Consider the following 66,762-nt stretch of genomic DNA (forward strand, 5'->3'; position numbering starts at 1 on the left):
ACATCATGTTGGACTACAACTTTATCGTGAGGGAAAAATAATAAAACCTAAATCGCTAAACAATTAGGAGCTTTGCATTCATACATATGCATTGTTGCATTTCATTTAGGTACGATACATGAACCACGTAAAGGATGTGACGTTTGAGCTGAGCCAGAAGACGGTGAATGGTGGACACGTCTAGAAGATGGATGGATGGATCCCGATGTGCATGGCCGAAGGAAGATGCTCGCCGAGCAATCACCTTCTAACTAACACTGTCCTAGTGTTAATTCCAGGCAAGCCCCGGAGCATGTCCTACTATTTTAAATTTATGCAACTTATTACTGTTTCTATCTACTTGCGCATTTAAGTTTACATGAGTTGCTTGGAACCGTAGCTGCATGATCCTAGGTACCTATGCTTGAACACTAGTATGTGTAGTTCTCTAGTTGGCTAGGCTAATGGTTCGGTAGAAGTCGAGTGATTTCCTGTCACTCGCGAGAATTATAGGAGTTGAATGTTTACTATATACTGCAACTATAAGGCTCACGGGCGGGGTTGTGGTACTTGTGATACCCCGTCTGTTTAGTGAAAATGGATAAGGCCGCAGTGTGTGGTAGTGGTGGTTAAGCGTTTGAACGTACTAAACACATGCCGAGAATATGGTAATCGGTAAGCTTAAGTACCTGATTGGCCCGGCGAGTGGACTTCTCCCTCACCTTCTTTGAACGTCGTTTCTCATGCGCGCACATGCGGGTGCAGAGTCGTCGTACTCTGTAGTCGAGGACGGTGACCCTGATCCACAACCCGGAAAGAAAGGGGAAATGTTGCACGTGTGACTCTGCGAGTAACCACGTGACGTGTGTTTAGGTCTGCCTGGCCAGGTTAACAAATTCGATTCGAATCGTCCATTTCTCACCGGTTATTGAGACTGCTTAACCCTTTTGCCACATAGAGTAATAAGTGAAAGATGATGGTGATGATGAATATGGTTGGTTGGATGATAAAAGATAATTATTTCCACCATGTATGCTATTGGATAGATCCTCATCTAGAATGGTTAATTGAACTAGACCATGCAAGCTAAAACCTGCAATTAAGGATCTACTCTTACTGCTTTTCGGCAAACCAAACCCCTCAAGCCAAAAACCTTGCATGTCTAGATAAAGGGCTAAGTATACCCTTAGTCGGGTAAGCCTTGCTAAGTATTAGTATACTCAGCCTTGCTTGTGGCTTTGTTTTTCAGGTGGTACATCGGAGGTTGCGATTGACGTCATGTACGGGCTTCATCATGACGTCTTGTTTCGTCGCTAGACTATCGTTCGTTTTACGTCAAACTTGAGCTCTGTTGTTCTTTTATAAATTCAAACTTGGTTTGTAATATTAATTCAATTTCATACTATGTACTGTAAAATTTGTGGAATGTTGCTTTCTCTGGACTGCTTTGTCGATCCTGTTTCAAGTGGTTTAATCGGGATTTTACCCGACAGCACTGCCGGATTGCTCTGTTTTAAGTGTGTGTTAACCCTAGTTACTGTTTCGGTGTTGGTTAGCGCACTTAAGCCGGATTAATTTAGGCGGGACTGCCACATTCCCGCCAGTGAGGCCGGCAATGTAGGGCGTCGGCAGGTCGCTCCTCGTCTGGAAGTAGTACGCCCCCACCTCATCCTTCCCCTTCCCGGACTTCACCAGGACGAAGAAGTGGCGGAAGAGGATGACGCAGGGCCGTACCCCATGAACATCTCACATAGATGGACGAATATGGACGTCAGGAGGAGAGAGTGGGGCGTGAGGTGCTGGAGTTGGAGGCCGAAGTCTTCCAGCAGCAACAGCAGGAACGAAGAGACTGGCTGCCCCACGCCGGTGGAAATGTGCGAGATGAACAGCACAAATTCCCCGGCGTGCAGATTGCCGAGGGGAACCGAGCCTGCTCGAATCCCCCAGGCAGTCTCCTGTGGACTCCACCCTAGCAGGCGGCGCACCGTGTTCAGCTCCTCCTCGGTCTGGAAGTGACGGGGGCGAACAAGGGACGCCATCTCACTGTGGAGGTGAGGAGCAATCTACGCAGGAGAGCAGGGGGCGAGGAGGCTCGAAGGCAAAGGGGCGCAAAGGTTGGAAGGAAGAAGGCGAATGCGAAAAAGTAACCGCGGTATGCGGTTCGTCCCTTTATGAAGCCAGACCCAACCGGCGCGCCCTGAACCGTCGCTGGAACCCAAGCGACGCTCACGCCTGGTGTTATCGCCTAGTCCATGACAAGGGGGCCCAGGCCCGCCTGTCAGGGAGGACGGGTAACAAACAAAGGTGTGAAAAGGCGGGATCTGAACTGTCGCCCGCGCGGGAAGCGAGACGGAAGCTGAGCTGGCGTGCGCGCATTAAGCACTGGCATGACCAGGCTTTTCGGGAACTGCGCCGGTGGTAAATATCCCATTTACTCCGGCCGCAACAATGCCGAGCCTCGCTCGCGTGACTAGGTGTACCACTGTATGTGGGGACCACGAGTCAGTAAGCCGTTGCGATGTGATGAGGCAGCGAAAAGCCCGATGGATGGTCAAAGCCGGTCAAAACTCCTCTAGTATGCATAGTCTAACACTAGAAGCTTCAAGTTATGAAGAGCCAAATCACAGTAGTGGCCCCAGCTGCGGGTTCGTCACCTCTCCCGAGGTGGGCCCGGGGGCCAATGTCGTTTTGTCGTTTTATCGTTTTAATAACCTTGGCGTTTTCTACTGACTGAATGGCTGGGAGCCAAATGGGTGGTCACTGTCAGTTAACTTTTGCCACCAAATCCAACCATTTTGATTGTTCTTTGATTTTGTTCTTGCCAAATTGTGGTTGCTGTGGTTGCCCCTGGTTGATGTATAGCCATCTAGCTGTATGCAATCATGTGAGATCTGATGTAGTTTGTTTGATTCATATTCCTTCAGTAATTGTATCAAAGGGGTTCTTCAGCCTTTTCCCCTCAGCCTCCTCTTTTGTGTACATTACCCCTCTAGTAACCTTATTGAACAGACCAGATCCAGGCCGGTCCATTAAAAAATATTTGATGCTCCTGTTCTTTTCCTAAGCATGGGGTATCATAGTGATAAAAATATATTTACCAGAGAGAAAATATATAACAAATAAATAAATAAATAAGCATCTAACCTTAAGATATCGTTAGACTCCAGCAATTGTACCACCAGTACCAGCTGTGCCAACGAAGGCATGCAGGGATCCTTTAGTTTGTTCCCATATCTCAGGACCAGTCCATTCATAATGTGCTCGGTAATTTGTCATATTCTCAAACTGGTCAGCAAAGAAACCTCCTTTTGAATCAGAACTCGGATCACATCCTTTTGAATCAGAACTCGGATCACATGAAGTACTGGACGATTGAGTAGGGTCTTCTTGGTACGTGTTGTCGGTCGCGATGGAGGAGGGTATTCGTAGTACGTGCTTGCTTCCTGCTCTGACCTAGCAGGGTCGCGATTGAGCAACACTTTCAGTTGCTTTTCAGTAGTATTTCTAAATGTGCATGTGTTTGAGTTCCCTTCTGAGTCATAAATATATGACTGTCCTTTCTCTTTTGTTATAATCCAATGAATTGATGCAGAGAGTGACAGTTCATGTTAGCTTAGACAATTGGAGATATCATTAATAGTGCAATAACTTGTGAATTATCCATGAGCTAATAGGTGTGTAACAAATAATTAATCTTTTTTCCATTTGGTTCAATCGTTGTGTGTAACTTTCTGCAATATGATTGAATCTGCAGCTCAAATATATTTGTGATAGAATTAATCTTTTAGTGATTCTAGGAGAGAACAGCATGACACATGAGAGATTGAATTGGCAAAGTGAGATTCAAAAGCAGCAGCTCCAAAGTGAGCAGTACCCTGAAGAAATAAACCTCGCTTTCATGTGATCTGTCACAATCCTTTTTTTTCCTTTTGATCGGGTGAGTTGGTGTGCATGCTGCATATAAATGCTCCTTCCTAAACCAAAACTGTAATTCCTGATTCTTTGGCAGAGCAAGCTGGAGGCAGGGTGTCTTTGTCAGAGCAAGCTGGAGGCAAGAGATTAATAAGACCAAAGAGCTTCTATATTGTAGAAAGGGCCAAGTCTGGTGTCAGGAAGAACATGTAACTTAAGCATTTAGCTTGTGTTTTGGCAAAGGATCTGTTGATTCTCATGGAAACTTATTGTTTATGTTGCAAAAATTTGGTACTCGATGTTAGACCATATGTGTGTGTGCTTTTGATTTCTGATCAGCTAACTTCCTTAAGATTGTGAATTCGCTTATTGTCAGTCTGTCACTGAAAAGAGAAGCACATTTAGATACTTCTCTGAGATTTTCGTGTTTCCACAGATGATGGCACTGAAATTCTGTCGCACTCTTGTGTTCTTGTGAGTTCACTTCTCTGAATTTTTTCATGTGACAGGGCCTCGCACTCCTGCAGCATATCAGGTTCCGTGTTGTTTAAGAGCTTCATGTGTTTCCTCTTTTGCAGGGTGTCAAATCTTCTGTTCTGAGAGCTATGTTGGAAGACGCTAAACTGAAACATCATGAAAGTCATGTGTTTCCATCTTCAGCTAATATAAATAGCTTCATGCTTGTACTCTCCCATGTTTTCTCAGTTTCATCTAGAGAAGCTAACAAGAACGAACGTTGATCCATGTCTCAGTGAGCAGAAGATAGAGCACGGAAGACAATAAGTTCAGAGAAGCTAACGAGAAGCCAATAAGTTCAGAAGATAGAGCACGGAAGCCATGCACAGAAACCATGGATTGAGAAATGGATTCTAATGGATTGAATCCATGGACTGTCAAACAATTTAATTTGGTTTGGTTTGAAATTATACAATGGTTTGGTGTAGTTTGGATTATCAACGTGAAGGGTTGGATCGGATTGGGGGGACTTGACTTGTACGGTGGAAATGGATTGGTGGGGTTTCGGATGGGATTGTGGCCCATTTGCAGGTTTATGCGGGTGCGGTAGGGTGAGTCTATTTATCGCGCGCGCGAGTGGAATCCAGCGCGTCGCACAAGGTCCTGTTCATCTTCTTCCTCAAGCTGTGTCGGCCGGACTTCGAGGAACGGGGTTTGCCGGGGGCGGTTGTGGCCACCGGCGACCTGAGAAGGTGGGGGGGGGGGGCAGGGTTGCGAGGGCGGCGCGGTGAGGCGACGGTGGGGGTGGGTTGCGAGGGCGGCGCAGCGAGGCGGCAGTGGAGGCGGGTTGCCAAGGCAGCGGCGGGGACGCCGCCGGCCGGCGGTGGATCTAGGGTTGGGGGTGATTAGCGACAGCAGTGGTGGAGGGCGGCGCGGAGGTGCCGGAGGGACGCCGGAGCCGGAGGACGCTGTGGATGGCGGGGGAGCAGCAGCGGGGCAGCCTTGTGCGACAGTATCGCGGCCAGGCGCGCGCGCTAGAAATAGACTTCCCCGCCAAAGGGGGAGTCTATTTGTCGCTTTATGCGACTTCACGCGATCGCGTCGCAGAAGCGTTCGCAGGAAGGCGGGCGCCGCGTGGACGGCACGCTGCGCGCGTGCGGAAGCAGACGCAGAAGGTTGGGCCCCAGCCCATCAAGCTAATTGGACGTACAATGTTAGGCCTGCTATTGGTTTCAGTTTATATTCACTTCAAAATTTCAAATTGATATGAAGAAATTGATAACTAAAAAGTTTCCAAAAAATATTTTGGATTTATGTTCACTTCAAAATGTTTGGAATCATTGAAACATTTCAGATTTGTTTGAAAATATTTTAGAGTATAATGAAAAAGAACTTTTCGAAATGTTTCGAATTTGCCAAAACATTTTAGATTTGTTCAGAAACATTTCAAATTTGTTTGAGAACATTTTAAAGTGTACTAAAAAATTGTTTAAAAAAGTTCCAAATAATTGTTAAACACTTCGAAATGTTTTACACAAAAAGGTTCCAAATAAATGTTGTTAAACATTTCGGAATGTTCCGAATTACTGAAAATATTTCAGATTTGTTTGGAAACAATTCAAAGTGTTCGGAATCATCAGAATAGATTTGTTTGAAGACATTTTAGAGTGTTCGGAATCATTGAAACGAATGGGGAAGGTGGCCCATTAAGCTTATTGGGCTGAAATGTTAATTGAAAGCCTCTCATTTGTAGCGCTAGAAGCAAAAAAGCGAAATCGTGATCTACAAGTTCACTCCTACTTCTTCGTGTTTTTATGAAAAAATTCTAAATTTGTTTGAGAACAATTAACAGAGTTCTAAAACAAAATGCCGACAATGTTCTGAAATCAAGTCATGCACTTTTAATATTCTTGAACATTCAAAATTTGTTTGGAAATATTTCACAGTGTTCTGTGGAAATGTTTACCCAAAAGGTTCCAAAAAAATGCTCATCAAACATTCTTAAAATTGTTTCTAAAACAAATTCCAAATTTGTTCGAGAACAATTGACAATGTTCTAGATAATTGCTGGAAATGTATGGAAATTGAAAAAAAGTTTTGCATATTTAAAATGCTCTTGAACATTCAAAATTTGTTTGGAAACATTTCAGAGTGTTCCGTGGAAACAATGTTTACCCAAAATGTTCCAAATAATCGAAAATGTTCTGAAACATTGCAAAGAGTTCTGCAGAAGATTTTTAATCAAAAAGTTTTCTAAAAATAAAATTCTAAATTTGTTTGAGCACAATTCACAGTGTTCCGAATAAAAAATGCCAAAAATGTTTGAAAAAAGTTTTGCACTTTTTAAAATGTTTCTGAACATTAAAAACTGTTTGGAAACATTTCAAAATGTTGCATATATAATGCTTATCCAAAAAGTTCTCAAAAAATGTTGTTCGAAAAAAAAATCCAAATTGTTTGCAGAACAAATTCCAAATTTGTTCAAGAACATTTCATGTTGTTCTAAAGATATTGCGACGACAAAGACAACGGAAAAAATGAAATCCAAAGAAATCACCTATGAAATATGTATAACCTAGTTCGATATGTAGTTTATATGTCTCCACGCTAAGGATTGGGGAAAAGGAACCAATAGAACTAAGAGGAGGAATGAGGAAGAATCGATGAATAATTACCTACCGATCAGAGCAGGATCATCATCAGAATGAGAGTGTGATGAGAAACTATATCCATTCATTAGGGCAGTCCCAACCCAGACTCTACCATGGAGTCTAAATTTCCTATTTATTGTATTTTGTGATGTGGTAGTATATTTATGGAAGAGAGATGGAGAGAAATCAAGACTACAAGTTTTATTTAGACTCCAAGTCTTCACGCAAATCACGAATGAATGTGTGAGAGACAAGTTGGCCATATAAACTAAAGTAATACACTTTGCATTGGAAAACATAGTTTTTTGTGATATAGTCTTTGAGACTTAGACGGAGTCTGCATTGGGACTGCTCTTAATCGTCTAATAATCTCATCGTCAAAGAAGCTATCACCTCGTTGCTGTCGTTGGTGTGGAGAAGCGAACCAGTGATGAAGGAAAAAAAGAGGAACAGCGCTAACAGGGGCATCTTTCCGGCCTACGAAACTGAAACCAAGAAGACAAAACAAAAGGCGTAGCCGCTTCTGCGACGGTGCAACGAGCAGCCGCGCGCGCCACAAATAGACCCCGCCCTTTTGGCGCGCCTGGCCCCTGCTGCAGCATTGAAGGAACGGGGCAGTCAGGCAGTGCTCGGGTAGTTGGGTGCAACTGCAGAGCAAGGGGCACGCCACGGACCACGGCACGCCATTGAATATGCGGGCACGAGCTATCCCCGTTTGCATTGGATCGGCAAGTCGGTTGCGCAGGCCATGGCAAGAGGGAGATTTATGCTGGCTGGGCCCCGTTTGGTTCCGATTCGATTCTAGTGCGGCCTCCGCACGGAGAACTAAATAAAATATATTTATAATTTTTTTTATGGATAGATTAATTTTTCGTGACGAATCTAATGATGATAATTAATTGATGATTGACTACAGTGATAATACATTAACTATTCTCAAATCACGCGGTCAAATGTCTCATCAGAATCTTCAGAGTTCCTAACACGGAGGTTCTGAAGTTAGTTTTGTAAACTAATTTTGTTTGACACCGTAATTAGCGGTAAAAGTGTTACTATTTCCTAACATTCTATAAACCAAACAAGGCATATATGAAGAGTAGTTGCTGTAGCTGCTTGCTGCTGCTGCGCCGTTAATGAACTGGCCCGTGCGCGCGATGGAGCCATTGAATTGACAGGAAGGAAATCGTGATGGACCATACCCGCATCTACATCCCGGTTCATGAAAGAACGACGTGGTCACCTGGCTGGCTCACGAAAGAACGACGTGGTTGCTAGTTGTTTTTAATGGTAAAGCAACACAAATGGGGTGCCTTTCCAACTCTGAATGGCTCCAAATTGCAAAAGAAACCGGATGTTACGTTACAACTAGACAGGCACTGATCGTAAAGATACTCTACAGATCACATGGAGGGCACCGAAACAACATGAGACACACTACATAAGCACGTCAGTAGGACGTCAAGGCCTTCTGATCTGTTTCAGACGGCGATACTAACCTGGGAGTAATTTTTCTCCCGGGGTGTAAAAAGGACAACCCAGGGGAACGTTGCCACACGAGATTACTCACCAAATTACGCTGCTGCTACAGGAAAGCTGAGGCGGGGAGACCGGAGACGGCGACGGCAGAGGATTAGCAGCGCTACAGGAAGATGAAGCACTCCATGGCCACCAGCGGGTTGTCCAGGGACTCCTTCCCCTCGCCGCCGCCGCCGGTGGCTGCGGCATTCTCCTCCTCCGCCAGCGGTGCGGGCTGTGGAGACGCGGAGCTCGCGGGCACGTCCGGCAGCTGCACCGGCGCCGAGAGCCGGGGAGGCGCGGCCGCCTCCTGCCCGCGCCGCGGCGACGCGCGGCCGCACGGCCTCGCCGGGACGGGCGGCTTACGTTGCGTGCCGGGGGTCGCGGCGGCGGCGGCACCCGCGCCCGCGCGGCGCTGCTCCTGCGTCCGCTTCGCCGCGGGCGACGGCGACCTCCGGCCCGGCCGCTCGCCGGTGTCGCGACGCCGCGGCGGGGGCGGCGGCGACGGCGACGCGCGCCCGCCGCCGCCACTAGCGCGACCGGCGCCTGGGACAGGGGAAGCGCCGCCACGGTCCCGCCTGGCGACGCGGGTGGCCTCGCCAGGCACGGCCGCCGCACGCTTCCTGGGCGCCGCCTTCGCAGGCGACCACTCGGGCCCCGCGGCGGTGGTCGCAGCCGAGGACTCGGACGCCACCTCCGACTTCTCGTCGCCGGAGGGACCGGAACGGGTCGGCCCCACCGCCCGACGCGCTCTGGCACCGCTACCATCCTTCACCCTGGCACCGCCGACCTTCGCCTTGGCCACGGCCTCCAACGCCTCTTGCCCCGCCGCCGCGGCCACGCGCCTCGGCCTGGGCCTCGGCTTGGCCTTCGGGGTCTCCGAGAGCACCTCCTTGACCGTCTCCTCCTCCGGCGGCGGCGGCGGCGGGTCGCGCGCCTCCGACCGCCGCCGCGCAGCCTTCCCCACCGAGCCCGGCGACTCTTCGCACTTCTTGCTGACGCAGCAACCCATTGCCTCCCTTGTCCTGCTTCGCGCTTCCTGCAGAGTGCAGTGCTAGGCAGCCATTTCCCGCGAGCTTCTTGGTGGTGTGGAGGGAAGGGGGAGGAGGGGGTAGTTTGGGAACGGAAGCCCCGGCGAGAGAGTCGAGGGGAGTGTGGCGTTGGGTTTCCCTCCGTTGTGCTTTGAGTTGTGTGGGAGCAGAGCCGCTGTGGTGGGAGACCGGGAGTCAAAAGGGCCGGGCCAGTCACTGCTCAGGCCGTGTTTAGATGGTGTAAACGCAAAACATAATTTTTTTATAAATTACTTACAAGATATATTAAATATAATCAAAAAATAAATTATATTATACAAATGGATTGTAAATCGTGAGACGAATCTAATGAGTCTAATTAGAACGTGATTAGACACTAAATTACTACAGTAATGCTATAATAAATCTACTCTAATGATGGATTAATTAGGCTCAATAGATTCGTCTCGTAGTTTACAGACGAGATCTGTAATTAGTTTTGTGATTAATCTACATTTAATACTTCAAATATTGAAGATTTCCTTCCAAAAACACAAAAACGCAAAATGCAAAGTGATCTAAACACACCCTCACTAGTAGCGACCAGAGTTTGTTATCTCTGAAGCGTGCTTAAATTAATCAGTTTGAGTTGTCCATCAGTGAAGTGGATTTGCAATCTGTATAGTACCAACAAAGTCTGTAAAAAAATGTGTAATCAGATGAGAACTGGGACATCTCTAGCTCCAAGATCTTTAGAAACATGGCATGCATATCTTCAGAAATGCTTGGAATTAGAGCAATGTGGACATGTAAGGTGTTTGTTTAAACATTTTGTAAATTATATAATCGTTGAGTTAGCCGTCCGGTAGGTCCTAGTAAGTCAAAAACAGAGTCGTGGGCTAGTTGTGTAATCGACTTAAGATAAATGTTTAGTGTTTTAAATAATGGAATATAGGATTTAGGAGAAGCCTTCTCCTCCCACTCTAATAGCTTACTATCAACTATATATATGTACCTTCTTATCCTGGAAGAAAAAGGAGGCACGAGAGGCACCCTGCCGTTTCAACGTATTAGCAGTTGCCATGTGTTGCAATCTTTTTTTTTTAACCGTCCTTTACCTTCTGTTGCGGTTATGGGCCGTTTTGCAGCCTGCTTTGCTATTGGACTGTTCTCGCGATCGAACCAAGTCCGTGTTGGATTATCATGTGTGACGTTATCCCTACCATTTTGTAACACTGCCATTGACTTGTGTAGTACGAAGTCTGCAACAAGTAAGAGAGACAGGTGATAAAAGACCTTCTACACCGCTATCAGTATTGATTTGTCTCCCAGACAAGTTTCAGTGTATAGTTTTATTGCATAGTTACGAAGATAGAGAATTTAGTAACCGAACTGGATGAATATCGCGGGGATGGAATTCCTATCTCATCTCTCATAAAACTCTCCCTTGTCTCTCTTCATGGTAACCCTACCATATCAGCAAAATTGCAGATATGGCATAAAGTTAATAGTACATATAAAACTCCTTGTGAAACGTTCACTCAGGCCACATTTAGTTCCCCAAAATTTTCCTACAGTACCCATCACATCAAATCTTCAGATACATATGCATGGAGCATTAAATACAGTTAAAAATAACTAAATACACAGTTTAACTATAAACGACGAGAGGAATCTTTTAAGCCTAATTAGTCCATGATTAGACATTAACTAGCCTATCAACCCGTGCTCTCGCACGGTCTAATTAAAAATAATATAAGAATGAGACCAATAATTCTTTTTCATCAATTAAATATTATAACACATACCCTAAAATATATATTTATCGTTATCTAGTCTAATATATTTTATTTTGCATCACGCCTCCACATTTATTCGAAATATATATATTCTGTTGAACTATTTGTTTTTGAATTGTTAGTCTTATCTCTTTCATCATACATGAATACAAGGTGACAAATATCGTGGATAGTATTTTCATACAAACAATAATATTAGTAATGATAGAAATAGTAATTTGGAATTTTATATTGATGCACTTTAATATTCTATTATAATCATATAATTTAGATTCAGATTTGGGAGTAATTTAATTTAGGAGTAATTTAACTTCTAATAATGATATAATTGGATAATTTATATGAAAATTAAGGGGGTTATTTGTATTATAATGGCATAGGTAGGTAATTTACATGAGGATTAGGGCATGGTGACAAATATCGTGGGTAGTATTTTCATACAAATAATAATATTAGTAATGATAGAAATAGTAATTTCAGATTTTATATTGATGCATTTTAATATTCTATTATAATTATATAATTTTGATTCAGATTTAAGAGTAATTTAACTTCTAATAATGATATAATTGGATAATTTATATGAAAATTAAGGGGATTATTTGTATTATAATAGCATAGGTAGGTAATTTACATGAAGATTAGGGGGGTTACTTTAGATTTTTTTATAATTGCAGAGGTGGGTAATTTAGATACATGTTTAGGGGGTTACTTTAGTCTATTTTTATAATGACAGAGGTGGGTAATTTATACGGAAAGATAACAGATCTGATGGCTATTATAATTTGATTTGTTAGATTGATTGCCAGATGTTTCTGATTTTTGTTAGAATTTATAGGATTTCTCTATTTTTAGAGTGTTCACCTAGGATCCTAGGTGGCTTCATGTGGAGGCTTCAAAGGAGCATCCAATTAGTAATAGTAAGATTGCCAAATAATAATCAAAGTACTACAGTACCAAACCCAAAAAAATTCGCGAACTAAACAAGGCCTCAAGACTGATCTGGACATCATATAATAATCAGCTGATGCCTTGCCATTATTTCTCACCCGGGAAGGTAATCCTTTCATGTGGGGGGACCAATCATTCCTACTATGAAGTTTGCACCATTTTTCGAGTTGAACAACATGAAGATTGACTCTAAAATATAATGCATTAACTTTAAAATACTATATTTCAATTATGTATGTAACTATAAATAGGGATCCTCCTGTTTATTTTTACTTTTTTATTTCTTGCTAAGAAGCATTCTATGATAGTACCCAAGGTCTAAGTACCCTCTACAAAGGGATCTTCAGACATAGAAAAAATATAAGTTATTTTTATCTAAAATAAATTATGTGTATGCTCTGTAGTCTTAGTTGAATTCATATATATACTTTGTACTGCGATGCCATACATATCTCATATTAGACCAGTCATATCCCATTTATTATTTGTCATGGCTGCTTAAACATAACTTCCTGGGCGCCGCAAAGCGCGCAGCTCTTCCTAGTTTTCATTGTCCCGGCAGCTCCGGGAGCTGCTACGAAAGGATTCGATGCTTTCCCGCTATAGCATGTCAGCGACAAAACCCTCCTGAATAGCTGGTGTCTTGATCAAATATTCAAGTTGTTTATTTAGTTGGAACAATCAAGGGCGAAACCAGCCATTGCGGCCACCGGGCTCGTTATCATCCCCCGACGGATCAATAACGTTCTTTTTACCAGTAACAAACACAGTAGCTTTAGCTTCGTTTAGTTACGTCCGTAAAGTTTTTGAAATAAATTTTTTGCATATTTGAAGTATTAAACATAAATTAATCACAAAATTAATTATAGAACTTGTATGTAAACTACGAGACGAATTTAATGAGCCTAATTAATCAATCATTAGTGCGTGTGTACTGTAGCAATTTGGTGTCTAATTATAGCCTAATTAGACTCATTAGATTTGTCTCGCAATTTACAAGCAAACTATGCAATTTATTTTTTATTTCGTCTAGATTTAATACTTCATGCATGTAAGATTTCTTTTCGATGTGATAGATTTGAAATATGCAACTAAACAAAGGCCATTATATAGAATTATTAAAATTTTGTCAGGGTTAGAAGACCCATGGCAAACCTCAAGCTACACCTTTGGGAACAATATATCTGAGAGATGGGACTAGAAAGTATAGTTGGCTAGATGGGCCGGCACCGGCCCGGCCTGGAAAAGCACGGCCCGAGAACGGCCCGGCCTAGAAAAGCATGGCTCGAGAGACGGCCCGGCTTGTGGCCATTCGGGCCAGTGCCGCGCCCGAGCCAGGACCAGTGCCGAGCCTGCTCTGCCTCCACGCGCCGCTCCTGCAGCACCATGTACGCCGCCGTCGCCCCCGGCCGCCTCACGAGTCGTCCCCGCCTCCCCGGACACCACCGTCGCCCCCGGCCGTCGCCGTCACCCACTGTCCCCGTCGTCGCCCCCGCGCAGGCCGCCGCCGCCGCCGCCCCCAGCCTGGCGTGTTGTCGTGCCCAGGGGTATGGCACGGCACGCTAGCGGCCTCGTAGGGCCGTGCCTGGGCCGGGATGCCGGCACGGTGGCACTACGCGGCATGGCACGGCAGCGCTGCCGTGCCCCGGGGTGGCGTGCTATAGCCGTGCTCGGGCGGCCCGTTTGGCCATTACACTGGAAAGTGTATCTAGTACTGTACTTATCAAGTGGAACTTATGTATCAAAAAGTTTATTAATCGTGTGGCTTAAGATGTCAGCTTGATGATATCAAAGTTGAGGCTCTTTCAAATTTTCGTCCCTTAAAATATCGATCTCGATCTCCATGCGAAGAGTTCCTTACGTAAAACAGAGTTGGTCAACTCTATTACTTCGTTCGTGCAAAAAAAAAAAAATCTCCATTGCTTCCATACAGAAATAGACCAAGTACGAAAATTATCTCATCCAACAGTTTGAATTTTGCTAGAGCTGCCCAAACGTAAAGAAAACGAGTAGCCCTTGTTTTCCCCCCTAAAAAGATAACCAAGTTCAAGGAGTATTTATTTATAATAGACCAGTCTGCAGCATTTTTTGTTTTCCTTGAAAAAAGAAGATTATCTGTGAAGATACATATATGCATATAATAGTACTGAAGGTTGCATCTATTTGGTCCCCCCCCCCCCCTACGTGGCATATAGTTACAAAGTCACTATGCTTAAACATTTTATTGGTCATCGACAAATTGAGCCAGAAATTTTTTGGAGCCTCTTGTTGCTTTCACAGAGCAAGTGCTGCATAAGAACTCCTACAGGAGATTTCAGTTTTGCAGTGTAAGTTATCGGTTCAGCTGACATTTATGAAATATGAACCAGAATAAGTTTGATGCTTACCTGTGGTAGAGTTAACTCTGTTAATATTCTAGGATGTGACATGATTCGGCTTCTGTTTTGTTGCAACAAATAGTGGAGCCACATTGCTCCTTGATCTGAATGGTAAGAAGCATGGTTTTAAATAGCGGGCTATGGCAAATAGCGGCGTATTTTTCCCCGAGATTATGAGGCTATAGTGGGCTATGCCAAATAGCGGTTTACTACTAAATCATGAAAAATACATGTAATAGATGCACAAAAACATAGTAATTAACGAATTTCATTAATATAAATATGTTTCTAGGGCTACAGGAACATTACTTAAATTGACAATACAACACAATTTATATAATTAAATATTCAACTGTCCAAAAGACCAAAACAGTAGCACTGAGCTAAGGATAAGACTATAGCGGCACTAAAGCTACGCCATTTAGAGCAGCTATAGTCCAATTTAGCGTCCATAGCTGCCATAGTGGCAAAAATACAAATAGAGTAGCGGAGACTCTAAAAAGGATATAGCGGGACTATAGCTCTATTTAAAATCATGGTAAGAAGTATACTTTGCTCTGTAGAAATTTTGTGGCAGCATTTGAATCGAAAATTTTCTTGCCAGTATTCCAAGACGTGCAAACCATTTGACCACAATATAATGCATAGGGCATTAGCAATTGCAGTATAAAGGAGTTTTGGGCCCTTAAACTAAAAGATCCTCGCAGGCTTGGTACAGACAAAGAGACAACCTACAACTATGGAATAGCTGAATAGGAGGTTTATCTTACTTACCTGGAACTATAGCGTTGGTTCTTTGCAGACCCTCTGATAGAATCATTTTAGAAGCGAATGAGACTTTTTCTCCTAGAAGCAGTAGTGGAAGGGGGAAAATTAGAAAATATATCCACGAATGGCTGTGCCAAATAGGAATGAAACCAATCTGTTGGTGCTACGCTTGAACTGCTGATCGAGCAGCATACAGCAAAATAAAGTAGAAGTAATTAATTTGGTTCGCTTGCAATACATTTTCATAAATGCTCAGTTGTCATAATGTATCCAAAATCAGATATATGAAATTCAATAGAACTAATATTTCGTTATTGTCATCAGTGATCAAAGTAAAAGGTGACTATCTCATCTGCTAACTTCTGAAGGCTCCTAAGATACTTAGCCAGCCGCATTTATCTTGCTGATAGCTCCCCTCTACCAGAGAAATCAGTTCTACTTCTATGTAGGGCTCTGGCACCATCCACAACCATCGGAGAAAACATGCAGAAATGGAGCTCCATTTTAGCGATACTAGGGGATGGGAACCATGTGTTGGCAAAAGGTAAATGGAGTTTAATGTTTGAATTTGTGAATTATTAAGATGTTAGAATGCCAAGATCTAAATGGCTTTATGACAGGATCAAGGAACCTGGCACATGCCTCGTTACTTTCTGCACTAGCACTGCCATACAAAATGCCTTGTTACTTGCTACAGTAGCATCATCATAAAAAAATGCTTTCTCATTGAGCCACACCATCAGAATCCTCTTATCTAGAGCAAATGTAGCAAATTTGATCTGCCCCACAAGATATCATTTTGAATAGTACAGAGGTTTTGTCCAATGAAGAACCCATGTAGGCTTTAGTAAGCAAACTAATGTTGATAAAAAAAACGCTTGATAGGAGGTGAAAATATATTTCAGCTTCTATTGTTGAATGCTGATATGCATCTTAAACTCCATTGTAATGCAATAAAGATATTCAGTTCATCAACTTGTGTAGCAGAAAGGGTAGAAGGATTCTGAGCCGAGGAGGTCACACCACACAAAGGCAAGGCAACAGAAGGGGTAAAACTGATGCTGCTAGGGGCCTTTAGTAATGACAAAAGAACAGAATCGAGGCATTGAAACCAATCTATCAATCCATGGTGCATGCACTCTCATGCATATATCCGTGAGGATTAAGTCGTGAATCAGGACATCGCAGCTGGGGAAGGATCGAGAAGCTTTCGGGTACTTGAACCAATGGCTGCTCCAGAGAATGGCAATGCACAGCCAAGATTACCTTACAAGCATTTCGTCAAGCAGCTCCTGGGCGTTGGTGCCTACCTGTCTGGCGCGTTCTACGCCGGCTTCACCCCAGCTCTGACGTTTCTCCGCGCGGCCGGGACACCGTTGGTTTCGGCGGCATGAAAATACAGATTCCCATCAGCCTCGGCCTTGTCTTCCTCAGTGAGCATGAGGGCGAGCTCTAGCAGCGCGGCTCCTTCCACGGCGGCCTTGGCGAACGGGAGGAACGCGCCGCTGTTCCGCTCGCTATCAACGACATCGAACATTCCGAGCATGCCAGTCAACAGCGGGTGCTCTGAGCTCTCCTTGAGCATCTGTGACCCCAGCGCCGCGGCAGAGGCGACAGGTTAGCCTCCAGCGCCACCGCCATCACTATGAATGTGGGGAGAAGGGGAGGTGGGTGCGTGCTCCGAGGCAAATCAGAGCTCGGCAACGCCCCGCGTCTATCCATCCGCGTCGAGCCTCCGTTAGCGTGGTGCCGCTGCCACGGTCACTCCGCACCTCACCTCGGCGGTGCCGTTGCATGCTTGCCGCCTGCAGGCGACGGCGGCGGCGATGTCCATATGCTCCTCCCTGTCGTGACGCGGTGGACCGGGAGGCGGCGGCGGAGGGGGGTTGGGGCGCGAGATGGTGGGGAGCAGCTTCCTGGGAGGCGGCGATGACCGGATTGGAGGTGGTGGTGGCCGTGACGCTAATCTGGGGAAGGTGAGAGGGACGGTCTTCCTTCCGGCCCTGGGCATCGCTGGCGCCGGCGCTGAATACGACCTTCGCCGTCCACCAGGAGCATGATCGAGGGTCCTGGTCCTGCCGGATGCTTCGGGACTCTCGGGAGACGTGGAGGGAGATTTTTTTACCGCAGTCGGGTGAGCAAGCGACGCGCCGTGCACCAGATGATGCAGATCAATCGGTCCGTATTATTTTTACTATCGTGTACTACCTCAGCTTGTACGGAACGGTGCGCAAATGATATATAGAAATTTCTGAAAATGGGGAAAGGGACGCCTCACCAACAGGCTCAGTTGACCCCACCTGTCGTAGGTGACAGGCCCCCTCCGCGCCTCCCCTCGTTTCTCTTTCCGCGTACTCGAAGGCTGCGCGACAGTACGCCACTAGCGCAGCAGCGGTTGGCCACCACCCGACGCCGGAGGAGGCAGCGGCGGCGCGGCGATGGCGGGGAAGCACGGCCGCAACGGCTACGACGACGACAACGTCAACCCCTTCGCGGTGAGTGCTCCTCGCTTCAGCATCTCCGCCACCCTGACTCGGCGTCTCCACTCGCGTAGATCTCGTTGCGCCCATCGGATCCGATCAGCTTCCGCTGCGCTCGCATTTTGGGATCCAGCCGCTCCATGGTCTCTCGTGTACCAGATCTGAGCGTTAGAGGGGCACGCGATGGCGAGATGCAGATTTCCGCGCTTGGAGTTTGGTAGCCACGTGCCCTGCGTAGGGTGCTCGTGGAGCGGCTGCTTGGCTCTAGATCTGTGCGTGCCCCTGTAAGGAACTAGGGTGAATGACCAGTAGCTTGTGGGACATGCGGTTCTGCGTTTAGTTGTTGTAACTTGGGATTTGCTGTCATTACCTTGGTACGGCGATGTGGGGGCCTTATGCTGTGATGCATGGGCATCTCCCAATTTGCTGACCTGGTTCCATGTTATATTGCTAGCTAGGTTTGGATTACTCATGTTTTAGACAGATGACACTTGTTTATTGACTGTTTCGTGGTGCAAAGTTTAACTTGCAAGTATAATCATGGGGCAAGTCTTCAGCCCACTTGAATTGGAAGGGTTGGTGTTTTCAATTCACTCAGTTTATTTCACATGCTTTTCATTTTATGGTACTATATGTTGATTGTTCTACTTAAAGCTTAGTAGCAGGTTAGTTATATCTGCTAGAAAAAATAATATGGTTACTGAGGTCACTTGCTCAGAGACTTCTAATTTGGAGTTGTTTTTTGTAACTCTATAACTGATTTGTCTTCCAAATCTCCCCTATTCTGCAGGGAGGAAGTGTTCCACCAGCCACCAATTCTCGGCTCTCACCTCTATCGCATGAACCAGCTGATTTCTACAATGTAGATATTCCTCTTGATTCAACAAAGGTACTTCAATCTCCTTGAATCTGGAGGCCTGTACAGTTGCATTAAATGAAAGTTTTGAGAACCCATTTTGCCATCAAGGGCTAAACGAATAGAGTTAACTGAGCTTCCTGCTCTATCTGGGTACATGCACTCTTCATTATGATTTTTTTTTAATTTCCTTGTCAAAATAGCTTATTTAAGTCATTCACTGTACTGTTTGTATGCCAAGTTAATTTTGATTGTTTATCTGATTAGTTTATTTGCTGATGATTCCTCACATCATGCATCCGTCGATATCTGCATTTAGGATCTGAAGAAAAAGGAGAAAGAGCTCCAGGCTATGGAAGCTGAGCTAAACAAAAGAGAGAGGGTATGTGCCTATTAATCTATTATTGCTGATTTTTCAGCTTTTTTGTGCCATTCACCAACTATAGCAGCTCTGATGAATAAAATAAATTTTGTGTACAACATACAAGGTTATGTTTCATAAACTATTCTATGATGTGCAATTTATCTGCTATGTGATGCACTACTTTATTAAACATTGTGTTTTGTATCCAATCAATGGATCGAATCATGAATTATACTTATATTGCCAAAGCATTCCTGTGCCAAGCAGTACTCAAATATTTCATTTGAATGATTTGTTTTGCTCTATATATGATTTATATTGATTGCTGAAGCACTCATTCTCCATACAGTACTCAAAGATTTCATTTGAGAGAGATATGTTGCTTTATATGTATTTTGTGTTGATCTTTTTTGTTAAATTTTTTTGAGATATCAGAGAATTCGAGTCAAAGAAGGAAATTGGCTGTTTTCAGCTTTCCTCCGTGTCTGATATGTTTGAAACTTTGAATCCGTGTACCATCTTTTTATTTACTTTGTACACAATTCTTTCTCTAAAATGCTGATAGGCTTCCTTTTCATTTGTCTCCATATTGACCTAGGAATTGAAAAGGAAGGAAGAGGCGGCATCCCGAGGTACATTGCATACTGTTTCGAAATAGCTGTTTATTTCATTTTTTATGTTTGTAGCTATAATTTTTTGAACTCATAAGAAAGAATTGGCAAAGTTATTGAGGAAATTTACTGAGAAGAGTGAGAACCGATGTTTGTCACTCAACTTATGTGAAGCATTTAGTGCTATTTCTGTGCTCAGTTATCTCTGATATTTTCTGAGAAGATTACTTTTTCTAGGTGGTGTTTACAAATACTACTATTTATGTCTTCTAGTTTAGTTTGTATGTAAAATTTGGCCATTTTTCTGAATAAGTTGTTTCTTTCCATAAAGCTGATTAGATTGGACACTTATTGTGTTGCCTACTGTTTGTGGCCAAGCAACATAAACAAATCTGTCTCACTATATATTTTGGCTAACATTTATCATCCTGTTTTTTTTTCCAGCTGGCATTGTGATAGAAGAGAAGAATTGGCCTCCCTTTTTCCCTCTCATCCACCACAACATTTCCAATGAGATACCTATCCATCTACAAAGGATGCAGTATCTTGCATTTTCGTCGTTTTTGGGTAAGCTCTTAATGCCCGAATTTGTTGGTCAGTACTAGTGTGCTGTGCTGCCTCACCTTTTTCTTTCTGGCTTAATTATATGGCAGTGATTTTCTTTTTTACATATTATGCACTAGTAGTGTTACTTCCAGCAGGGAGTGATGGCAATAAGCTTCCACTTCTTTGCTTATTTCATTATAAAGGATATATCATGGTCATTTAATTGGCGGATTGATAAATTCTACAGAAGCGAACGCGCGTGTAAGTATAGCGCGGTGGTTGGGCTGCCGATGGGCAACCAACTGGTCGGGGGTTCGAGCCCCTGGTCTCGCACCTTGCAGGAGTGCATATTTGCGCGGTGGAACGGATGTGTCCAGTTTTGGCCATCCTCGTCTGGGTTATTCTCGGACACTGCATAAAAAAATCCCGCCTCGCTAGCATTGCTAGGGTTCGGGGTATTTTCTCAACCGATAGAAGGCTGAACTTCTTCTTAATACAATGCCATGGGGCAGTCTTTCCCCCACCACAACAACAACAACAGTCTTTTCCCCCACTGATTGAGTTTTGTTTTATAAATTCTACAGAAAAAGAATTATGATAGTGGCATTTTCCTTCATTTGGTGTAACATTTCTCAAAAGAGGTTCTCTTATACAGTACTTGCTTCTCATGCAGGATTGATAGCATGCCTATTTTTTAATATCATTGCAACTACAACAGCATGGATCAAAGGGGAAGGTACAGTTAAAATGCACCTTATTGACATCTAAAATATCTTCTTCCATCAGCATCTATTACTTTACTGACACTTCAAACTAATGGGGATCACTCTATAAAAGGTGTAATCATCTGGTTGCTTGCCATTATCTACTTCATATCTGGTGCACCTGGGGCCTATGTGTTATGGTATCGCCCTCTTTATAATGCAATGAGGTTGAGTATGCACATCTGCCCGATAATACATTTTTTTCACCTTCACGATTGTTCCTTATGACCATATATCTTGTTTTTGGGAATGTTTATTGCAGAACTGAGAGTGCTTTGAAATTTGGGTGGTTTTTTCTGTTTTACATGGTAAGATATCGACATAAAATGAAATAACAATTTTGCACAGTAGCATCTTAGCATTAAGAATCATAAAATTATTGCGTGGCTTGCTGACTCTACCATTTCCAGATTCATATTATCTTCTGTGTGTGGGCAGCTGTGGCTCCTCCCTTTCCTTTTAAAGGAAAATCCCTGGCGTAAGTCTCCTATACTACTGAAAGTATACTTGTTTTTTTACTTCTTGTGATGCCATAACTCATAACTGTTGTAAGTTCTATAGGATGTTATCTTTGAGGAACCATATTTATCCCTAGTCATAATTGTTTTTCTTAGCAACAGTTCTACTCCATAAAAGTTAAATTTCACTTAAGAACAGGTTTAAGATGTAGATGTTTGAGGTCAAACAGCTAAGTTCATTAACCCACTCATTGCCTTCTTCAAAACTGTTGTTAGTGTTGATCTCCACAAGGAATTGTTGCTGATATATGATAGTTGCCACAAATTTTCAGCATAAGCACACACAGACACATTCTGCGACCCTGGTAGTGGATATGTCATATACTAGAATATAACTTAAAACAATGTCCTAAAGTTCGGATAGTTATATTTCTTGCTAATCATGTCACTCTTAAGCTTCACCAACATTATTTTATCCAATATGCGTCACTTAGTTCGTAAGGACCCCTAGGCTACAAGTGCTGAACTGGTCATACAATTTAAATGGAATTATCGGCAGTAGTGATAAAGTTTGGTTGTTGTTAGCGCCAAATCGTAATTGACCTTTTTACTGTAGTATGTTCTATCTGTTTACAGTGCATATAAGGCTTCTGTGGTACTAAATATTTCTTTGCTGTTTCATCAGTGGAATTTTGCCAGCAATTGATGTCATAAGCAAGAGTGCTATTGTTGGGGTAAGTCCATAAGTCTATCAGTATTTATCCTTATACTATTGGATTATTAGGTTTATAATCTGGACTCACTATACTATACAGCCCCGCTATACTCAGTTACACCTAGGAATAGTATTGTGGTGTTAAACAGCATTTACATGAAAATCCTTGCATTTTGATTGGTCTTTTTTTTTGAAGCCTCCCTTTCTGGGTACAGACGTAGTATCTGTTCTTGTACGCATACAGAAGTGCACCACACACTCACACCCCTACACACATACGCAGACCTACATCTACACACAGAAAATATGATTGCATCCTTCGTGATATCGACAGAGCTAGCTTGGTTCTGTAGACGACGGGCACGTCGTACTGACCATTGTGGCGTCACGCGAGGGAGGCGGCATGAAGCTTCACCGATGACAGTCTCCTGTACAAGAAAACTCACGGACCCAATGCCGCCGCCGGAGCACACGACAACGAAGAAGAGAGAAGCCCGGAGTACTTTATTCCACGAACGCGACGCCGACTCTCATCGGAGCACCGCCGGGAAAGCGGCCAACGGCCGGAAGACAACGCCGCCGCCACCAGCACCGCTAGCAGCGCAGCAACGGAACCCCACAGGGCTGCAAAAGAGGCCCACCCTTTCGCAAAAAAGTGGCCAAACAAGTCTTGTACCTCCGCCGCCGGAGTTGAAGAAGACTCCCGAGAAGACGAACGCCGTGTAGGCAACATCACCCGAGAGCTTCCTCCGACATCTAGAGCCGAAGCAGAGAAGCCAAAATCATCTCACAGAATCTTCGATGAAGCCCACGCCAAAGCCGTCACCGTCGTCATCGCCGAAGACCCGGAGGACCCTTATTCGCCGGGGCGGAGGCTCCTCCACCGCCGGAAACCTAAGCACCGCCACCATGGGAAGAGGCGAGCTAACCCTAGCCTACTAGAAAAGAAACAACCTAAACTAGCAGCTACAACTACGTCGGACATCGATCCGCCTTGTCCCCCACCCGATCCAGTGCCGGAGAGGCCACCGGAGGGCAGGGACCAGGCGGATCGACGCCGGAATCGGCGTCGCCTCTGTTTCGCCTCGCGCGGAACTGTAGAGAGGGGAACGGAGGGGAAAACACGGTTTTGTCACATTTTGATTGGTCTTGTGTCCCTGCTCAAACATATTGACTCCCATAAGCACTTGTATGTAGCCTTTCTAGCAGCTTTTGTTTGTGCATGCTTCATCAATGCTGCTGCATTGAATAGTTATATGATGGTTGACTTATTTAGTCTCATGCTGATTTGCAATTATTTATTCCATTTGGCAGATATTTTACTTTGTTGGATTTGGCTTGTTCTGCCTTGAATCACTTCTGAGCATTGCTGTAATTCAGGTTGGCTGAATCTATTCTTTACTCAAACGAAGCCTTCATTCTGTTATAGCCCAGGGATATTTGTTCTATTGTAGCCTTTTCTGTAAGGAAGTTCGTTATGCTCTTCATATCTCTTGATCATTGAATTATTTCGCTCAATGCAGCAAGTATACATGTACTTCCGTGGGAGTGGAAAAGCCGCAGAGATGAAACGTGAGGCGGCACGTGGTGCTCTAAGTTCTGCCTTCTGATGAACATATGTCAATCTGATTACAGCCAGTTGATGGATGGAAGGAAACCGGATGTGTCATTTGAGGCCTGGGGTCTTGTACATCACTGCAGTCCATTATGGATCATGGAAAGCGTACAGCTGATCCTCTTTTCGCTCTTCTGTAAGATTCGGACAGTCCTCGTACGGATGCTTCAGGGAGGTGTTGGTTTCCATTTCTTGCCACGGTTTAGATGTGGTTGATAGGCAAAATGGCAGATTTTGTTGGTGGAATAGTAGGATATAATGTATTTGTATACGCTTGCATTGCATGCGACTGTGTGAATGAAATCGTTTGGTTTATTTCCTGGCGGCTGCTGTGCTTGTTGGCCAAGACGACCCTTCATCATTTTTTTTTCTTTTTCTTTTTCTGAGACCGACGACCCTTCATCCTTGTGTGGTACAGAATGGTCTACCCTTTCCATTATACTGCAAGTCTGCAACCTTCTTCAATGCAACGGTTATGCCGTGTTTTGTTGGCGCTGCGCTGTAATCTCCTATCACGTTCAGGAATGCTGAAAGTCAGGACCTGAATCCTTTGTACTTGCTCACACAGTATTTGGATAGTTTCACAAGGAAGCCTACGTGTTAAAGTCGATGGCGAAGAAGACACGGCTTATTGGGAAGAATGGCTTATCGGGATAGCGTGGATTTTTGCAATTAACGATGCATCAGGAGAGAAGAAATAGGCTGGGCCCTGTGATGAGAGGACTAGAGAGGTTGCGATAGCAGATAGAAGCGATATATTATGACAACCAGTCTTTGATCCATGAGAATGCTGTCATGACTTGAATTTCAACCCACACTTACATATTAACATGGTCTCAGCTTATCTCATTATCTTTCTTGTTATGCTAACTGATTACACCTCTTAGCTGTCTTGGACAGCTTGCATGCTATCTTCCTTTCCGTACTGATTGTTTTCCTAATCCACCTGAACTTCATTGACTAACTGGCCGAATTCCTGATTGAACTTCCCTGTACTCAATATATGTCCTCCAAAACAGCTAACAATGAGCTTCCTCAATCATCTGTACTGTTGCTGTACCTGCACATGATCCTAGGTCTTGGGAGATGCGCATAAAAAGAAGACAAATGATATACAGTAACCTTTCATATTAAATTAGGATTAAATTTAATCAAAACCATCTTTTGGTAGTCATATAGTTTTACACGACACCTGAAAAGTGAGTAGAACCGTTCTTTGTTTAATACTTATTTAATCCTGCCTTGATTTCACATGGTTAAGAAAAGGCCATCTTTGCTTGGCAAGCGTTATAAGATTTCCTTATGGCCTTTCTGATGTTGCTGTATTAGCTATTTTGCTTTTGCACTGCCTGCTATCCCTGTTAGTTTCTTGCTTGTGCCTCTTCCAAATTTCTGAAGAGAACAAAGATGTTAAATTCTTTCTGATTTGTCTCATTTCTCTTCACTCATGTAGAGAATCACCTGAAGGCATAGATGCTCTTAACTAATGTTGATTGTTTGCACATATCCTTTTATTCATCAAATTGTTTTATGTGCTGCAGTGACTCATGGCAACCTTTTTCAAGTTCCACCTTACCAGTCCAGAATGCAGGTAATAGTTGTGTTATTTCTTTCTGTTGACATAGGTTGCGGTCTCTTTATTCACATCTTGAAGCTTCACTTTTTAACGGCCTGTCCGCCTGCCACTCGCGTGCAGCCGAAGCGAAGGGGCAAGCAAGGGAGAGAGACGTTGAAAGCTGAGCCGAAAGGGTAAAAAAGAAGCTTCGCTTCATGGACTCATGGGCCTAAACTGACTCAAGAAATACCAGCCCAAGAAAAATACCGAGCTGGTTAGGTCAGCCCAGAACAGCTTCATGCGCTGCGCCGCCGTTCTCTAGTCCTGGACAAAGGCGGCGCGTGGGGTTTCTAGGGTTTGGTGATAGGGAGTCGTGGGGTTTCAGGTAGCCTCCTCTCCTCCTCGGCGTCTGGGCCTCACTCCGGGCGTCGCGCTTCGTCTCCCCCAGACGCCGCCGCCTAGGGCTTCCTCCGCCGCCCTCCACCGCCTCCCTCGGGTCGCCGCCGTCCTCCACCTCCTCGTCGGGTCGCCGGCGCCCTTCACCGCCTCCCTCGGGTCGCCGCCACCTCCCTCGGGTCGCCCCCCCCCCCTCCGTCGCCTGGGCCTGCGCTGCCTTGTCTGCAACAGGTAAGTTGACTCTAATTTGGCTGCCCAAGTCTGAAAAGCTGCAACTTGCTCATTACAAATTTGTATTGCTTGCCCAGTTAGCAGCTTGTTCTCCGCGGCGGCGGCTTGGAGCGGAGCCGGAGGGAGAAGATGGTGGCGGCGATCAGGGTGCCCAAGACCAAGCGCGCCAGGCGGGAGCTCCTCAAGCACGCGCCCAAGCTCGTAAGCTTCCTTCTCTGCCCCCCTTCCTCCCACCCCCGTTCTCCCTGCGGCGAGTGGGGGCCGTATCCAGGGGAGGACTGCAGAATGAGCGACCTAGCCGGGCTTCCTCCAAATTAGGCACCCCACCCTTTTTTTCCCGAAATTGTGCCGATCAGTGGTAGCATTCCAGTGGGATATGGCAATGGGGAATAAACTTAGAAATCTCTCTCTCGAGAGAGTAGAGATAGCTTCAGAATTCAGACATCAAACTACTATCAGTTCATACCCATCAATGAGAGTACATCTTTGTCCGGATTCCTCATCTAATCCACAGAACTAGCTAGCCTACTCTGCGTTGTATGGCTGATTTTAAGGCCTGCAAAACGTGTGGTACGGCCCGCTGCTGGGTCAGTGTGCACTGTGCAGGGACCATCTTACAACAAACAGCACCGATGAGGCAATCTTGTGATAACCTTCAGCAGTCCTTGCGTTCTGCTCCGCTCACAGAAGAGTTGAAAGAAGAAGCTAAGATTGTAGCTGCCATTTACCGAGTATTAATTGATGCTGTTAATCCTTGTTTTCGTCTATCCAGACTTTACCTTCATGTATACTTGTTATCCGTTGCGAGTGATATAGCTCTATATAATTTAGTAAATGTAGCGGCGGGTTAGTTAACTGGAAAAAGATGTGAGCTTTTGCCAGAGTGTGCACTGCACTATGATTTGTGCTGAAAATCATGTGGAATTCTCTACGTTAGCTTGCTGGTATAGGTATTAGGATGTTCTGCATATTTCGAACCTTGTATGCTAATAAGACATTTGCAAATAGAAATAGCATGTTTTTTTTTTGTGACAGAACCTCACGTCTGGCTTCTGCTCTGATAATTTTGACAGGTTGAGACCAGCAATTGAGGAAACACTGTTGTGGACACCAAGCTTAATTTAAACTCGTTTAACACGACGACTACGACCAGCGACGACAGCGCTGAAAAGGTCTCGGATGGTTCGCCGCCGCTCAACAGCTGTGAGTCCGGTATGAAGCCGGAGCCCGTCCAGTTTTGTGGCGGCGAAACCGGAGAGAAGGCTGAGATGGTGGGCGGCGGACCGGACGTGCTGCTTGCCCCGGATCAGCTTCTGGCGTCGGGGATTGGTGATTTGGCTGTGAAAGAGGATGTCTCGGAGGGAGCAGTTGCTATGGAGATGGCTGCCGCGCCTGCCGATGTTGAGATAAATACCACGGCGACAGGCGGCAAGGAGGGGCAGGAAAGCAGCGAGGAAGAGTCGGAGAGTAGCGAGGAGGATGAGGAGTCGAGCGAGGCTTCCTCAAGCAGCGAGGATGAAGAGCATGGGGACAAGAAGGATGAGGAGTCGAGTGAAGCCTCGTCAAGCAGTGACGAGGAAGAGCTGGAAGCCATGGAACTTGGTGGTGCTGGTGGCAATAGCTTGGAGGCCCTCCTTGAGGAGGGTGAATTGATGGTTGGGAGCGATGAAGAGAATGAGGTACCAAAGGGCCGCAGCAAATCCAAACATGAAGCAGAGGTATCGAGTTGCTCTTTCCTGTGATTGCATCTTCATTGATACTCATTTTCAGTGATATTTTTCTTGCTGCTGTGGCGTGTGATCATTTGTGAATGGGTTACAATTATGTTTCTTGCTGAGAGAAATTTGTGTTACATAGTTAAATACTTAAATTCTTGAATAGCATAAGCCTATCTTTTGTGTAGTAGTAATTGTAGAAACCGTGTGGCAACATGCCACTGTATTGCTATATGGTTACAATGCTAGAGTCAATTGTCACAAACAGTATGTTTAGTTGCTACAAGGACATACAAAAGACCATAAGCTGCCTTTTCAATATTATTTTTTTCGTTGTATGTTTATTCTAACATAGATATACCTCACAGGTCCTTCCTCCAGTCCCAAAGATTGAAATACAGTTGGAGCCACATCATCAGACTCTTCCAGTAGGGACTGTCTCAGCTGTAAGTCTTATACCTCCTGAGCAGCTTCTTTTGTGTTTTATATTTATCCCTGCAGAGCTATACCCTAATGTTTTGTTTTGAGGAGAAACCTGTATTCTCCTTCTGTGAGTACATTTAACCATCTCATTGTTCCATCTCATGGTTGTCATTTGTTGAAAATAAAGCTAGTTCACTTCATAGTTTTAGGTGAAATGCACTAGTGATTTTTCAAAAGCTTATGTACTGAATCCTTTGTTTATGACTCCGTTGTGGAATTTTAGGCCCTCCTACATATTTGTCATTACTTCGAAACCATGAAATTTAAGCTGCGTGAATTGTTGGTAACCAGACCTGTTTCTGGTCATTGAAGTGTCCTGTCCACCCTAAGAGGCAAAAAGCTAGAAACGAAGATAGAATGTACTTAGTTCCTCTGTTGCCATGACCACCCAGAGATTCAGATGAAATCTACTGAATCTTCTTGGATACATTATTTTCTTTTAACATCTGCATAGTGCATACTTGTGCAGAGTCATACCATAACAATGTATTTACTATTTAGCGCAATCTGAAGATTGTTAGTGCCTGGAGTTTGGTAGTTGTTAGCATTTTCAGTAATGTACTCTCAATTGTGTTTAGGTTTTTGTTATAGAGTGGTCAATTGAGGCCTACATTTGTGAAATGCCGCTATGCTATCCATCAGTGTTTTGACTGTTTGCCTGTCTGCTATCTATCCAGATTATGGGTGAGAGAGTGATTGTTGAAGGATCAGTCCAACACAATCCCCTGAATGAAGGCTCAGTTCTCTGGATAACAGAAAGCAGGACGCCCCTTGGTATTGTCGATGAGTTGTTTGGACCTGTAAAAAATCCTTACTATCTGGTGCGCTACAACTCTGAGGAAGAAGTTCCTGCAGGGATCACTGCAGGAACCAGTGTCTCTTTCGTAGCAGAGTTTGCTGATCACATCCTGAATATGAAGGAGCTCTATGCGAAAGGTTATGATGCATCCGCAGACAATGACAACCAAGAAGATGAACCTGAATTCTCTGATGATGAGAAGGAGGCTGAGTACGAAAGGTCACTACGCCAAGCAAAAAGGCAGACTGATAGACAGCACGAGCCACAGAAGCATTCTAGCGATAAGAAGAGATCACAGCCCAGAGGTGGTGGCTTCCAAAAGGACATGCCACCAAGGAATCGGGATGCACCAACACCAGGTCAGCAGCCACATCCCCGTTTTCACTCCTCAGACATGGCTCCTGCAGTTGCTGAAAATAAGGCACGCTCATTGGGGCCTCAGAACGCTTCTATGCGTGCTCCAACCATGCTGCCACCTGGCCCAATGAATCCTGCCATGCCATCACCAGTTCATCTTGCAAATCAGATGGGTGGCTGCTTCATCAATCCAGCACAGCAGTTCTTGCCCCAGCAGCCAAACATGGTTTGGCCTGGTGGGCTTCCTCCTCCACCCCATCCGAATATGAGGCTAGACGGAGCTGCCCTCGCTGCCAGCATCATGCAGAACCTCCTTGCCGGAGCAAACCAGTTCCATCAACAGATGCAGAACCAGAACTTCGGGGGTTTCCCGAACCAAATGCCCATGCCCTTCCCGCAATTCATGGCCCAGACTGGAATGCCTGCAAATCAGTTGCCATTCGGTGGTGGACCCCCGGTGGGGAATTCACTGTTTGGTGCAGCACCTCAAATGCCTATGGGGCAAGGCAACTTTGGCCAACCGCTTCCACACATGGCCTCCGGGAATAGGCAGGAACAGGGACCCCGTCCTGGATTCCCAGATGACTCACCAGGATTCACAGACCCAGCACAACCCCATGGAAACGGAGCTGAGCATTCACCTCCGCAGTTCAGTTCTGGGCAGTTTCATCAAGGGAGCTCGTCCTTCCGTGGTGGAAGGCAGCAGCGCGGTGGCCGGCATTCTTCAGGCAGAGGTGGCGGCCGAGGTGGCCGGCATCGTAGATAGGTGTCTTGCACCCAGTCTCGGGGGTAATCTACCCCCGTGTATTTTTGACTTCGTATCGAACTCGCGCTAGGTTTCAGTATGCGTGTTCCCGTCTATTTTTAATCGAGATGCCGGGTTGCTGTAATGCGAGAAAGTTGTTTCTGGTAATGAAGCTTTCTGCATCGATTTATACGGTGCTAAAATATATATTCTGTGCTTGCCACATAGCGTGCTCACATCGTTGTCCGTGTTATTTATGCTGAAAAGAAAAAGATAGGTGCTGTGATTTTTGGATTTTTATTTATGATGAAAGTGATAAATGTTTTTTCCTGGCGAGGAATAATCGTTTTTTTTCTGAAATTTCTAAAAAAAATAGAAGCTGGCAAAGCAGTAATCTCTAAACATTATCCACTAGATATGCCCCGTTTTCAATCCAGTTGAACGTCTTGTCTGGATTCTGCAAACCGACTGCGTGCGGAAGAGACTTCTTTTCTGGCTGCTTCCAAATCAACAAATTGGATTGTACATTTTTTTGATTTTGATATCGATTCATTGTTCCAACTCCATCTCTGCCGCTGCAAACCTCTGCTGCGTTTTCACCACATAAATGTGGAAACATCAAACTAAAATGGGGGAAAAAATTGAATTGAATTTAGAAGAACAGTTGCGAAGTGATAATTCCTGAAGAGAATCTTCCCCACGCGTCCCTTCGCCTCCATGGCCTCGCTCAAGCCTGCTCTCCTCGCACCTCCCCCGCTCTGCTGCTGTTCGCACGCCTTCCTCTTCCCAAGGTTCAGGAAACTGCCTCCAAGATTCTCAAATGGGTCTTGTTCCACTTCCACGGCGGGACCGTCGGTGCGGGCAGAGTTCGTGGGGAAAAGCGGGGCCTTGTCTTGGAGAACCGCGGGGCGACAGCGGCTGCGACTTGGCGCCGCCGGGGCCGGGAGAGGCCCCTTCTTTGGCGGCGGCGGGAGGCGCATGGACAAGGGCATGAGTCGGGTTGTGGGGAACCTCGCCTTCGCCGCCGTCTTGACATACCTCGCCGTGACAGGCCAGCTCCGCTGGGTTCTTGACGCCATCGTCTCCCTCTGGGTACGAGAATTTTCTTGCTGCCTCTGAAATGAGTTGTAACTGGTTAGTTTTCCTAGTGTTTATTTCGATGAGAACGTCTGGATTATTGGCACTAAACTGTATTGAACTTTTTTATTTTCTTCCTTCCATCTTCGATGCCTGGCGGTCGGAAGCAAATGTCAGCTAAGCTAAATTTGATACCTGGTATTGACATCCAAGAATGCGTTACAATTTTGCGCCATGATTTTCCAGTGTGTGTTGTAATAGATAGTTGACCTCAAATTTCCTATCTCCAAGTATTGTTGTTTAGTAGAGCTAAGATGTGATGCTATTGACTTACTAGTCCATAATTCTGCACTACGACATTGACTCATGGAAACATAGAGCATTTGGACTCCATAGAACCTAGAGATTGGGTATGAGGATATCTGAAACTTTGATTTAGCTTACTCTATGGCGCTAGTAACATTGATATGTTTAGGCTAGCGATTTGCATATCACAAAAAGTATTGGCTCTTCTCAAATAGCATTGATAAGTTTGTATGACTAAAATATGGCTTTTAAATACCACAAAAGTTCATTTATTCTTCATATCTTTCTTCTATTTTATGATTCTAATTGGTTCAATTGACAATATTTTTGGATGTTTACATCTCTTGTGATAACAGCTCCTCACAATACTGCTGCCTATCCTGGCTCTGGGTGCATTTTTCTTCTTTGCAGGGCAAGATATACTCCAGGGCGATGTAAGTCTCCCCATCAATTTGGCATTCAGTGATCCTTCTTTCTAATGATCAACTTCTATGTATTTGTGGAAAAGGTTTCTGCATAATCCTCCCAACGTCTAAAACATTGCTTAAAGTTCCTTAGGGAAAGGTGATAGGTTGAATACCTTAGCATCTTTTATTCCTACCCCGGAAGAAGAAACTCTGCTGTCTGTGTGCACAATTCTGTTAATGTTCCCTCCTTCATATTTTGTTTCTTTTGTTGGCAGTGTCCGAACTGTGGAAAAAGCTTCCAGATATTGAAGTGAGCATAAACAGAACTATATAAACTTCTATTGCAGATTTCTACTTAAGGTGAAATCTGATTAGTGTAATTTTTCTTATAGGTCAGCTTTAAAAGATGGACCACAACTATGTCCTTATTGCACTCAGCCTTTCTCTGGTATGTTCCTGCATACTGTTGATTTGTCAAACTTTTCCTCTCTGTTTTTATGTCATAGAAGAACTGCTTCGTGAACGCACACTTTTTTTTTGCATAATCACATTATTGATGCTGCTACTAGAAAATCACGTTGAACCTATGTTAATGTACTGTACATATGATACGACAACAGAGCTGTGTTGAACTGGTTGAAACATTCATAGTCATCACTTGTGTATGTATTATAAATTTGCAATTTAAAAGACAAATGACACTCTCTGGTTATGTCATCAATCAATTCTCCGCCAATTTATGCTATCTCAGCCAAGATAGAATGGAGAATTGTGGAATCGTCTTTGTTTAGCATCTTTATTACGCTTATCTGTGTGGAGCATGAGTTGGAACTAATAGATCCTTGTACATGATGCAGTTCAGGGCAACAAATTTGTAAGAGAATCTGCTAGATTTTCATCTGGAAGGGGTGCTGCTGCTACAAATAGACAAGTGTTCAATGAGTTCTTCAATCGTGGCATGAGAGGTCCCAGATGATTTTGTTTACTTCTTAATATTTTTCTTCGCTTGCGTTCGAGCCAGCCAAAGTCACTGTTGAATTTCAAGTCACTTGTCAATGAGCTTTCTGCAATCTGACCGGATAATCATCACTTCATCAGTAACCACACTTTGCGCTTCTGCATGTAGGAATGGCCCCTTCTGGAACAATCGTGGACGTCGAGGCTGAAGTCAAAGACGTCGAGGCTGAAGTCAAGGATGTCGAATGATATCTCTGCAAGATCCAACATAATATCAGCACTGATCAATATCGGTTCTTCTGCTCTTCAGTTGAATGCCAGTTTTGCCGCAGGCTATACGAGTCCGTAGCTGCAGCCTCATATATATGTTTGAAGCAAAGATTGTGTCCCTATGTCAGAACTGAGAAGAAGCTGAAACTGGGTGGACATCTGTTGGCAAGTGTTTATAGATTGACAAAATGACAATGCATATAGTTTCTGGGTAGCGTGACCGGAACAGATGAGTTGTGCGGAAACCGGAACAGGAGTAGGCACATGGTACGTCTAGTGTTTTGTGTGTACATGATAAATTGTATCGTGGGTAGCTAGTAACGGACGAGTGAAATTATTGTAGATTGCTTTGTTTGTAAGAGACAGTTACAGCGCCACAGACCTGGAATTGCTGGCTCTCCAACAATGACTTTCATTCGAGGGAGATCCTCCCCATTCCTCCGTTTTATTTGATTGGTTTTTAGTATAACTGTAAGGAAAAAGAGTTCCAACATACCTCCCACACTTCTGAAATATTGCTTCTTAAAGTTACTTAAGAGGGCTGAGGCTGGATGCTTGTTATTATTAATAATAACTACGTTTATCTTATTTTTGTCAAAAGAAAAACCTACTGTGATCTTGTTCCGCAGGAGCTGTGAAAAAGGCTTCCACATGCTGGAGTGAGCATAAACGAAATTATAGCTTTGAATCTGGAACATTATTGGATTTCTGGAATCGAAAAGAAAGGCGCTTGGAAGAGACCGGTGCGTGGTGCTGTGTTAAACACGATTAGCCAGCAAAAAAGAATTACAAAAAAGCGCCGTTGCCGGGTCACCCGCGTGACAGGCGGGAATACTCACCACTATACTACAACGACCTCTGTGATCATCTAGATTTTACAAGGATAAACTTTTGGTATCTCTCTCGACGAATGGGAACAAATTTCTCGTCACATTTATTTTAGAAATAGAAAATTTGCGAAGGACTCGAGATGGAACGACGAACGCAGCAGAACGCGATATAATCCATCCCCGAACGGATCCTATCCTAATACGCATTTCCAGTGTCGTCGTTCAGACGATGCAAAAATCTTGTGGGGCCCAGGTTTGGTTTACAAGCTGTCGGAGTTTAGGCCCTGTTTGGATTAGATTTTAGATTTTGAGAATCCGGGATTATGAATGGATTTGCAAAGTCTAGATTATGAAGAAAATCTGGATTGCGATGTTTGGAACATTAGAATCCACTGCAGAATCATGACCAGATTATAGATTTTGGATTCACAAAGTCAGGCGGCATCCAAACGTGACCATCACAGATCGTTTATAGCCGTTGCAAATTGCCACCGCAAGGCTGCAGCGCGACAATGAGGCCGAACAGCTGAACCAAGGGCCACGAGTCCAGGCAAAGAATACTCCCAGCAGCTGAACCAAACACAAATGTTCCCAGTAACAGATACACGATGAACATATATGCACATACACTCCGAGCGTGGTGGTTACGAGCTCTGCCATCCAGCTTCCAGCCTTCAGTTACAACTTACAACACAAGTTACAATCAAGACACCTTCGCCCGGGCGCTCACCTCAGGGCAGGGGCGGATGTAGCGTGGGGGCTGGGGGTGCGCCAGCCCCCCCTACATGCTTGCACATCAAGGAAAAATAGGGGAGGAATGAGGGGAAAAAGAAGAGAAGAAAGAAGGAGAGGGGGGGCTGGAGGAGGAAGAAGGATGTCAGCCCCCCTGTCCATGAATCCTGGATCCGCCACTGCCTCAGGGGAACCTATCAGCTGGGGCAGATGTATGGAGTAGTAGGTTGTGACGGTAAGAAACACACAGCTAAACACTACGAAAACCTTGAACCACACGGATGAGAACAGGGTCAGGTACGTGAGGATTCCTGTAACACTGATCACCACTGTGAAATTCGCAAGGCACTTGAGTGTTGACAGATCCCCTTCAGTCCCTTCATTCGGGAAGTGGCCTAGCTTCGAGAAATTGGACAGGAGCTCGTCCTTCAATTGGAACCGCTCGATCAACCAGGTAGCCACTTCGTCTTCTGATGTCGGTATGTCAGAGACTTGGATGCTGTTGATATGGATGTGGACTTCAGCGGGATCGATGCCATAAACGTTGTCCAGAAAAGTCGGTAGCTGATGTTTATATGCGATTGTGATATCATAAACTGCATCAATCAGCAAAGTACAAGTCATGCAACCAAATGGGTGAATCTTTGTAGCAAAATGTAGTTCACCACCTCAACGGTATATAACTTACTATGTTAATATGTTTGACAGTAAATGCCAATTGCAACATGGCTTCCTGGCTTTATGCACTACAGTAACATTTCCAGGATAGTGCAAAACTATTACAATATTTGGAATTTTGTTTCGCAACTTCCATGAAGAGTTTTCAGGCAAAACAGCCAGCTGGTCCAACTACTAGTGAATTGAACTGGCCACTTGTCCAGAAGAATCCACAGTCCAGAGTAAGATGTCAACTTCTAATGAATGAACATATGCTAACATCAAGTTCAGGACACAGCTTTTCAAAATACTCCCTCCGTCCCAAATTATTAGTCGTTTTGGCTTTTCTAGATACATCAATTTTTCTATGCATCTAGATATATATCATGTCTAGGTGCATAGCAAAATTGATTTATCTAGAAAAGCCAAAACGACTAATAATTTGGGACGGAGGGAGTAGTTGTTTGCTAATGCTACAATAACGAAGTGAATTTTCCAAAGGAAAGTATAAGCAGTTACCAGCATCTATAGAACTCCTCAGTTCTTGCAAACAGCAATTGAATCCCTTTGTCTTTGGAAGGAGTACATTTTTCAGAATAGGCAAACCATGCTCTACTGCATACTCTTGACTTCTGATACATTTCTTCTCACCGAGACATTAGTATTTGCACTAGTTGGCATCCAAATAGATAAAAAGGGGCAGGTATAGAGCACAGCAGATTCTCACAGCTGTAGAATGTTATGTATATACATATATAAAAAGGCAGGCATAAAGTACAGCAGAGTCTGACAGATGCAGACTGATGTTGCGCATGCAACGGAACAATTAGCATGTATCTAGACAATGTACATGCATCTAGAATAAATAAAATCAATTTAAAAGAATACCAAGCCTGGAGTCTAGGTAACTTGTGTTACAAAAAGGAGAAATTCATAAAAGGTGAATGACTGAATATCCTTCCAGAAGCCCAAAATATGGAGAATCAAATTGTGCCAGTTATTTAGGCAGACATGTGGCAATAAAGTGAATGGGATGGGACCTTACGTATAATCAGTGCCTTCAGGAAAAACTGCCAGCCAAAGGGGATCCCTGGGATTCTTAAATTCTGATAGCCTCCTTTGGATGATTGGCTCATCAATCTCCCACTTGCGCTCTACCGGGATAAACTCAATAAGGTGAAATGACCAGTTAAAAACAGGCAACTTCATCAAGCTTTTCTTAAGCATATATTTGATACACTGCAAACAGCCTTTCCTCAGTGCAAAATCCCACAAGTACATCCAATCAACCTCAGTCCTGTGGTTAGAAAACAACAGCACACGCCCTTTTGGAGGCACACTTTCACCAGAGAAAATAAACCTGGTCTTGTTAACCTTCTTGAACAAAAAGGGCCATATTGCTAGCCACATACCAAACAGAAAACATGTTGACTTTCTGCTGTAATGCACGCTGAACAACCGTACGAGGAAAGTAGTTGTAGGTGAAAGGTAAACCATCATCATGAATGCTGTTAATAGCATAACCACCAAACATAGTACCCCTCGGCATCGTCTCATTGGAGTTAGTGGACGGTGTCTTGGTCCATTCTTATCAGTGGCAGGACCAGGGGGATCAATGCTCTGCTTTCCATTCACATGGCGCCCTTGGGAACTAGTTGAACTTGGACACTCCATTTGGTATGGCTAGAATAAAAATCCTTCTCCCTCCAAGAAATTCACATCCCCAGCACAAATGGAACCATCATTCAAACTCCACATATGACAGGAGAAGTATGAGCTGAACAGAGTCATTAGAGATCGTTGTAAGTATGGCAGTATCAGGACAACTCAAAATAAAATAGGCTCCCCTGTGGTTGGTTGCTGATGCAAATAATGACAGAAAATGGAAGAGCTACGAAAAAGCACGTCTACCACAATTGATGTGTGGTCCTTCGTGCCATGCATTATGAAAGAGCTATTATAAAAAAAAAGGCATGCTAACTTCTGTCGATGACAGCATCATCCGGCGATTATGACTAAAATACAGTTAGACTACACTTGACTCGTTCACACTTCCGTGCTACACTGCAACGTCTCCATTCTGCTTTCTGCTTTTAAAATAAACACTTGCCAGTTGCCAGTACCCAAAAAAAAAAAGGAAAGTGAAGAAGACAAGAATTTGTGAACGGAGTATCCATCCGCGTGTGATGGCAAAATGATCCGTGGACGAGGGCAGTGAGCAAATCTGGGCACACACTACCAAAAGCTTGACGCAGACAACGGGAGAGCGTCCGGAGCTCTTTCAGACAGACTACCGCACTGAGCAAATCTGGAAAGGGCCATCACACAAGGACGCTAACGCTTAACCAACAGCGCCACCGCGGCTCGCTACCAAAAAGTTTCCCCAGCTGAATCGACCGCGCAAACCCGCCTGCCCAGCAAGCAGAGGCCAGCCAACTGACTGTGCGAAATTGCATATGCACGCAAAGCTCGCTCGCCCGTGCCGCGCGATGGGCGCAAGGTACCGGAGGGCAGAGCCGGGCCAGGCCAGGCCGGCGTCCGCAGAGCGGAGCGAGGTGTAAGAGGGATGGGAAGCGGGACTTACCGGGCGGGAGCGCCGGCGCCGGCCGCTGCGGCGGCGCGGGGGCGAGGCGCTGGCTGGAGATTCCGATGGCGATGGGGAGGGGAGGTGGGGGAGAAGCGAGGTGGGGTTTTGCGCCGCGGTGTCTGGGGCTCTCTCTCGTCTGGTCGGTGGAGAGGAAAGCGAGAGCAGTGGAGTGAGCAGCTGGGCGTTCCCGTTCCCGACTGCGAGAGCGAGAGGGTTTAACCAACCGCGGCATGGATGGACGGGCGTGGCGCGGCCGCGTGGGTGAGCCGGGCCCCGGGGCCGCGGGAGCACGCGGTCCCATGCCCCACAGGCCAACAGCAACAAAGACGTGGCACGGCCACGGTGCCATGTTCCCCATGCCATGATGCGTGGAATCACCGTTTCAGGCAGCTGTAGCCGCAGGCCCGCAGCACAGCAGCTCGGCTAGTTGCAGCCTGCAGGCAAGCTCAAGCAAGTAAGCACAGCACCACCGTGCAGGCTGCAGAGAGACGCTGATACACCAACTCCGTAAGGCTTTCTTATTATACTACATCAGTACACTAGAGATCTAAAGCAGCAGGACGAATCATAATTCATAACCGATGAAACGAGCGGATATAACGTTAGATTAGTTTCATATTTTTCTGATTTAAAATCAATTAGTTTTGATTTTTTACATCTAATTAGACTTTTTATTTTTTTAAGTTGGATGGACTATGTTATCCGATTTTACAGTTGAAGATTGAAAGTCAGACTTCTACAATAATTTGAAGGTGTAATTTAGAATTTTCCTTTTTTTTCTTTGCAAGAGAGGCTTCAGCTTTGGGGTCTTGCAGCAGTGGCAAACCCTACTTTTACACAGGTTCACGGTGAAGTTGCTCCCTAGCTAGCTCCCAGTGACGTGTTGTTGATGACCCCAAGAGCATCTGAACTCGTTGCCACAGTCTCGAGTAGTAGGAGTAGAGATGACATGCATGCATGATTTTGAGGATGGTATGATTTCGGAGAGAATTTTTTTAGCAAAGCCCCCAATACATACATAGTTTTCAGAAAGAATATTTTTCGGAAACTCTTAAAGATGCTCAGTACTTGCATCCAGACGATCCAAAGGTAATATGTGCAGAGAGTGATGCCTAAATACTCTACTCCCTCCGTTCCAAAATAAATGCAATTCTAGAGTTCAAAATTTGTCCCACAAAAAATATTAACTTTGACCCACCTATCACAAAAGACAAACCAATTTCCGGAAGATTCTCACAAAAGATAACTAACACCCCATTCACTTACCACAAAAAACAAAGGGTATTTTGATAATTTTACACCTACCATTGATTTACGTGTTTGGTCTTAGAATTATATTTATTTTGGGACGGAGAGAGTATCTCCATTTTAGGCATCACTCTCCACACTGGAGCTATCATGCCAAAGTGATGCTAGGTTTGAAAATTCTAGACCGATACGAGTTGAGACTTCGGTGACCTGTCAATAAAGAAATATTTTGTGCAGTCCATAGTAGAAGCACTTGGTGGTGGCAGTACATAAAAAATAAATGCAGCATCAGTTTATCTTATACGTGATCCCACGCTATAGCTAGCTTTGGTGCCAAATTTTATCAATACATTGCAGCATGCCACGGTGATGCTTATTTTTTTCACTATGGGATCCATTTTTTTCTAGCTTCACTACACTGTGGAGGGCTTGTGCTCGCTGCGGCTGGCGCTGAATAGCTGTAGCCACAACACATCAGTATACTAGAGGTCTAAAGCAGCGGAACGAATCATAAATTCATAACCGACGTTTTATTACATTATTAGCTCGATACCGAAGATCCTAGCTCCTAAGACCGTGCAGGCAGAGGGTGCCGGTCACACACCTGGGGCGCACGGCTTGGGCAATCATCAAGCGCGCGTTCTGTATGAATCAAAGAGGCTTTGGCTTTTGGGTCCTGAACTCCGGCACACCCTACTTTTACACGCCTTCACGGTGAACTTGCTCCCTAGGTCCCAGCAGTGACATGTCGATAACCCCAATAGCATCTGATGAACTCGTCGCCACAGTCTCGAGTAGCAGGAGTAGAGATGACATGCATGCATGTACCATTTCAATCGTTGTACAACAGTAGTCTTGTGCATGACGACGCAGCCAACCTGGAACGGCCGCCTGGCCTGGCCTGGCCTAGCTAGAAGTCGTGGTCCTGGGTGGGCTTGGGCGAGGTGAGGATGGCGGTGTAGAGGCGGAGCTTCTCCTCCCCGAGCGAGGAGCAGCGCGACAGCGGGCGGCGCGGGCGGATGAAGGAGAGCGACGCCAGCGTCTTGCGGTGCTTGTAGCGGCGCCACGCCAGCTGCACGGCGACGGCGGCCCAGGTGCGCCACCCGGGCGAGTAGTACCGCGCGCTGCGCCGCACCGCGTCCTTGGCGAAGGTGTACCGGAAGTGCCGCGTCACGTACCTGACGTCCGCGGCGTCCAGCCCGAACGCCTCCGTGCTCTCCAGCGTCACCAGCGTCGCCGACGACGTCGGGAGCCGCTCCCGGAACGGCCGCCGCAGGCACCACGACAGCAGCTCGTCGCCGCTGAAGTTGCCCGGCCCCAGCGTGCAGCTGCTCGTCGCGCCGTTCCGGAGCGCCTGGCTGCACCGCAGGTGGCCCCGCACGATGAACAGCATCCGCTGCACCGCGTCGCCCTCCCTCACGATCTGTCGCATGCAGTTCATAATAACCAGCATTCAGATCGACTCCATTGCTAGCTAGCTAGCTGCCTGGAGAGGAAAACTTGCTTGAAACTACTTACGGTCTCTCCCTTGGGGAAGATGAGGGACTTGACCCGGTCGCAGATGTTCTCGAGCACGAGGTCGTCCATGTGCTGGAAGAGCGGGACCTGCCGGACGAGGTCCAGGCACAGGTGGTACCTGATGTCGCGGCGGAGGCCCTCGGGGAGGTCGCGCACGATCTGGCACTCGTCCACGCCGCGCGTGGCGGCCCACCGCTGCCGCTCGAACTGGCGCACCCGGTGCCGGAACGCCCGCGGCAGGTTCTTGCGCCGCATCCACCACTCCACGGCGCGGAGCCGCGTGTGCATCGCCTGCTTCCGGGACGTGGTCGCGTTCAGGAACACCTTGATGTTGCCGATGAGCATGGTGACCAGGACCAGCCCGCCCGTGATGGTCGCGATGTTGAACACGATCTCCAGCCACTCCGTCGTGCTCTCCAGGTTCCCGAACGTGCTCAGCGTCATCAGGCCCCAGAAGATGGGGAGCAGCACGCGCTCCAGCCGGCTCGGGTTCGACACCAGCATCACCGTCCACTTGTACGCGCCGTACTGGTAGCTGTCGCCGCCGGCGAGGCACGCGCCCCGGGCCTGCGCGTTCCGGGCCCACGCGACCCTCTCGCCGGCGGCGCCGGCGCCGGCGGCGGGGGCGGCGCCGCCGTAGTAGAGCGGCGCGGCGCAGGCCACCGCGCCGCGCGCGCACCCGCCCGCCTGGAGCCGGCACTGCTCCTTGAGGCACTTGCTGGCCCGCTGGACCCCGAGCAGGTACCAGCACGCGCCCACGGCCTGCAAGTCGTCGTTCAGTGATCAATCAGCTGCGGGCAGGCATCCGATGCCGCTGCAGCAGCAGCAGCAGCAGCATGTGCGATCGATTCAGTAACCAGCAGAGCGAGGACGGAGGACTGACGACGTACGTGGGCGGTGACGAAGTAGGCCATGAGGTTGAGCACGATGCCCCACCAGATGGTGCCGAAGACGTAGCCGGACTGGCCCTGCATCCGGCGGAGGAAGCGCACCGCGTGGCAGATCTTGGGCAGGTACTCGAGCAGGAACGCCAGCAGCAGCACCGTCATCACCGGCGTCGTCAGCCCCGCGCGGATCATCGCCGGCGCCGCCACCCACACCACCACCTGCGGGCATCATCATTATCCAATCAACAACAGACGACACACCACCAACGGCTGCAGATCGAGCCTTCAGAGGGCCACGGGCCCACGGCCCACGGGGAGGAGCAGGACCAAAATAATGCGCGTCGGGACAAGCAGAAGCTAGTAGTAAAAGGCGCCCCACTGTGCGGACTGCAGACCGGGCGGCCGATCACGTCGCCGTGCCAGTGTGCCGGTGGTGCAGCGCTAGCGACGTGAGATCAACGCAATGGCACCGTTGCTTTCTGGCAGAGAACATTTCGGACAAGGTGGTGATGCAACTTGGAAAGCTCCAAGCTGCGCCCTGACAGCGATTTGGGTAAGATCAATCCTGCAATTATGATGTGTGGTATGGCCATGGGCCATGGGCCATAGGGGGAAAAAGGCAGTCTCCACTATGTGGATGTCCTATTCAATTATTCTTCGGCTTCCCCATTCTGTCTGCTTGTTTTATTTTATTTTATTTTAAAAAAAACTCAACTGGATGGAGATCACTCTCTCTAGATTTCACTGAATGTTGGACATTTCTAGTCTGTAAGGTTTTTAGGCGACCAACAGTATTTTCTAAGTCTGCATGTTGGACATTTCTAGTCTGTAAGGTTTTTATCGTTGGTTTTTTGTTTTCATCATAGGGAAACGCGCATTTACACTAGGAGCACTCTTAGAAAATATTTGGGATAGTAAGTACTTAAAAAAACAACTGGAGTTTGACTGTAATAAAGAGATATAAATCATGCACTTATGCGTCAGCAAAAGGAACACAATAGCCTAACTAGACCAAAAGTGCAGATCACTGAGCAGAGCACATGTGACCCATCTGATCAATCGTCAACATACCCTACAGTTTTCAGGAAAATATGTTGGAGATAGCACGATGGCATCGGCAAACAGGTAAATAGACCGGGATCACTTCTTGATGGGTTTTGAAAGTAGTCTCAAATCTTCAAAAAAAAAAAAAGAGGTATAAATATCGTTGACTAGTGAGCATAAACAAGTTGTGCACCTGCATCACGGGGAGGATGACGAAGAAGTCCAGCATCAAGGCCTTCTTGGACCTCGCGTCCGCCGGGAGCTTGCGCGCGGCCTCGGCGCCCTCCTCCTCCTCCGCGGCCGCCGCCTGCTGCTCCTCGTCGCCCGGGCTGCCGCCGTCCACCGCGCGCTTGTTCCGCGCCGCGGCGCGCCACAGGCGGAGCTGCGTCGCGACGTTCCACACGTGCATGGCGTCCACGGCGCAGCGCAGCGCGGTGACGGCGGCGGCCAGCCAGCCGTCGAGGAAGAGGCACATCAGCGGGCCGCTCACGGACACGGTGTACAGGAAGAACGGGTCGACGATGAGCCCTGCCGCGCAGGCCAGGAGGTAGGCGCGGTTCCACTCCCGGACCCACCTCGCCCGCGGGTCCAGCGCCCACGCCGCGCCGAGCCCGCCGAGGCCCAGGCGCCAGTGCGCGCGCCGATGCCGCCGACCCCGGCCGCTGTTGCCGCCGGCGTTGTTCGCCGGTCCCTGCTGCGGCGTCGTCGCCTCCACTTGGTCCGTAGTCCGCCGCGCGTCACCGGAAGGCGACGTTGTGAGGAGGAAGGCGACGATCGAGCGCGCGGAGAGATCGCTTGGCATGGCGGTGCAGCTGTTGGCCGCTCCGGCGAGCTGGCCCTTTGATGCAATGAGCCAATGATGCCGCACCAGCAGAGGACATCAGCCTGCAAGCAGTGCGAGCAGCGAAAGGCGTGTCGTGTGACTCGGTAAGAAGTGAGGTGGACGGAGGGATATGTGCATGATGGGCGGCTGACGGCGGGCGGTGTGTACTAGACAGCGCGCTGAATGACTGGATTGCCCTCCACTTCAACTGTGCTGTATTCTAACTTGTAACCTGTGTTTAGCTGCATGCAAGTGCAAACTTGAATTCGAGTCCAGAATAGCAATCACTTATTTTCAAGATACAAATATCTCATACAGCTCCTCCTGCGTTGGGCACAAAGCTTTTGCCTAAACAAGTGAGGTAGGATCTAGTACAAGGTTAAAACCATTATATAGATTGGTCTTTTTTTTTCTCAAATACGCTGGAGAGCTGCGTATCTTTGTATTAAGAAGGGAAATAGAATTATTGTTTAAGTACAACAGCGGAGACAAGCTCACGCTAACACATTGGGGGCGCGCCGTGCTCCCAAGACTAGAACGGACCTGGCCATCTTGGGGTACGCTAACACATATAGATATGTCTATGATCTGCATGTGACAGGTGCGGTTGCAGTAAAAAACCTTTGTCAAAATCCTTAAGTAGGGTTTACGCCCTTTCCCTTATAACATGTTAGGAGCAGGAGGAGGCCTTTCTCTGCTCCCCCTTTGGGAATTCCATCCCTGGAACCAAAGGGGTGAAACCTAGTGCCAAATTCTCCAATGTTTGCGCTTCATTAGCATCTGGCTTCTTCACGAGCTGCATTGACCCTTTGTGTCCTATAATTTAGGATCCATGTAGGAAGTGGATTTCTTAGGCCGAATATGACTAAATATGATGTGGTGGATTATCCGTATCAAGAAGAGAACCGCATATATGGTGAGAAGCCTTAAAGGCTAACAACATGCAATCTCAATTCACTGTAGTGAGAGGTGGTCATTGAAATAGTGTGGTGTCTTTCTGATGGAGAAATTCAAAGAGCACAGCGATGTAACGCGTTATGGTTATTTCTAATTAAGATGAATGTCCCTATCTGCGCAAAAGAAATTTTAGGCTTTGTTTACATGCAAAATTCAAAATTCCAAAACTATCACATTGAATGCGTGCGTCACATGCATGGAATATTAAATCTAGAAGAAATAAAAACTAATTGCACAGTTTGCTTGTAAATTACGAGACTAATCTAATAAGTCTAATTAGACTATGATTAGATACTAAATTACTATAGTAATTGCTATAGTAAATATGTGCTAATAATGGACTAATTAGTTTTAATAAATTTATTTCGTAGTTCACAGACGAGTTCTGTAATTAGTTATGTGATTAGTCTATGTTTAGTACTTCAAATGTGAAAAAATTTCCTTTCAAAAACTTTACATGGTGCAGCTAAAGAAGACCTTAATCTAGCTTATTCCGGATAAAAATAAAGGACGACGTCCTGCGTTATTGTGCTGTGTGTACTTCGGGATGCAATAATGGGAGCAGCGACAGCGTGCATTATTGTTCGCGGATCAGTCTTGCCAAAATTTGATATATCAAACCTCAAGAATAAACTACTCGCCGGCCAGTACCTTTTAGCAGTTTTCATGATTGTTCGCGGATCAGTTTCTGATCACAATTCAAAAAAAAAAAGAATGGGAGAGGGAGACCGGAATGAGGTTTGCATTTGTATATGATGTGTGAGGAATGAAGCCGCATTATTATTGGAGATCCCATCGATCAACACCTGTAATCTTTATATTAATCTAACAACATGCAGGGAGAGATGGACACATGTGTCGCTAGGGGACTCGCTGATCTCGTAGGACAGCGACGTCCGGATTCGCAGTTCACAAGGAAATCCTCCCTGCCAGCACCAGAAACGATTGATGGATGGGGATGCCACATTGCCACCCGGAAAATTTTGAAATACGAGTCACCCTAACTGAGGTGCCCGGAAAGAAAACGACGAGCCACCGTACCGTACGGGATATCGATCGACGTGTTTGTACTGGGTGCAGTGGCGCGATGCGGTTCTGTTCTGAAGTCTGAACGGAAGATGGGCACTTGGATTTCACTTCCTCAGCGATGACCCTTGTCCGCCGCTTTGGGGTGGGTTCGGGGTGTCCTGCCGTCGACTCGAGGAGACCGCATGCATGTCCAGCTGACGGGAAATCTAACCATGAACTTCCTTTCGCTGTGTCGTCGCCGTGCGAAGGGACTGTGACGGGCGGGGTCAGCCGATCGAGCTCGAATGGATCACGGACAGGCACGCCGGAAGTTTCTCAGCAGCTTCGCGCGTCTTGTTAGATCGCCACTAGCTAGCTGCTACAGCAGGCTGCTAGTGGTAGCCCCCCGCGTGCGTGGAGGCTGTGGAGCCTAGCGCGTGCACGAATCTATGGCGCCGCGCCGCGTCCGTCCGCGCGCGCGTCGCCGTCGCGCACATCGCGAGCGATCTCGCGCGAGTGGTGGTCAGCCTGGCTCGCTCGGCGCCCGCCCGCCCGGCGGCCGAGCAGGATAAGATTCCCGTTTGCGGCGGCGTGCGCCCGTCCGAGCTAGGCTCCGAGCCCGACCCTCTCCGCTGGTCGCGTCGCTTGCACCCAACCCCGGGCGTACATACGGCACGTGTTGTTCTCGTGTCGTGGTCCCCGCGTACGTGGCTGACACCGAGGATGCCACGTACGATCTCAGGCAGCCAGGCTGGCTTCCAGTTCCAGACAGCTGACAGCATATACAGAAACATTATTGTAGAAATCACGCACGCTGACGAGTAGTAAGCAGCTAGCTAGAAGCTAGCTCGCTCGCCCGGCGCGGCGGGCGGCCAGCCGTCAGCCGATGGCCGAGCCGCGGACGCAGACCCACTGCCCGTGGAACATCGCGGCGCAGGTGAGGTTCGGGTTGAGCATCATGAACTGCCCGGCGGTCAGCCCCGCGGCGCGCGCCACCGACGCGCACGTCTCGCCCGGCCTCACGACGTGGAGCCCGGTGCAGCGCACCCTGACGGCCGGCGGCAGCGGCGCTCGGGCGCGGCCCGTCGTCGTCGCCGCCGCCCCGCGGCTGATTCGTCGCCCGTCGTCGGCGCTGCCGGTGCCTGCTCCCGCTGCAGCCGCCGCCGGCTGGGCCGCGGCCACGACGAGGAGTACCGCCGCCACGACGGTTAGGTTGCTAATGGGTTGGGTTGAAATGGGTTTTTATGGGGTGAGTTTTGAAATGGAGTGTGTTTGGATGAGTTAAAATGGGTTGTATTAGTTAATGGGGTGGGTCGGGGTGGGTTCTATATAAATGCGGGTTGAGGCGGGTTGGGGTGGGGTTGAAATGGATACTTTTTATAAAATAGTATAACTATATATAAATATGGGTCCCACGTGAGAGCTGGACTCTGAAATTAAAACCACGTGTTTATATTAGAAAATTTTATCGAAATTGACTGAATTTTGTTGGAGATGACTTAGTACGACTGGCAGCTATTTTGTGCAAAGCAGTGTGGCTAGAACTACCTGTGGGCCCCACATAAAGAGCCGGACCCTGGAATTAAAACCTCGCGTTCACACTATAAAATTTTATCGAAATTGGCTGAAATTTATTAGAGATGACTCAATACGACTGGCAGTTACTCTGTGCAAAGCAGCGTGGCTAGAACTACACGTGGGCTCCACATCAAGAGCCGGACCCTAGAATTAAAATCTCGCGTTCACACTATAAAATTTTATCGAAATTGACTGAAATTTTTAGAGATGAGTCAATATGACTGACAAATACTTTGTGCAAAGTTGCGTGGCTAGACATATATGTGGTCCCCACATTAAATGTAGAATCACTTAATTCTTATGCATAGTAGAACCCATAGATTTTTATGAGTTACCCGCTTATAATGGGGCGGATTGGTTAGAGCTGAGAAATTAACTAACTGGGTTGGGTGGAGTTGGATATCTAAATATATTAATTTTAGGTGGGGTTAGGTATGATGCGGGTTCCAACCCATTATCAGGGCTAACGACGGCCCGGTGGTCTGCCGCCCTTGTTGCCATGTGCGCGACTGTGATGCAGCTTGCGCCGGCGTTGATCGCTCGAACCGCCTTTTGCGTGTGTCAATGTGCGCATGTATATATGTATATGGGTAGCCCAGAACGAGCAAAGGCAATGGCATCAGTTTGTGCTGTAACGTGCAGGCGTTACGTTATATCAAGGTGGAGCTAACGGTTTCGATCGATGGGAAATCGAGCTGAGGCGTCAATGGTGAGTACTAAATAGTAAACTGACGAGGTTCTTCGGGGAATGGTAAGAAACCGATCGACGAGGCACGAGTTACGCGGATGAGGCGGAGAGTAGTAACAACACTGAAGAAAACGTACTAGCCTGGGCAAAGAGAGCCCAACTCAGAGGCCTGCTACGAAGCCCAAACACGAGGATTTCGGCCCCCGGCAGAAAACCTGGAGCCCACTCCACGATAAAAGCTCAAAGCCGACCAACGACCTCGACGATCGGGAGGAGTTTACAGGGATTGGTTTGTGTCTATCTTTTCTTTCAAGGGACTCCTTGTAAAATTGGACTGTAATCATTAAGATTTTTACATGAAATACAAACCCGATTTCTTCAAAAAAGAGAGAAAAACTCCACCATAAAAGCTGAGGTTTGCGAGGTGCACGCGCGTATATTCGACGTGTCGCCGGCTCGCTCGGCGTATCAAGCCACACCTTAAATCCGGAACGAGTACTTTGCGCGCGTCTTTGGCGCGCTATTGTTGTGTGTTTATAACTTGAATTTTGATACTGTAGTGGAAATGTGCGTATCTGAACCAAATAGTAGGCGCATGTAGTAGGTAATATAATTCTATAATTAGGTACACTGAAGCACATAAAAGCATTATGTCTGATTACAGTTAGTGTTTGCAAAGTATTTAGTTCTGCAAATATGTAGGTACACAACATACGACTACCATATTAATGGTTTGGCATACATTAGTCTATATATAACGTCTCTATTTTTTAATTTTGATTGGCAAAATCAAAGTTCTGGCGCTGCCACTGGTTCGTCGAATTTCAGTTGCTAGGTAGTGTCCGGCGGTTAGCCCGCAAAAGCTGAAATTAAGCATTTATCTTATCAGTCAAGAAATTAAGAAGGAAATCATATGGGCGTTACTGCATAGTTTGCTAGTGTAAAGTAATATACCTGACTAAATGCTGGTCTTGTCATTTCTTAGGGCTCTTTGAGCTTCTAGAGGAACTGATCTTTTCTGCTGGTGACGTCAGTGCTCGTTGCACGTTGCTGGTGATTTATGGATTAGAATGTATCAGTAGTATAAAATGCAAAATTTTAATTGTTGATAATTATGGTTTTACTTCTCAGTGTTGATAAAGCAGTAAATTGATGAAGAGCAAGGTGTATAGTACCTTTGCCTGTTAGGATTTGTTTGCTGAGGTATCTCTTGGTCAGGAGTTGTTTCAGAATACGGTTCTTCTCCATCCTAGTAAATTAAAACAGGGAAGAAATTATTTTTTTGTTGCCAAAATCAGGTGTTAGAACAACTTAAATTTGATGGTCTTCTAATACAATCGTGTACATGCATACCTTTTCTTCATCTCTTTCTGAAATATGCAGTCTTTTCTTTGCTGACTTTACTTCAGTTGATAGTGTAGGATCACTGCTTAAAGTTTTATGTTCAGATTAATGCAATTTGTTAGTAACAGAAAATTTATATAATTTATATATAAATTGTGAAAACATGGAGAAAGTTCGGAACTTACATGATATTGGCATCTCCTTTGTTGTTTTTAGGAAGCTCTATGTTTTTCGGTGGAGTTTGCAGGAGGATCTGGTCTAGTGGTAGTATTTTGGTTGGAGTTTCATGGAGAGGATTTTGAGAACTACTAGGAGGAATGTATGATGGAGAAGTACTTGCACTAGGCTCGGCAGGTAACTGGGTATTTTCATTTAACAGTTGAGCTTGATTTGGACCGTGGAATGGTAGAGCACGTTGTTTCCCATAGTTGTGCAATATGCTGTTGACTTGGTAGGATTTCTTTGGTTTGCTGAAGCTAGACTCTGCCATTGCGACAGAGAAAGTGAATTTGGAAGATACAATGGCTGCAATATCAGGAGGAATATTGTCTCCATTTCTTATTGATCTCATCACAGTTTCAACTGGTTTGCCAACTATGGCTTGAGCAACAGCAGCAAAGGCAATCATCTCTGATTCTTCAGTTCCATCGGAAGCAAAAAATGGCAGCTTGTATCTAATTGAAATTGTATTTTAGTGTGAAAGCACTAAATATTTATGTGTTTAGATAGTAGCTATTAAAATAAGTAATAACATGTTGCTGTTCGAGAGGGAGAGGAAGTATTAGTGGTAATTGGCATGAAAAAGTATGCAGTAATATGTGTAAACTTACTTGTATGTGTACATGTCCAATATGTTGCATTTAGGACATATGTAAGATGAACCTTCTGGTAAGCATGACATTTTGCATAAGTTGCAAGCTGGATACCACCAATTTTGTGTTTCAACTAAACGGACAATTGTAACAGTGCAGTGGCATCCACTTGTCTGCATAAGAAATTGCTTGATATTAGATTTAGCTTTCAGTTTAAACAATAGAGTTCAGAGGTAAGTATTTCTTGCTGGAATTGTATATTAGAATATGTATTACCGGAAACTCGTAGGGGTCTATAGCTTCCATTTCCTGTAGCGTGAGGAAATCAGGTACAGGTGGAGGTTCTGGTTGACTCTGTTCAGCAATTGGGATGCCAACTCTTTTGATCTTGTAAGATTGTCCATGTGTTCTACAACAGTATAGTGTACAAACAAAATCTGAAGTAATTAATTATGGAACAATGTGATAAGTTGATATATATATGTGCAGGGAAACGAAAAGGTTTTTTTACCTGTTTAATAGAGTTGCTGCTTCTGGTATGTCAGGATTGATATACCAATGGCATGCAGAGTACCCGTTAACACAGAACTTTTTTGTAGTGATAATATTTTGAGCAATATCATTTAGTAATACAAATATTATGTTGACAAATAAGTTTATTAAATATTGTAGGATTGGTGAATGATATACCTTGAAAGTATTTCACAAGACATCCTGTGAATAGCACTATAGTTGGTCTGTCTTCCATATTTGGATTTTCAGGCAGACTAAATTGTGTTGCTTTTGAACCCCAAATTGCCATTTTTATCTCTTGGCCACTGTTCACAATATGTTATTTTGTGTTTTCTTTAATGTAGAACATGTATGAAATTAGCAATGCCATATATTGTGTTTGAGGAGTTGCTTACCATCCATCAGTCAATCTGATATCACGTCGTAAGGAAGGATTAGGCTGATTGGAGAAGGGAATCCACTCTGGTTCATTGATTTCTGTTATAATGCCAAGGATATCTGCCAATAGAAAACCAGTTACAATTAGAGTTGGAATATAAATGTATCTTATAAAGTAGAGCAGATAATTTAGTATAGACACTAACCATGGAATTTTTTGTGTGTCATTGATGAATTCTGGGAGTTTTTCAAAAGGAGTGAGGTTGTAGATATACTTAGGCTCAGTTATTTGCTCGGTTGCAGCACTAATTTTGGTATGACAGGTGAATTCTAGCATATAGGGACCTGGGACTGATTTGAATTTTTTTTTTTGCATTGCAAACTTTGAAGCGAGCTATGACATAGGTTCTGTCCACTTGTATCATAGGTCCAAGCTTCTCTGCTTTTTTTGTGGGTATCTCAGCGTACATGGTGTTTCCCTGTAAGTAGGGGAAAAAATATAGTGGCATTAGTTCTTGTGCTTGTGTAAAATTTGAGCTTATTATTAATGATTTTTCAAGAAATTTTCTTTTTCTCTTGATACTGGTTTTCTTTTTTTTTTAAGTTGATGAAGATATCATAGAACAAAGCTATTAACATATGAGTGGCTGGTTTACCTGGTTGTCGACAAGAACCATATCAATGTGTTGTAATGGGCCATTTTCATTGCTTCCATGGAATTCCCATTTTCTACAGACACGTACGTGGATTGTCTTGTGCCAGTCTCTGGGTTGTAAAGTTGAAAGTGGACTGAAAACCATCTTGATCCGTAAAAGAGAGAGAAAATTGTAACTGTGAGAATAGTTTAGATATTGTATCATGTATATATGTTTTTTGGTCTCCTGTAAATGCACAGTTTGAAATGAAAGAACTGCGATAGGTTCATAAATGTGGATATGTGTGTAATTACCTAGTTGATATTGTGGCAAAAGGAGGTTAGTACATATATAAATTTGGCATTCATATCGCTGAGTAGTTTGTTTGGCAATTCATTGCCGCTAATACTTCACGGTAGACAATATTTTTGGTTGTGTCACAATAATTTCCATTATCATCTTCAATAAGAATTTTCAATCCTTTCTTAGATGTAACTCTGGAGATTGCTACATAGAGCTGTCCATGAGTGAAAACTGGTGTTTTTAGATATATTCCAACCGTGGCTAATGTCTGACCTTGACTTTTATTTATGGTCATCGCATAACATACTCTTATTGGGAATTGCCTTCGTTCAAGAACAAATGGTAATTTATGATTTTTTAGTGTCAGCCGTATCCTAGGGATGAGAACACTATGGCCAGCGAATGAGCCGCTCATAATTGTAGCTTGTAGAACCATATCACCCAGAGTTGTTACTATTAGTCTTGTGCCATTGCATAAGCTAATTGATTGATTTAGATTGCGCAGAAGTATGATTGGGATGCCCACCTTTAGATTGAGTTCATGAGTTGGAAAGTTAGAACCATTTAATGAGTTAAGGAGCTCAATTGGATATAAGATATCATACGATTCATGGCTGTCTGGTGCTTTGACAACCTTATCACAACTTAAATACTGTTTGCTTTCCGCAGGAAGAAGTGAGACTATATATGTGTTAATTTCATCAACTGTGTCATTTTTGGGGCATAGTATTGCTTTGGTCTTTAAATAATCAACATTTTTATATTGATTTGGCAGGTCATTATACACAGAATCAACTATAGCAGGAATGGGCTCAGTGTAATCCTTTATAAGAAATTCCTGTGGTATTGGCACTAGCATTTCATCTGGAGTATCAGTTGGAAGTTGTGATGGAACATTTCCTTCTCCAATAGATAGTACCCATTCACTGAAATCAGATAATTCTTTTTGTGATTCAGCATCTGAATTTGTTGCTTGTAGCCTCATATTTTTGTGCAATGTAAGAATAGTGATCGAAGACCATAATTGAGAGTTGATGATAGCAGCATCTATGATTTGGTTTTTCGTTCCATTTTCTATAATTGGTAGTATTTGTCGTGGATCACCACCTAGGACAACAACTTTACCACCGAAGGGAATGTTACAGAGTTCAGGATTGGTAACAGATAATAGGTCTCGAAGTGTTCTATCAAGTGTTTCCAAGGCTCTTCTATGTGTCATAAGAACTTCATCCCATATTATGAGTGATGTTTGTTGAATAAGCTCTGCCAACATAGTTCCTCGTTTGATATCACAGACAGTGTCATCATCTAAGTCACATGGTATTTTGAATCTGGAGTGGGTTGTACGGCCACCAGGAAGAAGCAATGATGCAACACCAGAAGATGCAACAGTTAGTACTATTTTCTGATTACCTCGTAGATAAGTAACAATAGTGTTCCATAGATAAGTTTTTCCAGTCCCACCATATCCAGATACAAAGTAGAAGGCAGGTCTGCTTTCATAAACAGCAGATGTAATTGTTTTGAAGGCGTACAACTGTTCGTCATTTAGGCTTGATATCATATCTTCAGATTTTATTAATAGATCAGCAGCATCATAACTTAACTCTTCTTCGATTAGACGATTGCCCCGAGAAACAGAAGATGGATTATTTCTTGTGGGGATGTTGTGGTCTCGTATGTTTTCGCCGCTACGGGCGAAAAGTATTGTTAAGTCATCAAGAAGGAAATCTCTTAGTGTGGAATCTGGTATTGTGTATGATTTATTGTTGATGATTTCTCTAAGTTGGTATTGAATATTATCAGCCATTAGCCTCCAAACTTTTTCGAAGAAGGCAAATTCATTTGCAACTTCACAGTAAAGAAGCATTGTGACAAAAAGCTGTCTAAGTTGGGCTGATGTGGCCCATGCTGCACATTCATCAAAAGCATGATACCATTCTTGATCATTACCAAGTAAACCTCTAGCATTGCAAGCTGCTCTAAAAGTAGGATAAGTTATTCCATTGTATGTTCTGATATCTTCATAGCTTTGAGCACCTTTGACAGTCATAAGTAGAATTCTAAGATAATATCTTTCACCAATGGAGGGATGTACATAATAAAGTCTGCTTATTTTGCCTTTCGATGATTGTCTAGGCTCCCAAGTTCTTGTTTGTAAATCCCAATGCCATTTTGAAGGGAATTCAAGATATGTTAAAGTTCTTGCTATTTCATATGCTCTGTTGGCTGCGAACCATTCAGTAAGCATAGTTCTTTTCAAGAAGTCATTTGAAGCAATTTGAGCCATGTTAGCATTTATGTGGTAAAGAATATTATTCTCATCTGGTAGATGTACTGGTAGTCTTTCCACTGCAGGATAATGACGATGAATATCGAAACCATATATTCGCCAACATGCATCTTGTTCACATATGTAACGGCAATCAAGATATTCTTTTACTTCATTTCTTGTCTTTGTGTTTTCATCTTCAGGTACATCTTCTCCATTCCGAAGGCGTTGGAAGTAAGCTTTGCTACAATCTTGTCCCTTAGTGACATACTTGAATAAATATTTGATGAATATTCCTTTGTTGCACCATTCAACATTAATATGCGCTTGAAATTTCTTAAGTAAATACATATTGTAAGGTACAACCCATTGGTTAGATAATTTGTGTGGCCCTTTTTGCACAAAGCGACCATTATCAAGCCTTTTGTATGTTGCAAATCCATTTGGATCAATTGATGTTTCAGTCTGAAATGGCTTGGGATAACCTTTTGAGCATTTCCCATTTTTCATGCATGGGGCATTAGGATTGAGAGGTCCACAAGGTCCATGAATCATATGTTCTGCTACAAGAGCATATCCTAAGGGATCTTCATTTGGATAAGGAATCTCAGCACTTATAAATCGGTCGATTAAAGATGGTGTTGGATTAGTGGTGTCCTCCACTAACCAGAATATAAGATGAGCATGAGGCAATCCACGTTTCTGGAATTCAATTGTATGCAGAGCTGTCATAGTTTATTTTTGTATAAGTTAGTAAGGATCAGGAATTCATACAGATGTTGGCCATGTATAGTTAAGTTGTAGCTTATTGTGAATGAATATTAGTAAGTGTGGAAGAATATTTAAACGTACCTGCTGCTACAGGACCAAATATTCTTCCACTGCGAATATCATCAAGCATTTCTTCTAGTTTCATATTATATACTCGAACAATTATGTCAGCTCTATCTGATGGCTTTTGACCAGGTTCTAGAATCCCCAAGCTTATTTCATTCCAATTTATATTGCATGTAAATGTAACGAAGAAGTCTGGGGGACCAAAAACTCGGCAGATTGCGACACCATCATGATAGTTTTGTATCATATAGCGACGGCCACCAGTATGTGAGGCTGGCAGTATAGTTAGCTTACCCATCTCGCTGCCATCAATACAACCACGGCCAACAGCATCTGCTATGCCTTGGAGATTTTCCATCCTAAATTTATCTTGGTTTTGCAATATGTACCAAAGTCTATTTTCATCTATGGCAGCTCTAGCATCAACCTTAGCTTGGCTGGAAAGAAGTCCGTAGCATAAAAAAGGATTTGGCTGTCCCTTTCTATAATGGAATTGATATCTATAATAATCTTGCATTGTCATGGTACATCTTTTTTTGCGCCTTCCAGATTCAGTAATGCTATATAAAACTCCAACTTGAAAGCCTCTTTCCCCAAATGGAAATAAAAGTGGGTATTGCAGTGCCATGTAAGCTGGGTGCAAACTTGAAATCTGGTGTAGATTACTAGATTTAGACTATATTATTATATCTCTTTTGAAATTATCAAGAGAGAAATCGCCGACAACAAGCATAGCCAGTTCATCTGTACTTGGCAAGTTATATTGAATAGGATCACCTTCAGCAGCACCAACAATTCTAATAATGAATTCCTCATTTTCATGATCTTTTAATCTATCTCGAGCAGCTCTAAATTGCTTTGCAAATGGATTATGTTCATCAAGCATTTTTATCAAACTCTCAATTATTGAAGGGTCAAGAGATTCTGAACTTCATTGGAAGTGTCATATATATAGAGCTGAAGGAATTTTGGTGGAGACCCATCACAAGGCAACAAAGAACCAATACGATGATGAACTTGGCCATGTATTTTGAATATAGGTGGACCGCGACTATCATTAACAGATCTGTCTATATTTGCTCCCATTGATGTGAAAGCAAATAAACAGTTGTATTGACGGATATTGCGCATAAATTTGGTGCTTCTGGAATCACCATCAAATCTTGCTAGTGAAGCCAAAGGTTCAGGACGTTCACGTGGTCGTGCTATTTTTATTTTTCCGCATTTACAGCAAGAGTTATAAGTCATTCTATTTTGCCGACGCGAAGAATCTGATTTAATCCGTTCTTCGTACCAGAATATGGCATGGCAATGTTTGCATGTATAATCAGGAGATCCCAAATAAGACCTTTCAGGATAGGATGCTATTTTTATTTTTTTCGTAAAGAACATGAGGATATCATTATTGTATCCAGTTTAGATTGAAGGCCAAAAGTAGTCAGAAAACAAATATGGTTAGTTGCTAAAATTAGCTTTTGCTAAAGAAATCGATGGGAGATTAGGTAGAAAAGTATCTAATACCTTTCAGTGCATTGATGTATTCTTGTGTGAAATATCCACATTTCCGAGATAGATTGTGTTCAGATGTAGGATCTAGTGGTAGGCAAAGCGTAAGTATGATCAATAATGGTGAATATAATTATATGTCCGATAAAGAAAGTGTGCAACCAATACCTGTTGTAGCAGCACGTTTCTGTTTTAAGATTTTAATCCTTTTGGCACGGCGTTCAGATGGTGTTGATATAACAGGATCATAAGAACCTGTGTCGGCAAGTGTTCGTGGTCGTTTTGAGGAACATCCACGATCATTTGGGTTTTTAGTACATGAATTCTTTGGCGTGGGCATTATTCGAATATTTCTGAAGTTATATTTTTTTAATTTGTAGTCTCTAACTCTTGTGGAGTATATAAACTGTAAGTGGTGGAAGCACATAAGTAGTTATTAGTTTTTTTGTTAGGACTGGCATATAGTGGCTATGTCTCATTAGTAACATTTGGAATGTTATAATTGACAGTACAAAGTACTTAGATGGTAGTAATATATGTTTTTAAAATAGACTATGTAAACATGTATTTAGGAGAAAGAAGCTATTATGAATGTAAAAGAAGAGGAAAAGTAAATAGTAGTATAAAAAGGAAATATGAATTAGAGGTGGAAAAAATACAAAACTGGAGGGGAGAATATTTAAAACTCCTCTCATCCAATTACACATTACATAGTATTGGGGAATCAGAAATTAAATAGATACATCATACACATTAAAGAGAGGGGAAAAATACAAAAGGGTAGATAGGTCTATGGCTATCTTTAGTGTGCAATAGCTTTAGTGTAAATAATTCAGAAAATAGCAATCTAGCTGTGGTTGTCTCTGTAGTGTGGTTCTGTACTAATTTTGGGCAAATGATTCACTTTTAGTGGAGAATTATATGCCATGAATTCAGATTGATGTTCTATGTTCACTTCCCTATAGATAAGCATGCCAGCGCAATAATAGTTTGTTATTTTTAAATTGAAAAAGATCTGCAAGAATGACACTGCTTTTAGGCATGCTTTTGCATATGCTAAGGAGGGTTCGGAAACTACAGGTTCCCAGAAAAAAAATTCACGGCGTGGGCCTATTAGTTCTCTCTGTGGCAGTTCCAATTTGACACCACATAGGACTGTCTGATCACTTGCTATCTCAGTGATGAGGGACACATATTGCAGGTGGCATTCCGAGGCCGCAGCATGAAGCAAGGCTATCGGAGAAGTTTCCTTTATGATCATGGTGTGCTTGATACAATGTGGCAGTGCTGCTTCCTGGGGCTTTTTTACAAAGAGGAAAAAATAAAAGAAAAGAGGGAAAAAGGTACAATAAACGAAATCAAATAAAATAAAAGCACAGGGAAAAAGGTAGTTAGATAAGATAATTACTGAAAATGTTGGTTAACGTAATATTAGTAGTAAGAAGTGTCATTATTTAGCCAAGGTACAGTAAGGAGGAGTGAGGAAAGGGATAAGAGTTAGAGACACATACTGGTCTCTCTAGTATAGTAGACAATAGTATTTTTTAGTTATTTAATATGAGACAACATGCCTGATATAATAGCCAGTCCGGGGTACATATATATAGTATTTACCAATACAATGGTCAACTTGGTAGTTTAGTTAGGGAATAGTGAAGATGTAGCAGTAGGCAGTTTGGTTTGTTCGAGGAGTGGTAATATACCGATATGTATTAACTTGCTATATCTTAGAGGATAATTTATCGAAGCATGAATGAATGGCAAGTTCAATGAATATTAAAACGGAGAAGAAAGTGTGGTGTTATTGAATAATTACCAGCAATGTTTTAGGTGCTCCGTTGAAGTCACAAGGGTTCCAGTGTACTCCCTAGTGAAGCGTAGATCTGTAAACAAATTCAATATTTATGAGGAGCAACATCTAGGCGAAAACAGTATGATGCAAATCGAAACAGAGAGACATTATGTTGGTAACTAAAATTAGAAGAGTAATATTTCTTTTCCCCTAAAAATTTGTAGGACGGACCTCCTTGTTTAAGCAGCTGGTGTTTGTCAGGTTTTAAGCAGTTCTGAACAAATGTGTAGTGAGGTCAACAACCTGTGAACCAGAAGCACACTTGGAAGCATCAGTACTGAGTAGGTAGTGCATTATCTTATAGCAGCTCGCATTAGGTCTGTTTGTTTGTGTAAACAGTGAATGAGGAATAGAACTCAGGGTACTTAGGTTAAATCTGGGCGGATTCACAAACAGGAAACACATTATCTTATAGCAGCTAGCATTAGGTTTGTTTGTTTGTGTAAACAGTGAATGAGGAATAGAACTCAGGGTACTTAGGTTAAATCTGGGCGGATTCACAAACAGGAAACGTACCTATGAACAGGTAGCACACACGGGGAAGCAACAGGCGCAGATGGCAGTCATTGGAGTGACATTCGCGGATCCGGATCTGAATGAGCCAAACAAAGTTTAAGAAAGCTTTGTAGAAGTGCCTATACGGAAAGCAACACAAATTGCTCTGGATAGATTGGCGCAGCTGTAGTGTGAGGACATACCTTACGGATGGAACTGAATATGCGACTTAGACAATGGGGATCCGCTTGCTAGGGATGGGGATGCGCCGTGTTGGAGCTCGATCAGAGGGAGAGCGTGGTGCAGCGACAGCAGCTTGATCGATAGGGAAGCAGGGTGTTGAGTGCAGGAAGAAATTGTGGGAGGAAGAGGGAGGAAGAGGGAGCCGAAACGATAAGGTCAAGGGAGTCACGGGCGGCGCCTGTGAAGCCGAGAAAGTTCCATCCAATCCAAGTGTGACACGTCGCGGGCCAGTAGTTGTGGGGAAAGCGCAGCGTTGCCTGACGTAAGATGGTAATCGTACGGTGTATGTATTTTTTGATGTCGTGGACACTCTCCCTGCGGGCCGAGCGGTGCACAATTGATATATAAAAATGTGATGATCTCGGCCAGGGCCGCGACGCGGTGGCGCCGGTGGTGTGCGCCCGCCGCTAGGGGTTCCCGTCTCCCTGGCCGGGACGGGGACGGTTTCTTCTTCCGGGAAAGGATCTCCTGCACCACTCACTGTGCCAAGGTATCAGCTGCCCTGCCCGCATGGCAGTTACAATCGCCGCGATCGACACCGATCCGCGCCATTGACGCTGAGCAGACGGGAGATATGATCATATCAGTATCACAATTTCATTTGTTATAAAAAAAAGAACCTGCCGGTGCTCGATTTATCGACGCGACCTTTTCCGGTTCAGCAGTCAAGTTGTGATCTCTGATTCTCTCCCTTCACTGCGCCTCCGATTCCAACCAACCCCGGTCAGTCAATGCTGCGCTGTCGCCTACCCGCCTCCCTCTCCAATCCGCCTGCTTCGAAATTCAAAAATCTGTTTCTTTCTCCAAGACCGTCACTGACCAAGCACGAAGGTGAACGTTGCACATTGCAACCGCAAGTTCGCAAACAGACGCATTGCTTTTGCGTTGCCACGGGCACGGGACTTTGCCGGCGCCTCCCGTCCCAGGACAGGAGCAGCCTTTTCCTCTCTTTTCGCGCGGCAGAGGAGACCGGGCCGCAGGCCGGCCGGTGCGCTGCGCTGATGACCAAGCAGCATCTGCATGCATGGATCCCCGATCCCCAGTTGCCCGGTGCCGAGGCGCCGACGGGCGCGCGTCACGTACGGCCACTGACCAACGCGTGCACCGCGCGGCACCGGCACGCACCTGCGGCCGCGTGCTAGCCCGGCCACAGCCACCGTGCAGCCTCGGCACGGCGCGCAGGGCAGGGCATGGGTGGGGAGAGGGACAGGGAGGGAACGGCCACTCCAGGGCGCCGCGCGCGGGGCAAGTATTGATGGGCGCCGCGCCGCGGATCCCAGTCGAGATGCGCCCGATCTTCTCGAGTACTACTACTACCTGTATCCACGCTGATCTGTGCGTGATCCTGTGGCCAGTGTCCCAGCAGGCAGCACCGGCATCGTTTTCTCCATCGGGGCCTCCTGCGCCCGGCCTAAAGCCGGGCCTGCCCCCTCCCCGTTTCAGCACGGTCATAGGTGCCCTGCTTCTGGCTAGCTCGTGGATGTGGTCCTCCACTCCACTCCTCCTCCAGGGAGGTTGCCAATGGCGAGCCAAGCCAAGCCAAGCCTGCAACTGACCGATGCCTGATCGCAGCAGGGGCCAGGGAGGCTGGCCCGGCCGGCTGGCGAAATCTGTGGCAGTGCCAGTGGCAGTTCAAGCCAGTGCAGTGCTTTGCTTTAACCATCTGGTGGCGCTGGCAGGAGGTTCTCCTTTTGGGGGGCGGCTAGCCGGCTACCGTTTGCTTTTCCAAGCCCGGGCAGTGCAGGCGGGGCTCTAGGGGAGGAGGAAAAGCCGAGCTGTGTGCCTGTGTGGCCTGCCTGCCCTAACGTGAGGTGCACTAGGGCTTGCAAAGTGGCCTGCCCTTTGCTCTGCCTCTGCTTGCCCTCCTCCTTCCAGTCACCACTCACCGTTCACATTCACCTCTGCTTGCCCTCCTCCTTCCTGTCACCACCACTCACCGTTCACATTCACCGCGCCCTAGGGCTTGCGAAGTGGACGTTAGCTTCTCAGGCCGGCCGCCGTTGATCCTGAGAGATAACTCCGCCCCGTAGCCGTAGCACCAAACGAATCTAGGTTAGGTCATGCGGCATGCTTGAGCTTGCCTGCAAGCTAGCTACCTAGTGCCATCGCCATGCCTCTTCCTGGTCTTCCGGCATGGATCTACCGTGTTTCTTTGATCCTGTCGTGAATCTGCTGTCTGCATTACATCTGCGCAGACCAAATTAAGATCCCAGCTCCTCAAATGCTATGGTATGGTGCCAGACAAGAAGATGAAGCAGGCAAGCAGGTGTGGCATCCGTTGAGACCATGACCCAACCTGATTACTCTTGCAACTTATTGCAAGATACTACGCGTCTATGCCTGCAAGATTGGATGGTGTCTTGGACGCCTGCTGCCTGGGTGGCCCCACGCAGAAAGGAGATGCTGAGTGCGGGGGCATCTTTGTACTGAGTCAGTACTGACTACTGATCGAGGACGAAGGCTGCTGCAAGGTTATGACTCGTTTCTCTCTCTTGATGAATCTTTGCAACAAAAAAAAAAGATGTTCCATGTAGACCCAATCATTCTCTGCAGGGTAGGATCCAGATGAGCAGACGATCAAGTACACTTTGTGCATGGCTGCAAATGGGAACAAGGCATCAAGCAGTCACTGGAACAGATCGATATCCTCGCCTCTTGAATGAGCATCAGCTGCTGATCAGCATGATCGATCCTTTTGAATGAGCATCAGCTGCTGCAGTGATTGGTCACGGCAACCTTCTTGCCATCGGTCCCTTTTCACTAGTACCTGGAACCCCCACAAAAAAAATGAAGAAGGAAATGGACTCCAAGAAAACAAGCAATACAGAAATGGACTCCAAGAAAACTGCCATAATCTTCTTTCCATCGGGTCCTTTTTTTCACTAGTAACCAGTACATCTCAATCTTTTAGAGCAGCATCTAATCTAGAGAACACAGGACGGTTTGATCCTGTGATGCGACCTACCAGATACTCTCCGGAGACGCGTGATCCATGCCATGATGTCCCATCGAAAATCTGGTGGTGTGTGTGCATGCATGCCCTGAACCTTCTGCACCCGGCTCGTGATCTGCTGCAGCACTGCGGCGTGGTGCAGTGCAGCCGGGCCGGGACACGATGATGAGCGCAATATGCAAGCGTCACTGCCGCCCCCCATCTATAGCTTCAGGTCAAAGATACTGCAGCTATGGATCCATGGATGCTGTTGTGCACGTTGGCATGCTGCTGTTTTGTTACCCCTCTAGTGTGTGTGCCTGTACTGTGTGTGTTTACTCTGGTGAAAGTCGAAGCTTTGGGTGAAGCGAATTACTGCGGGATCACGGAAGGGTCGTACACATAACACATGTACGTGGGGGTCGAAGCTAGAACAAAATACCATCAGGATCAGCTGAATTCTTTTTGAAGTTTAACCGGGATCCAACATGGTGAAAAACTGCTGGGTACAAACGGGTCTCGCAAAAGTCATCTGGGTCGGCTGACCTCTACGCCACCACGCAGCTTGGCACTGCTTTGTGACAAAGGTGAGGTGCAGATGGACGGCTAGGATTGGATCCAGTAAATGACAAATGCGGCCAGAGTGCATGACGCATCAGACGGGGACGGGAGCGTACGAAATCTTAGGGCCCACTTGCCAGGCTTGTCCATGGCATACGTATAGGTACTGGTGCCGGATACGTATACTGCGTGAAATTTGTGTACCCTCTGTCCTGAAATGTGCTCCTTCCGTCCCGCAAAGACTGCTTATTTAGCCTTCGAATTTGTCTCACAAAGACTGTTTGCTAAGATTGTAGTAAAGTCCATCTAATCAAAACAATATCAAGTACCAAGAAATAAGTACATTGAGAAGGGTATAGAGTCAATCAAATGCTTAAGTAGATATTACTTTTCTGGTTCCAATGCATTTGCATTTATTGAGGATCTAGGAAACCTAATAAATAAGGCGGTCTTCAATCACAACCACTATAATTAATTAGGGGCAACATGGTCATTTTCCACTACTAGTAATATGTCTGAAATTTTCTAAACGAACAGTCTTTGTGGGACGAAGAAAGTAGAATATTCTGGAGTTTTTAGGATAGATTATGACTGTGTATAAAAATACTCTTCTATCCCTATTTATTAAGCATTGGGACTCTATTTGAGTCACTAATATATGTGCTAATTAAAGTAGCATGTCTTTTTTCATACAACTCCCGCACATGCACCACCCCCTATATGGTTGCATCATTGCATGCACGTCTTTCTTTTGGAAAATCTCCAAAAACAAAGCACAATTAAGATGGTTGAGTCACTCTCAATCTAGAATATCTTATATTTGTGGACAACATTTGAATCCTAAATGTCCTACATTTCAGGACAGAGGGAGTAGACCGTATAATGTATGTGTATGCTGCAAGTACATGTTAGATCACTTTCAGTGGGAGTTTCATGAGCTTAGATACTAGACTGGGAACTAAGTAACTGTAACAGATGAGTTTCATGGTGATGAAACACTTCTCACATCCCATGAAACACTATCCTTCTCTCTCTTTACTGTGTCAGCAAAATTGATGATACTTAATGGCCTTAGACATTTTTTATACACTATTGGAGTTTGTGTTTAGTTGGTGAAAAAGTTTGGATTTTGGTACTTAGCATATTTCGCTGTTACTTGACAAATAATATCCAACTATGGACTAATTAGGTTTAAAAGATTCATCTTGTTCTAATCAGTTGGACTATGTAATCAGTTATTTTTTTTAACTGCTTTTAATATTTCATGCATATTTTCGAAAATTCGATGTTACAGTATTGTTGCAAATTTTTTTGAAAACTAAACAGGGCATCTCCGGGAGGATGCTACGCGCGGCCCCATCTGACAGAGGAGCAAGACCACCTGTCTCCCCTTTTTGACTTCTTCCTGCTGCTATAAAGCGCAGCACCCCCCAGTCTTGCCACGAGCCCACGACACGCACCACGGCCGCCGCGCGGCCCGCGCCGCGCCCACGCAACTAGCGCACAAACAAAACCCATCCTCGCCTTCCTCCCTCCATGGCGACCAAGCCCTACTTCCTCTGGGGGGACACCCACGCCGCCTCCGCCTCAGACTCCGACGCCGCCGCGGTCTACGCCTCGCGCGCTCCGGAGACGGCGGCGCTGCTGGCTGCTGCGACGGCGGCGGGGGACACGGCCGCGGTCGCGCCGGAGCTAGGCGCTGTGTCGGTGGCGCGGCCGCGGATGATGCGGCGGAACCCGTCCGCGTCCGGGAAGCAGCAGCAGCAGCCGCAGCAGGCGGGCGGCGGCGGGGCCAAGAAGCCGCCGCAGCGCGGGCTCGGCGTCGCGGAGCTCGAGCGGCTCCGCTGCGGGGGCGACCCGCTCCGCGAGCTGCTCGTGGACGCCGCCGGCGCGAAGGGACACCCGCTGCTCCAGTACCACCACCTGCAGGTGCCGCCCCCGGCGTTCGACTCCGCCGCTGGCGGGCGCTACTGCTCGCAGCTGCTGGCCCCGCCGCCAGGCCCCCCTCCCGTCTGCTTCCTCCACACGCCGTCGGCGGAGCAGCAGTACTTCAGGGACCGGTGGGGCCGCATGGGGGGCTTCCCCCCGGCGGGAAATGGCTCCGGCTGTGGCTCCGACCACCAGCCCCAGCTGCTGCCGCCGGCGCCAGAGCACCCTTCAAGCCAAAACACCATCTGGCGTCCTGTTGCGTCCTCCCCCTCCTCCTCCTGCCTCCACACCGGCCACCGCTGCGACATCTGCTGCAGGGTAAGCTGCTAATCTTCCGAATCCCCCCTGATCATGCCTTCATGACATCCCTTATCTTGAGTTCGTGACTACTGACTAGTACTAATCTGCTGATCTCCCTTGTCGTGCATCTGCGATTCTTGACGTTTCCACAGAGGATGAGGGCGTTGGCAGAGAGAGAAGCGCTGGCACCGACGCCTCCTCCCGCGTCTCCAAACACCGCCGGCTCTAACACCGTCACCGACGCCACGCCAGACTACTCCATCTACGATCTCGCCGCGGCCATGGCCGCCGGTCGCCAGGTAACAGCATCTATGCATCAACAATGCAATTGCTCGTTCATTAGTCCACTCATCTGCCCGTGCGCGCACAAATGCTGTCTTTTTGCCTGCTTGTGAAAGCTTCACTCATTTGCGATGTACCGCGCAGGGAGACACGTTCTTGGCCCTGGAAAGGAAGGGCGGAGCGCCCGCAGCGGCCGAGGCGCCGGCGAAGAAGGAGGTGCGGGAGATCGAGTTCTTCCCGGCGGCGAGCGCGCACCACACAGGCAGCGGCGGCGGGGGCGGCAGCTGGGCATCCGTCCGCGGCGACTCGGAGCTCGCGGCGCCCTTCGCCTCCCCGTACGGCGCCGGCGGCGGCGGCCGCACCGCACCGCAGCTCGACCTGTCTCTGAGGCTGTAGGGGCGTCGATCGATCGCTGTACCTGCTCGGCGGCGTAGGGTTTTTGCTTCTGTTGTTGCTTCAATCGGTCGTCGCGTGCTAAGCTATAATACTAGTAGTAGGAGCTCGACCCCGTATTTGCATGACCGGCTACTCTACTACTACTAGGAAGTAGTAGGAGCTCGACCTGTCTTTGTGGCGTAGCGGTTTATAATGACATCATTTGAAGCCCATCTAACCTTTTAGATCATGTATTGGGCCTATTATGTGGCTGATCAGCTTCGAGGTTCCGATTTAATCATTTGTAATAGCCTAGTATACTATTATGAGGGGCACTAAGCTAGCCCCCTTCTAGAGAACTCATTATTGTTTTGAGAGCCAGTGATGGAGAGCTAGGGTTACAGAGAGGTGAGTGCTTTTGATCCACGAAACCCAGAGAGATTTGCATACTTCCCTAATTTATTGAGCATCTCCAAGAGTCTAGCTAAAACTTCTAGCTAAATAAAGAGATAAAAGACTAGGTAAAAAAAAATAAAAAGCTTATCAAAGAGCAGGGAACCAACAGCTTGTGTAAATCCACTCTCCAAATCACCTCAACCGTCGTTCTCCAACCATTTGTTTCCACCATGAGCACTCAGCTCTCGCCGCCGAAGTGCCCGCCGTCGACGCACTAGAGCAGCACGCCCTCTTCTTGCTCAGCAGACCCCGCACCTCCACAACTCCCCATCCCCTTCTCTTCCACGGAAGATCTACCCAGGATCTCATCCCCCATCGTTGTACCTCACGATTGCAGATCTCAAGTGGCGAGCGCGACGGCGCGGGACCGGCAAGTGCAGCAGGGCACAACAGGATTTGGCCGATGGCGCGAGGGCAGCAGGGCACGGCAGCGGCGCGTCCTCCATGGCGGAGCGTGCGGGAGCGAGCACAGGAGGTCATCCGGCATTGCCACCATGAGAGCAACCTTGGAGCTCGGGGTCGCTGCACAAAATCCGGGGCATCTGCGGTCGATTCCTTCGGTCTCGAGTGGCAAGCGCGATGGTTGGGGACCGGCGAGGGCGGCAGGGCGTGGGAGGATTCGGCCGCCGACGCGAGGGGCAGCAGGGCATGGCAGAGGCACGTCCTCCACGGTCGAGCGGGCGGGAGCGAGCGGCGAGGGAGCCGAGGGGCGCACGAAAAGTGGCGCGAGGAGCGGCGGGAGGGAGCTCGGCGGCGGAGGTGGCGAGGCCGAGGAGCGGCGCGAAGAGCCGGCCCCAGCGGGGGCACGAGGCCGGTGGAGGCGCGGGCTTTCCGTCGCCGGCGAGCGAGCACGTGGGGAGAGACAGCGGGAGGGAAGGGAGCACGGGGTCAGATAGCGGGCGGACGGGGTTAGGCAAATTTACTCAGCGTGGACGATGGTATGCATAACGAGATACATTAGCAAGAATGATACTTATATTGTTGAATCTAGTTTTTTTTTGTTGAATTTCTATTTTTTAGTTAACAAAGCCAGGATACAAGAGCTTTTGGAGAT

At 45.9% G+C, this 66,762-nt stretch overlaps 8 protein-coding genes and 1 long non-coding RNA gene across 13 annotated transcripts; 3 read left to right on the forward strand and 6 right to left on the reverse strand.

Annotated features, from left to right (window-relative positions):
• Nucleotides 1–8,305: 8,305 nt before the first annotated feature.
• LOC120665003 (translation initiation factor IF-2-like) lies at nt 8,306–9,724 on the reverse strand. The gene has a single exon (XM_039944415.1). It carries the CDS (start codon nt 9,523–9,525, stop codon nt 8,638–8,640), a length of 888 nt encoding a protein of 295 aa, XP_039800349.1. The 5' UTR covers nt 9,526–9,724; the 3' UTR covers nt 8,306–8,637.
• Nucleotides 9,725–14,449: 4,725 nt separating this feature from the next.
• On the reverse strand, nt 14,450–17,551 carry LOC120665006. The gene is made up of 4 exons (XR_005671084.1): nt 16,730–17,551; nt 15,426–15,497; nt 14,661–14,755; nt 14,450–14,575 (listed from the first exon to the last, which is right to left on the reverse strand). It is a non-coding gene; the product is annotated as an uncharacterized LOC120665006 (long non-coding RNA).
• A 139-nt stretch (nt 17,552–17,690) lies between these two features.
• LOC120665005 (secretory carrier-associated membrane protein 3-like) lies at nt 17,691–24,148 on the forward strand. Of its 2 annotated transcripts, XM_039944418.1 has the most exons (12): nt 17,691–17,914; nt 18,690–18,788; nt 19,075–19,137; nt 19,718–19,751; nt 20,175–20,297; nt 20,950–21,012; nt 21,114–21,207; nt 21,303–21,348; nt 21,451–21,518; nt 22,184–22,232; nt 23,528–23,593; nt 23,737–24,148. In XM_039944418.1, exons 1-12 carry the CDS (start codon nt 17,858–17,860, stop codon nt 23,821–23,823), a joined length of 849 nt encoding a protein of 282 aa, XP_039800352.1. In that variant the 5' UTR covers nt 17,691–17,857; the 3' UTR covers nt 23,824–24,148. The 2 variants fall into 2 exon arrangements, with proteins under 2 accessions (XP_039800352.1, XP_039800353.1); XM_039944419.1 differs by lacking the exon at nt 23,528–23,593 and having other exon boundaries at nt 17,724–17,914.
• Nucleotides 24,149–25,723: 1,575 nt separating this feature from the next.
• On the forward strand, nt 25,724–33,595 carry LOC120665004 (H/ACA ribonucleoprotein complex non-core subunit NAF1-like). 3 transcript variants are annotated; one of them, XM_039944417.1, is made up of 8 exons: nt 27,084–27,728; nt 28,094–28,171; nt 28,886–31,201; nt 31,849–31,926; nt 32,175–32,209; nt 32,292–32,347; nt 32,757–32,864; nt 33,026–33,595. In XM_039944417.1, exons 3-8 carry the CDS (start codon nt 30,827–30,829, stop codon nt 33,103–33,105), a joined length of 732 nt encoding a protein of 243 aa, XP_039800351.1. In that variant the 5' UTR covers nt 27,084–27,728; nt 28,094–28,171; nt 28,886–30,826; the 3' UTR covers nt 33,106–33,595. The 3 variants fall into 3 exon arrangements, 2 of the variants coding, with proteins under 2 accessions (XP_039800350.1, XP_039800351.1); XR_005671082.1 differs by lacking the exons at nt 27,084–27,728; nt 28,094–28,171 and adding an exon at nt 31,354–31,384 and having other exon boundaries at nt 30,670–31,201; XM_039944416.1 differs by lacking the exons at nt 31,849–31,926; nt 32,175–32,209; nt 32,292–32,347; nt 32,757–32,864; nt 33,026–33,595 and adding exons at nt 25,724–26,010; nt 26,088–26,211 and having other exon boundaries at nt 28,886–30,345.
• A 932-nt stretch (nt 33,596–34,527) lies between these two features.
• Nucleotides 34,528–38,121, reverse strand: LOC120665008 (probable 1-acyl-sn-glycerol-3-phosphate acyltransferase 5). Its single transcript, XM_039944421.1, has 5 exons — nt 37,930–38,121; nt 36,391–37,122; nt 35,865–35,995; nt 34,872–35,284; nt 34,528–34,686 (listed from the first exon to the last, which is right to left on the reverse strand). Exons 2-5 carry the CDS (start codon nt 37,017–37,019, stop codon nt 34,660–34,662), a joined length of 1,200 nt encoding a protein of 399 aa, XP_039800355.1. The 5' UTR covers nt 37,020–37,122; nt 37,930–38,121; the 3' UTR covers nt 34,528–34,659.
• A 1,550-nt stretch (nt 38,122–39,671) lies between these two features.
• Nucleotides 39,672–43,614, reverse strand: LOC120665007 (cyclic nucleotide-gated ion channel 4-like). Its single transcript, XM_039944420.1, has 4 exons — nt 42,823–43,614; nt 41,589–41,804; nt 40,699–41,460; nt 39,672–40,603 (listed from the first exon to the last, which is right to left on the reverse strand). The coding sequence occupies exons 1-4, from the start codon at nt 43,429–43,431 to the stop codon at nt 40,091–40,093; spliced, it is 2,100 nt and encodes a 699-aa protein (XP_039800354.1). The 5' UTR covers nt 43,432–43,614; the 3' UTR covers nt 39,672–40,090.
• Nucleotides 43,615–46,276: 2,662 nt separating this feature from the next.
• On the reverse strand, nt 46,277–47,496 carry LOC120667646 (lysM domain-containing protein ARB_05157-like). Its single transcript, XM_039947681.1, has 2 exons — nt 47,447–47,496; nt 46,277–46,633 (listed from the first exon to the last, which is right to left on the reverse strand). Exons 1-2 carry the CDS (start codon nt 47,494–47,496, stop codon nt 46,297–46,299), a joined length of 387 nt encoding a protein of 128 aa, XP_039803615.1. The 3' UTR covers nt 46,277–46,296.
• Nucleotides 47,497–48,296: 800 nt separating this feature from the next.
• LOC120665009 (replication protein A 70 kDa DNA-binding subunit-like) lies at nt 48,297–59,021 on the reverse strand. 2 transcript variants are annotated; one of them, XM_039944423.1, is made up of 14 exons: nt 58,834–59,021; nt 58,652–58,727; nt 58,307–58,378; nt 58,100–58,166; nt 50,748–50,850; nt 50,530–50,657; nt 50,351–50,432; nt 50,116–50,248; nt 49,858–50,012; nt 49,213–49,701; nt 49,037–49,109; nt 48,859–48,932; nt 48,638–48,733; nt 48,297–48,546 (listed from the first exon to the last, which is right to left on the reverse strand). In XM_039944423.1, the coding sequence occupies exons 6-13, from the start codon at nt 50,639–50,641 to the stop codon at nt 48,658–48,660; spliced, it is 1,194 nt and encodes a 397-aa protein (XP_039800357.1). In that variant the 5' UTR covers nt 50,642–50,657; nt 50,748–50,850; nt 58,100–58,166; nt 58,307–58,378; nt 58,652–58,727; nt 58,834–59,021; the 3' UTR covers nt 48,297–48,546; nt 48,638–48,657. The 2 variants fall into 2 exon arrangements, with proteins under 2 accessions (XP_039800357.1, XP_039800356.1); XM_039944422.1 differs by lacking the exons at nt 58,100–58,166; nt 58,307–58,378; nt 58,652–58,727; nt 58,834–59,021 and adding exons at nt 50,937–51,209; nt 51,387–51,536.
• Nucleotides 59,022–63,817: 4,796 nt separating this feature from the next.
• On the forward strand, nt 63,818–65,471 carry LOC120667460. The gene is made up of 2 exons (XM_039947526.1): nt 63,818–64,613; nt 64,748–65,471. The coding sequence occupies exons 1-2, from the start codon at nt 63,903–63,905 to the stop codon at nt 64,988–64,990; spliced, it is 954 nt and encodes a 317-aa protein (XP_039803460.1). The 5' UTR covers nt 63,818–63,902; the 3' UTR covers nt 64,991–65,471.
• Nucleotides 65,472–66,762: the final 1,291 nt, after the last annotated feature.

Source organism: Panicum virgatum, chromosome 3N, assembly GCF_016808335.1.
Source record: "Panicum virgatum strain AP13 chromosome 3N, P.virgatum_v5, whole genome shotgun sequence".
Classification (NCBI taxonomy): domain Eukaryota; kingdom Viridiplantae; phylum Streptophyta; class Magnoliopsida; order Poales; family Poaceae; genus Panicum; species Panicum virgatum.

Excerpts from the sequence above, each read along its gene's own strand:
- LOC120665009 (XM_039944422.1), bottom strand. The coding sequence starts at position 50,958 with ATGACACACAAAAAATTCCATG. Across the intron at positions 50,013-50,115 it reads TAGACCCCTACGAGTTTCCG|ACAAGTGGATGCCACTGCAC; the intron begins GTAATACATATT and ends TTTCTTATGCAG. Across the intron at positions 49,110-49,212 it reads AAAGGAGATGCCAATATCAT|TGATCCTACACTATCAACTG; the intron begins GTAAGTTCCGAA and ends AACTTTAAGCAG.
- LOC120665007 (XM_039944420.1), bottom strand. The coding sequence starts at position 43,431 with ATGCCAAGCGATCTCTCCGCGCGCTCGATCGTCGCCTTCCTCCTCACA. Across the intron at positions 41,805-42,822 it reads TCATCCTCCCCGTGATGCAG|GTGGTGGTGTGGGTGGCGGC; the intron begins GTGCACAACTTG and ends TGATGCCCGCAG. Across the intron at positions 41,461-41,588 it reads CCTACTTCGTCACCGCCCAC|GCCGTGGGCGCGTGCTGGTA; the intron begins GTACGTCGTCAG and ends GACGACTTGCAG.
- LOC120665008 (XM_039944421.1), bottom strand. The coding sequence starts at position 37,019 with ATGGAGTGTCCAAGTTCAACTAGTTCCCAAGGGCGCCATGTGAATGGA. Across the intron at positions 35,285-35,864 it reads GAGGAGTTCTATAGATGCTG|TTTATGATATCACAATCGCA; the intron begins GTAACTGCTTAT and ends TGATTGATGCAG. Across the intron at positions 34,687-34,871 it reads AGCTGATAGGTTCCCCTGAG|GTGAGCGCCCGGGCGAAGGT; the intron begins GCAGTGGCGGAT and ends CCCTGCCCTGAG.
- LOC120665004 (XM_039944416.1), top strand. The coding sequence starts at position 27,225 with ATGAAGCCGGAGCCCGTCCAGTTTTGTGGCGGCGAAACCGGAGAGAAG. Across the intron at positions 27,729-28,093 it reads AATCCAAACATGAAGCAGAG|GTCCTTCCTCCAGTCCCAAA; the intron begins GTATCGAGTTGC and ends TATACCTCACAG. Across the intron at positions 28,172-28,885 it reads CAGTAGGGACTGTCTCAGCT|ATTATGGGTGAGAGAGTGAT; the intron begins GTAAGTCTTATA and ends CTATCTATCCAG.
- LOC120667646 (XM_039947681.1), bottom strand. The coding sequence starts at position 47,496 with ATGGCAACAAGGGCGGCAGACCACCGGGCCGTCGTTAGCCCTGATAAT. Across the intron at positions 46,634-47,446 it reads GTCGTTAGCCCTGATAATGG|CAACCTAACCGTCGTGGCGG; the intron begins GTTGGAACCCGC and ends CCAACCCATTAG.
- LOC120665003 (XM_039944415.1), bottom strand. The coding sequence starts at position 9,525 with ATGGGTTGCTGCGTCAGCAAGAAGTGCGAAGAGTCGCCGGGCTCGGTG.
- LOC120667460 (XM_039947526.1), top strand. The coding sequence starts at position 63,903 with ATGGCGACCAAGCCCTACTTCCTCTGGGGGGACACCCACGCCGCCTCC. Across the intron at positions 64,614-64,747 it reads GCTGCGACATCTGCTGCAGG|AGGATGAGGGCGTTGGCAGA; the intron begins GTAAGCTGCTAA and ends ACGTTTCCACAG.
- LOC120665005 (XM_039944418.1), top strand. The coding sequence starts at position 17,858 with ATGGCGGGGAAGCACGGCCGCAACGGCTACGACGACGACAACGTCAAC. Across the intron at positions 17,915-18,689 it reads ACAACGTCAACCCCTTCGCG|GGAGGAAGTGTTCCACCAGC; the intron begins GTGAGTGCTCCT and ends CCTATTCTGCAG. Across the intron at positions 21,208-21,302 it reads CCTCTTTATAATGCAATGAG|AACTGAGAGTGCTTTGAAAT; the intron begins GTTGAGTATGCA and ends TGTTTATTGCAG.